The following is a 72089-nucleotide window of genomic DNA, read 5'->3' as shown; positions in this document are numbered from 1 at the left end:
ACTGGATCAGTGAGCTGCATGAGATACTGACAGGCTGTCGAGAGAGAGAGAGAGAGAGAGAGAGAGAGAGAGAGAGAGAGAGAGAGAGAGAGAGAGAAATATATGTACTTCATTTGAATGTAATAATTATGTTGGTTGTTGTTTGTGGAAGCGCCAGTGAATGAGCCCCAAATAACTGAGTCAACCCTAACCCTAGAGATTGAAGCATCCCTAGCATAGACTGTATGATCCCTAGTCAAGTGCCTAAATAAACTATGCAATATATTAGACGTTAAGTACTTTGTCAGACTTAATATTTATCTGTAGATACCCCCAAAGTTGTTTTCTTATTCAAAAGAAGACCTTAAAGTATTCTTTAATGTTTTAATAAAGACGTCCTGCACTAAACTGTTTTATTGTAGAGATCACTACAGTATCTTCTTGATATTTTCTTTTCTATATTTCTATCATTGACCTTCTACTTTCCCCCTATATATTTAGGCTACTCTTAATATTTAAATGTTTTCATCAAATATAACATATTCAACAAATAATGCAATAACGTGCTTTAACCACTAGGTTAAAAAACCGTCAAGTTTACAGTGTTAACACAATAAATTATACTTTTCCAGTATAATTTCCGGTTTAGTTATAACAATAATATCAAACATAATATTACTATTGTAGAGGAAACTTCTGTGTAGCTATGCAGTGGGAGTCACCGACTCAGGAAGGAGACACGGGAAGAGCAGTAGCTTTGATGTCAAACACATGATGGTTTATTTGGAGTTAACGGCCGGAGGATTCACATCACAAGTCCAAGAGTCAGAGGTTCTGACTTCACGGTAGAGTTGCCACGTCAATTCTGGAGAGCCTCTCTCTTGCCAGCCCATCTAACTGGTTTCGCAGAGAGTAAACAACATATTTGAGAAGATAGCCTAAACAATGTGGGAACACTGAGCTACTTGCCTCGGACACCTATGACCTCGAAGATTTCACCTTGGAGTCCACAAATACAGAGAAGGAAGTGTCCCAGTGTACCCACAACACAGACCATCTGTGACCCAGTATTGACCGGTCACAGAATGGGAATAATAACATTATTGGCTAAGCAGCCTGTGTCCTTAAAGAAGGTAAACAGACATCAAGGTTTGTCCTGTATGTTACATCTTGGCGTCTATGACAATTATTTCCATAACAACTATTAACTTTATTGTGGAATTAAAACAGAACGGTAAAGAAAAATAGCTGGAAAGGTAGTTTCTGAAGACGTTACAAATAACACACAACATACAATGCCATAATAACTTTGTATTATTAGTGTAGGACACTTATGCATATATAACATCTGAAGATGTGTAGTTTTATTCATGTTTTCACATAATTTTACAGGATATTGCTATATTATTTCACATATTGTAGTTCTACACATTAATATCTGACTTGTAAAACATCATAGACAGAAAGGTATATCCGTCATTTAATGGTAAGCTATTGAAATGCTGATTCCATAGATGTGTCTCCCATCACCCAAAACCCCTGACTATTCTCTCAACTCAGTATTTACATTCTTTAATTCAAAGAAAATCAGTAATATCTTTAAAAACAACAAGTCCTTTTCTATCAGCTGTGCACCGTTATGGTGTAAATATAGCCAAAAACTCACGGTCAAATAATATCGCGATAACAAGTCCACGGTACGGTATTTATCGCAATATTGAATAATAAAGAAGAAAAACTTTTTCTTTTTAAAAAAATTTTAATTAAAAAAATGTTTACTTGTAAAAATGTTCTTTATTAAATAATAAATCTGATTTGTACAGCATTTTAATAGGATAGCAGCAGGGGCGGCGGGTGCTGTAGGCTAGGGAAGGCTAAGCCTTCCCAAATATTTGTGTTACTGCATCCTGGTAAAAATAAAAATATAATGTATAATGTGTGTGTCTTTGACATTAGCGCTGCTATGCAGCCACCAGTAAACTGTACGAAGCCAGTTCAACAGACCCTGGATATGTTTGAGTTATCTTAACTAACCCTAACAAACGAGATTTCGCTAAGTGGTCCACGAAGCTGGTTATCAACTCGGTAAATCAAGCCAGGGATTCTCTCTCCAGCTGAGAACGCGTTCACGTGAAAGGGGCGGGGTTAGCTACATTTGACCAATCACAAACAGGGACAAGTGTACTGACAGCGCAGCGTCATACTTCATTAATGAAAAGTAAACTAATATTAGACAAATATTAACTTTAAACATCCATGACTTAAACATATAATCCAGGATACAAGCCACATAGCTGCTGCAAGGAGAATACAGAACAACTCGTTAAAAAATAAACTACCGAGTGTTTGAAAACAGTTTTATGATACTGCCCCATCTAAGACACGAGTGGATCTGACTTTAATTACATTTGAGTTGAGTGTTTCATCAACTTAATGTGTTGCTTAAAATAATATGTCTGCATACAGTATATGTGACAATGTAAGTGTTGCACGGCCAGATACGGCTCGAGAAGCTGACTCAGATAAGGAAATATTGTGATATTATATGATCGATGATCTGATTGATGATGTGATATCAGTGTGATATGAAAGATAAGTGCGACACGTCGGCGTCTTCTCTGCGTATACGGCAGTTTAAACTGTATTTCCTTTATCCTGTAATATGACTTGATAGATTTAAACTCCGCACACTGAGCTCTGATCGGTCAGCAGGCGGTGCTTTCACTGAGTTGATCTCTTTTCTATAGACGCCGGAGGCGGGCAGCGTCAGATAAAAAAAAAGGTTATTTGCCTTCCCAAACCTGAGACTCACGCGCCGCCGATGGATAGCAGTATTTTAAAGTGTCAAAAACAGTAACAGTAACAGACTGGAACAAGAAAACCAGTAAAACACAAGTCACTCACTCAGCATCATCAGTCACTCACTCAGCATCATCAGACAGGTTTTTAGGAATATGAGCATGTCCGCATTTCCAGGTAGAAGCTGGGATGTTTGGGCGTTTACAATATCCCCTGCTGTGGAAAAAACTCTCTCGCTTGGTACTGATGTTGCTGGGACAGCAGTGGTCGCGTTAACCGAATATTTTTTTTAACAATGACGGAAAAATCTGAAAGCAGTCTGTCATTTTGACAGATTAGAACAAACTCGGAACAGCGCCAAAGTTTCTACGGCAGATGTGTAATATTTAATGCAGCCGAACCGTGTATTACAATGCCGTTATGTGATGACTTTCAAAGAGAAAAGCAAGCACACTCGGAATAAAGTATTATTATTATTATTATTTTTTTTAAAAAATGTTTTCGGATTTCACATCGCAAACACCATATCCCAACGTGCGGCTAAAACATCCAATCACCGAGCTTCAACTATACTGTAGCTGAGGATTATGGGTAGTTCGATGTTTTAGCCTCTGAAAAAATAAATGCGTCTCTCAGAATCTAAAGGGAAAAACCTATGGGAAAAACACAAAAGCAGTATACACAATTTAAACCAATTAATGTTGTGTAATTAACAAAGATAAACTGATGTGTTTTAGTGGATGAGTGCGGCAGATATCACTGTAAAATCATTTGACGGTGAGGGGAATACGGTTTTATTATGAAAACTTCGAGACCGGAAATACTGTTTTCACCCCGTGAGGGTTGACGCTAACTTTACATGGACGCTGCCGTCAATAGAAATTAATAGGGGGAAAGACGTAGTATATACACGTTCCCCTGGCGAGACCTCAAATAATCTTCGTAATATCTATCAAACTATAGATCCTACACATCCACTGGACGTGGATTCTAAAAGTACAAGATACACTTCTCGCTAGAAATCTAATCAAAAAGCATTTTAATTGCCAAACTATCCTACAATTTAGGATTTTCCAGAGAGGGTTATTTGTGAATATACGACCCACCGGAGCGTTTGCAGTCAATGGGTGCACTAGAGGTCGAAAACTTTAAAACGTGATTATAGGTCGTAATAAGCACTTGAACAATCAACCTATTTGGTCGTAATAAGCACTTGAACAATCGACCTATTTGGTCGTATGAGTTGGAGGACTTGTTGTGTACTTTCCTCTGCATGATTGAGACATTAATTCACACAGAAAAGCCTAAAACAGCTGGGCCACTTCTGCTTTCTTGTCAGTTGGCACCATGGATGTAAAAAGAGAACTGGATACAGTGTTGGAGACGAAACCCCGTTCATTGCTATGAAAGTTGCTCAGTGGCGCTTTAAGCCAAAGTAGCCTGACTCTTGAGTGTTAAAGGGGACCTATCATGCAAAATGCACTTTTGTACGTCTTTTATACATGAATATGTGTCCCCTGTGTGTCAGGGAACTCACCAAGTGTCAGAAAACACAACCCTCTTTCTTTTCCTCCATACCCAAATCTCTAAAAATGGGGCTGCAACGGATCTGATACAGACTGATCCAGATTTGAAAATTCTCTGACGTCAGGAACGAGGAGCTCCGCCTATATGGCCAACTCTCCACCTATCATGGGAATGTGGGGTTGAGCCACGGCCGGCCATTGCTGCTCGAAAGCGCTGGAGACGCTGTAGTACATATGCCAGGCCTGTAAGTGGCACTGTAGTCTGCCACAAAAGCAGCGAAGAAGACTTCCCGCGCAAAAAAAACTATATTTATATACTTTATATAGGTATGGCCCTACAATATATTGTTCAAATATAGCATGATAGGTCCACTTTAAAGTACTCATACCTGGGCCCATAGACAATGCGTACATGTACTTTGCTTAAACCCCGCCTCCATCCGCAGCGTCACGCCCACTCACAGCGAAAATAACTCTGGGTTCGGCCTTCAGCGCATTTTATAACTTTAAGACCCTAATGATTAATAAGGGTTCGTAATGGGTTGTTGATTTAGTTTTGAAACCCCCCCCCTCCAATGTAAGTCAATGGGAATAAGCTATTTGGGCCCAATGACGTCACTGACTGACACAGAAGTTATCACCGTTTGACCACTACAGACATTCAACATTCGGCATGCTTCCTTGGGCTTGGTTTGCACTCGCAACAATGAAACATTCAGGAAACAAGGGTCAACCATCTGGAAACTCTTTCTGTAATACGTTAAATTAAATTCGGCAGATCGTCCTTATGTCGGAGATAGCAGAACCACCTCCAGTGTGTCACATGGGCCACAGTCTGTAAGAGGGTACAGTAACTCAACTAATCTCTCACCTAAATAACACTTCTGTGAACTACATTCTCCACAGGACAAAGCCAGGCAGCGGTATTTTTACAGTGTGGCACTCTATCTATAGCTGATGCCAGTCACACAGGGTTACAGAGTTTGGAGCTCGGCTGAATGGAGAGCTAAAGATGTGCTGTTGAAATACGGTTCCAAGAAAATAGACAAAATGTTGGGTTTTAAAGGTTCCATGTCATGGCCATTTCTACTGATCATAATTCCATTGTTGAGGTATACTAGAATAGATTTACATTGTTCAATGTTCCAAAATCACATTGGTTTCTCATACAGCATCTCTGTATAGTATGTGTATTCACTCTCTGTCCTACACGCCTTGTTGGAGCTCCTGCCCCCCCCTCCCTATGAGCCCACTGTGCTCTGATTGGTCAGATCGCCCACTCTGTTCTGATTAGTCAACCACCATTACAGCTGAACATCAGTGATTATGTGTTACAATGGCATTTGTTAGCAACCAGAAAATGACACTAATGACAAACAGAGGAGAATGGGGTCTGGGTGTCGTGTTGGCGGGATGTTGCGGGGCTCGCTGCTCCGCCCTTTGAGGCTCGAGGAGCGGACAGCGTGAGCTGGATTACTGGTGTCGTTTCCTGGTTGCTGCGTGGGGTCTGCGAGACCAGCGAGGCACCGCAGAGCTCAGCCAGAGCACACACACTCACAGTCTGAGCTCCGAGTGTGTGTGTGTGTGTAGTGTACGGAGCTCCGCGCAGCACCGCGGCTAAGAAAATATAAGGCTGAGTGAGAGGGTGTGTGCGGAGCTCCGCGGATTGGTCCATTTGGACTTCGTTACGTCAATATGCCCCATGTTATGGAAATAATTATCATAGACGCCAAGATGTGACATACAGGACAAACCTTGATGTCTGTTTACCTCCTTTAAGGACACAGGCTGTTTCAGCCAATAATGTTATTGTTCCCATTCTGTGACCGGTCAATACTGGGTCACAGATGGTCTGTATTGTGGGTACACTGGGACACTTCCTTCTCTGTTGTCTGAGGACTCCAGGGCATGACATATGCAAGGCCATAAGTGGCGGAAGCTGGTAACTTAGTGTGCCCAAACTATCTAAAGCTATCTTATCAAAACATGTTGATGACTCTCTGTGGAACCAGTTAAATGGGCTAGCAAGAGAGAGGCTCTCCAGAATTGACGTGGCAACTCTACCGTGAAGTCAGAACCTCTGGCTCTTGGACTTGTGATGTGAATCCTCTGGCCGTAACTCCAAATAAACCACCAGTGTTTGACATCAAAGCTACTGCTCCTACCGTGTCTCCTTCCTGAGTCGGTGACTCCCATGCAGTTGCTACACAGAAGTTTCCTCTACACCCCAGAAGGAAACAATGGGAAAAGAAAAATCTCTAACGAGGCGTTCTGGGGCAGAGTTTTACTCGCTACAGGGTGTACTGTGAGGGTTTGTGATTTTGCAGACCGTTTACATGCAGAAAAAGCTAGAAGGGGACGGGTAATAACCGGAAAAGCATGACATGGGACCTTTAATGTTTCATAGCAGTCGAGGCTGTTTTTCTGGGAGATAAACTATATAGCGAGAGAGAAGTGTTTCTTACAGAGGCAGGCTGCAGCGATGAGCCGGACAGCATCGTACGGATGGCTGCATGTGGGGTAGAACGCCTCCACCAGGTAGTTTGCAAAGGTCAGTGAGATGATGGCCTGGCTGGCCGGCTCCACCAGCAGGATGGAGGTCCACAGACGGATGAAGGCGAGGAAGCCTCCGAAGGACTCCAGGATGTAGGCGTAGCTGGCTCCAGACTTGGTGATGGTGGTGCCGAGCTCTGCGTAGCACAAAGCCCCGAACACGGAGAAGAGGCCTCCAACGGCCCAGATCACCAGCGACAGCCCGTAGGAGCAGCTGTGCATCAGGACACCTTTGGGCGAGATGAAGATCCCGGAGCCGATCATGTTCCCAACGATGAGGCAGATCCCATTCCCCAGGGAGATCTCTCTCTTCAACTGCATTTTCTCATCTTTCTCATTAACCGGGGCCTTTACAGTCTTTTCAGATGAAGCCCACCACTTTGGACATATTGTCTGCGACATGACCCCCAACCTCTTCCTTAGATCGTCCATCGGACCTTGTGTGGGGATAATAGGGAAAGAATTAAGAGGGTTACTTTCAAGAATATATCCGTTACAATTACTAATTACCTGTACAAAATGTATTTGCCCTATTATGCTCATTTTCAGGTTCATATTTGTATTTTGTGCCTGTCATGTCTTAATGCTTTAATGTCCAAAAAGCTCTTTATTTTTCTCATACTGCCTGTGCTGTAGCACCTCTTTTCACCCTCTGTCTGCAACCAGAGTCTGCTCTGATTGGTTAGCTGGGCAGATCTGTTGTGATTGGTCAACCGCTTAGAGATGTCCCGCCCCTTAGTCACGTACAATGTGTTGGATCCTTTATATATACAGTCTATGGTTGGATCCGGTTGGATCGCTAGCCAATAGGAATGTGTGTCACATAGTGATGTACAGAAGTTAAAAGTAGTCCAATTCAGCCGAGGTTCTGTGGGAGAGAAACTCCCTCTTGAAGGAAATTGGGGATTTTAGCTTTTGCATATCATTTACATGCACATAAACCTATAGCACACACTACAGGAAAGGGGAAACCCCAAAAAGAATAATAGGGTTGTTTAAAAATGAAGTAACCTGATTACCTTCCAGTACTTTCATCAACCCGCAATATCATATATTGAAATGTAAACAATAGAAAAATTGAAAATAAACAACGATAAGATGGCTTTCACTTATGGAAACATATTTATTAAATTGGTATTTATTTTAAAGAAAAACCTTTGAGCATCATTAAGCATTTGTGTGCAGTGGTCTATAGACCAGCAATGACAGTGCAAAACACATGACCACATACTAAAGTTTACAAAAATAAAATGTGTGCCCATGTGCATACTTATTTTAAAATGTAATGTAACATTGTAATCTTGCTAGTAATCCCATTGTTTTCAAATGTAAACATTTTTAAATGTAAAAGTTACCTTTGGTTTTCCCGTAACTGTAAGGGAATATACTTTTTTGTATCCTGATGATGTAATCATGTTACATGTAATGCCCAAGCCTGGAATTAAGGGAAGACCCTACTGATGAATAAATCAATTAAAGAAAACACCATGAAACTTCTTACATTAAAGGTGGGTATATGTAATTCACTTCAGAAACACTTTTTGTTTTATTCCATGGAATGTTCTCAACATCTCGATAGCAATGAATATATTAAATGCTTTGACAATAAATCCATAAAAAAATGTCATCTAGAAGCCATGGCACTGTAAAAAGCACGACCAATCATCTGAGCCGGCCCGGCTAAAATAACTGGATGGCCGACCTGCCTGTCAGCCTTCCATCTGTGCAAAAACTTATCTCGTGCCCTCATTGGTCATGTGCGCGTTCGTGTGTGTTGGAGGAGGGGCTCTGTAAGGAAGTCTGAAGGAAGGGGCAGATTTTTTTCGGCTGCGTACTTTCAAATTCTAGCTCACTCGAGCTGGTTTCTCCATTCTTACCTACCCTACCTTTAAGACAGGGGTGGGGAACCTTTTACCTCTCAAGGGCCATTTCAATTTTTACAACATCCTCCGAGGGCCGTACAAATTATTGAACTCAACCTCTGCTTAAAAAAACTAAAATCACAGCCCATTCATTTCGCCTTTCTTTCATGTTGTGCAAAGAAAAAGAAACCTCTTAATCCAGATATTTTACCATGACTCGCGCATGCATTCACGTGCACGGTTGTGGCATGACCACCCAAACAAAAATATATGGACACAAGATGTGTGCAAATGTATTTAGTGTCCTATCCATGTGAACATGATTTAAGTGTGTGGGGGGGGACATAACCTCCTCTAGGGGGGTCCGGGGGCATGCACCACCGGGAAGATTTGTTAAAACCATCAATCTGGTGCACTTTGAGAGCAACATTAAGAGATCTATGGATACATCTCTCAACACCCATATGAAACAGAACTGTAAGCAGATTTTATTTTTTCTTTATGGATATTTTACAAATCACTTTTAAACTGTATTCTTGTTTATTAATAACAACTTTTTTTTATTGTCATATATCATCTTTTATTTAAAGAGACTCTTGGTCCATTATTACAAAAAACATACAACACTCAAATATAAATTAAAAAAGGCAGTTATACCAATGTTTCCACAGAGGTGACTGGTATCGTACAGCACTGAAACACGGATTTGACAGCAGCATAATGACAGAGTTATGAGAAACATTCAATCGACAGATGAATTTGTACATTCGATTTCTCAAAAGAGCATGGAACGTGTTGACTCGTGCGTTACAGAACATTTCACTTGCACTGCACCACCTTGGTTTTCTAAGCAGTATACGCAAACAGTCATTATATGCAACCTGGAGCTTCTTGAGGCTCGCCTTCTTATACTTGACCCACAAGGGGGCCTTATAGAGAGGAGTGCAATAAGCTCTAAAGAGGTTCACCTTAACCTTATCTGAACACCAAGAGAATTTTCTAGCCAACATGTTGGCTTGTATATAAGACACGCCGCTGTCTATACATGTCATCATCATCAGCCATTTCATCTGTGATGATGTGTCCCAGATACTTAGTGTTACAGCAAACAGACAGCACCTGTCCTGATAGGTAGAATGTTGGAAAACAAAGGTTCTTATCCCCTTTTGCTCTGCAGATCATTACAGCGCTCTTCTTAGCATTGTATTTAACGTCAAATTTGACTCCGTAATCAGAACAAACATTTAGCAACTGTTGAAAACCAGCACTGCTAGGAGAAACAATAGCCAGATCATCGGCATACATAAGATGGTTTACAATCACATTACCAATCACACACCCTGTTTTACAGACACTTAAATCATCTGATAGATCATTCATATAGATATTAAAAAGGCATGGTGAGAGGAGCCCCCCCTGGCGGACTCCATTACCAACACCAAATGGCGCAGAGACTGCATTCCCCCATTTGATCCGCATGCTCTGGTTGGCATACCAATAAGCCAGGATCCTAATTATACTGTTAGGCACACCCCTTTGTCTCAATTTTAAAAACAGTTTATGGTGGTTAACTCGGTCAAAAGCCTTAGAGGCATCAATGAAACCAATCAGAACAGTGGAATTCTGTCTTCTATATGTTTCTACCATTTCCTTCAAAGCATAGATGCTTTAGTAGTATTTTATACCAGTTTTTCCTTTATTCTCTTAATTAAAGATGGGGTAGGTAATTTTTGGAGAAACCAGCTCGAGTGCGCTAGAATTTCAAAATACACAACCGGAAAAAATCTGCCACTTCCTTACAGAGCCCCTCCTCCAACACACACAAACACGCACATAACACACCGGACACCACACACCGGAGTACTTTTCCCCGTACCTTTCCCGTTTAGTTCCGTTAGTACCCCTTATGTTGCGTTCACACCAAAAAATTGCAAACCACGCCCTGTAAAACTCTGAAAAGTTTTGTGAAGCCGCCATTGTATTTGTGGCATTAGCATTATTAGCATTAGCCCAGCGCACCAACGGAGAGAGAATAATTTATGGCAACACAAAAAAAAACATGGCAGCGGTGGAGTGATGAGGAGGTGTCGGCGTTCTGGCGATTTACTCGGAAGGCTTCAGTAGAAGCTGCTGGGAGTCTCAGCAGCTTCTACTGAAGCCAGTCCCCAACTCCGGGGACTTCCGGCCGGGGACTTCCGGCCGGGGACTTCGGGCGGCAGTATACGCCGTGAAGTTGTTTGCGGCCTGCCAGTAAACCCAAAGCAGAAGAAGACAAAGTGACATCAGCGGCTCATTTGCGTAATCTTCCCTCAGGGAACTTATTCTGGGGCACTAAGTGCCGGCACTAAGTACGGCAAAGTACTTGGTGTAAAAGCGGCTAATGAGGGCACGAGATAAGTTTGTGCACAGATGGAAGGCTGACAGCAGGTAGGCATTCCAGTTATTTTAGCCGGGCCGGCTAAAATGATTGGTCGTGCTTTTTACAGTACTACGGCTTCCACAGATGACTTTTTTTTATGGATTTGTTGTCAAAGCACTTAAGATATTCATTGCTATCGGGATGTTAAGAGCATTCTATGGAATATAACAAAAAGTGTATCTCAAGCCGGTTTCTCAAACTTACCTACCCCACCTTTAATGTTGGATAACTATAATGATCAAAAGATGTTCCTCTACCTCACTAGTTGTAGAAATGTTTTCCTATATTCGTTAGCATAGCTAGCTAACCAGATGCTAATAACAACAAAGTTATTGACTGTATGATCAGTAGCCTATGTCAGATGAGCAGATCGCCACTGGGCTTACAACTAAGACACAGCCACGCAAAAACTGCGGCATGTGTACGGCTCCTTATGGGTAGGCCTACTGCAATTTTTGAAGTGGCGGAGCGGTGTTCCGGTGCTCTCCTTCAGCATGTGTCAGGCGAGACATATATACCACGTGATGACATGACACGTTAGGCTTGTGTTGAGTTGAAGGACCCTGACCGTGGCCAGGAAAAACAGGCACTCGCTTGTTTTTTTTTGCGTGTGTTTATAAATTACCTCGAGGGCCGTACCAAATGGTCTCGCGGTCCGTATAAGACCCGGAGGCCGCAGGTTCCCCACCCCTGCTTTAAGAAAAAATACTTTTCATTTTTAGGAACATAAATCTTAACATTGAATTAAGCCAAGTTCAACTCATGTTTCTCGTGTTGACATATAAGAGCCAAAGGTTTTTAAAGAGGGAATTTGGATCTAATTTCACTCAATACATCTGAAAATACTGTAGACAGACAATACAAATTCATTGTTAACAATGTATTAATGAATACAATGTTCTATACATCAGGCCATGATTGATATATGAAGAAACCACCAAGAGTGTAGATATGTGGCCAAAAACTTAAAGAAGTTACATCCAGTTGACAAGCAAAAGGTCAAACCTGTGACCACATCACCCCGTAGACTAGAGGATCCCTTACACAAACATGTTTCCACATATCCTACTCTCTATGCATCCGACCTGAAAACATCCTTATAGTGTGCTAAATTATGACATACAATCAGTGATGTAAGTAACCAAGTACATTTACTCAAGTACTGTACTTAAGTAAAATGTTGAGATACGTTGCACTTCTAATCCACTACAATTCAGAGGTAAATGGTGTACTTTTACTCCACTACATGTATGTTGTACCTTTAGTTACTTTACAGATGTGGATGAATGATGTGAAATATAATCAAGTGTTAAATCAGACTTTAGTTCCACCTGGAGTAAATTCATAAGCCAGTATACAAAGTCATTCAAACTAGCTGCAGCTTTGAGAACACTTTAATGATCAATCATTATAAAACATATCATATATATTATTCTGAAATGGACCAATCTGAACAATAACTACTGATAATTTTACTTGAGTAACATTTGGATGCAGGACTTTTCCTGGTAAAGAATATTCCTTCTCTTTGGTAGTTGTACTTTTACTTAAGTACACAATATTTGTCTTCCTCTGCATAAAACCCAAATGTGTAAAAAGGACAGAAAGTGAACTTACTTGATGGTCTCACTTATAGAAGATCAACAGGTTTACGTTCCTCTGAGTCACCCTCCTCTGAACCAGGCATTGAGAGATCACAGATCTGAGCCGATGTTGCAATCCCTGCGGCCCAGCATGCACTGCCCCACCGCGCAGTGTTTTTCCAGCTCCGCCGTGTGCCCCCTGTTCTATTTTGGGAGACAGACAGACCCCCCGCCCCCCCCCCCCCCCCCCCCCCCCCCCCCCCCCCCCCTTCCCCCTGGCAGCTCCTCAGTTCAGACAGAGGGAGACAGGTTGATGCAGTCTGGAGATCGTCTGATACAGAACACAATGTGATGGTGGGGTCATTGATTGATTGAAAAGTTTATTAACAGCTTGTATATTGGGTACAGTACAGTACAGCTCAAAACATACAATTGTTAAGGGGATGCAGACCAGAGAAAGACTTTCGTCTTGTTTACATCAGGGTCCCCCATTTCCAATTCATCATGTCATTTAAGACATATAAGACATATTTGACATACAGATGGCTTATTTACAATTTACATACAGGTGGTTTTTTACATACAGATTGCTTATTTACAATTTTCATTTTAGATTTCGTTCTAATACATCCTAACCGGACATTTAAGACATACCAAGTCTACAGATATACAGTTAGTAACAGAGTCTAAAATGTGAGTATATACATAGATGGGGGGGGGGGGAAGCTGTCCATTGAACGACAGGTTGAGATTTGTACCATTACCGGGGCCAGTTTTGCAATGCTCTCCCCCGAAGGTGCTCTTTAAGAGAGGTTTTGAAGGTAAGTATAGTTTTACTTTCCTTTACAGTTGTGGGAAGAGCGTTCCACCTTGATGTGGCATAATTGCGAAACGTGTATTCCCCCTTTTTTGTGCCAAATCTGGGTTTCACATGATTTGTGGAGCTCCCTCTGGTGTTATGATCATGGTATTCCTTGACCTTTGGGAATAATTTTGACATGTACATGGGTACCATAGAGGTGTAGTGGATCTTGTAGACCAGGCCCATTGCAAGTAGCTGTACTCTGTCGTCTACTCTAAGCCATCCTAGGTTGTCAAAGTGGGCAGAGGTGAGGTGGGTTCTAGATGAAAGGTCAAGCAGTAGTCTGACCAGTTTATTTTGCGATGTTTGAAGTTTTATTTTTAGCGCCTTGGAGGTGCTGTGGTACCATGACGTGCAAGCATAGTCATAGTACCCTTGAATGAGTGCTCCTGCCAGAGTTTTCAGGGTGTTTTTGTTTACCAGAGAGGAGATCCGGTATAGGAATCTAGTTCTTTGATTGACTTTTTTTATTACATTGGATGCCATTTTATCACAGGAGAGGTTTGCCTCAAGAATAGATCCTAGGTATGTAATTTATTTACAAGAGTTGTGGCTATGTTTGTGAAAAAAATGTTCAAGTACTTGGCCACATCCAGTTTGTCTGTGATGAGCCTGTTATCTGTCTTTATGTTTAAGTTAGAAAATCTCGTTTTGAGTTTTTTACTGCAGCCAAGCTGGTTATTGAGTAATTTCCAAAGTTCACAGGGTTTATTTTCCTCAGTTTTGACATTGATGAAATTATTTTTGGCAGTTTTGATCATGGAGCTTACGTCATTTCTTAGTCTGTTTCTTTCAATTTTTAGTTCAGTCACGTAGGCCTGGAGTTCACTGCTCGTGCTTTTGGAAAGCATTGACTGACTTTTATGAAACTCAGAGCATTTTTTGTCTCTGGTTTTCATGGCGGTCAGTATGCCGGAGTGCATCCACGGCTCAGCGCGATTTATTACCCTGGTTGTTCTTAGGGGGGCCAAATCATTGAGTATTGCAGAGAATTTGTTTTTGAAACCAAGCCATGTTTCTTCAACTTGTGTACCACTGAGCTCATCTGACCAGTCCAGGCTCTCCAGTTCTAGGTTAAAGGCCTCGCTAGAGTAGTTTTTGAGGTCTCTAGATATGACTGTTTTGTGACAGCCGGCCCTTTGTTTTAGCTTTTTGCGGGTACAGAATATCATATAATGATCACTTAAACCGCATGCTATAACCCCTTTACTGGAGATCCTGGACTTGTCAGAGGTCAGAATGAGATCAATGGTAGTTTGTGTTGTTTCACATACCCGGGTGCGTTGGGTGATTAGCTGGCTGAAGCCGTGCAGATCACAAATCCTACTGAAGGACTTGAAGACGGACGTGTCTTTACGTTGCATATCCGTATTCCAGTCTCCAATAATAATTGTCTCTACATCCCCCACATCAGCCAAACACCCATCTAATGTATCATAAAAGTCACTCTGTTCCGGTGGCCTATAGATTGTCCCGACTATTACAGATTTAGCATTGTCAAAAAGAATTTCAACCCACACAGATTCAATATTTTCATGATGCAGGTCAGTTCGGTTTTTGAAATTGGTGTCTTTATGTATGTACATGCAGACACCACCTCCATTCACGTTCCTGTCCCTTCTCACTACAAGATAATCTTCAATTTCAATAGGGAGGCTCCGTTGTAGCTTTAGCCGTTGATATGCTAGCAGGGTGGCTAACAACATGGCGGTTATTTGTTCCCTCGGATCTCGGTTCTCTTCCTCTCGTCACTGCCTCATGCGTGTCTGTCTGCCGAGGCGTCCCCGGGGGAATCTCGAAGTCTCCGTTAATTCCTCGGTCTCCGCTGTCTCCACGGTCTCTGTTGTCGTTGCGTAGTTGTTGCTGCAGCGGAAGAGATGCTAGTTGTGATACTAATTGTGATGCTAGCTCCTCGAGCCTGCAGGACTGGCTTCTTGTCTGCACCGGGCCCGGATTCAGATGGATGTCTCCCGCTAACAATAAGACCAAGACGATCATACTTCTTCGGTCTAGTTTGCCTGACGGGGGTAAGTACTTTCGCGTCGGGTTTGCAGTTAATAATGCATGAATGCTTGCACTTCCAAAAGCGAGGTGTTTCCTTTCCCAGCCGTTGAGAAGGTAAAAGTCATTGTGGTTCATTTTATCCCCGCTTTCATTACTCTCCTTCTCTAAGTGATGTTGCCTCATTGATGAGTTGAGGTAGGAGTCCATAATCCATATTGTCAGGAGGATGAAATATGTAAAAAATCGTGAGGAATAACGGCCAAAGCGGGAGCTCTCGAAAATGCGACCACTCATAGCGAAACCGGATGTATGCGAGCCGTGACTTTTATACCTAGGCCCTCTGACCCCCCTTCCCTCGAGAAAAAAAAGAAGAGATATTACGTCACAGCGTATATTTCAGAGGAATATCAAAACCGCGGCCCGGGGTGCAAAACGCATCAATGACAGCGACCCTCTACCACAAAACAACATCATTTATATAAACACCCAGTGGCGGCGGGTCATTAGGGGCAGGTGGGGCACAGCCCCACCTAGTGTCAGAAGAAAGTATTACAAATAATGATTACAAAAAAATACTAAAAAATAAATAAAAAAACATATGAAATATATTTTAAGGTCATGTTTAATAATCTGATTCGTCTGTACATTTCTGTTTTAGTCTGTGTTCTTTTAATTAGTGTCTAGAGTGCCGTTTTGAGCTGTTTAGAGCCATGTGGGACAAAACCCGATCCTGCCCCTCCCTCTCACAGTCTAAGTGAACGGTGATTGTAAAAACTACACTGCGCATGCTCAGAGTATTTTTCTATTTAATGTGTGTGGCAAAAAAATAATGACCGTAGGGGCATAGTGCTCCCATCCCCACCATACGTAATCTCACATAATTCAGAATTGATTGGCTGTAAGTACTCACGTGTGCAGTGCTGCGAAACGTCACGTGTAGTTTGAAGAGGAGACGAGAGAGCAGCATATAGCTAACATCACCAGCGATTAAAAGAAGTAAAAAACTGAAAGAAAATGAATGAAGTTGACCATTTACTGGAGCACACATTTGAGACACTTAGTCTCGGAGAGAAACTGGAGGTAAAGCGCCTCGGTGCCCACCATCCACCGGATTTCCAAATGGTCCAGACTGCGGGCAAAGTTAAACGTGGGTTTAACGCTGAGTGGTTTGCTAAAAAGAAATGGCTAACGGCGAGCATCCAGAAGAATTCCCTCTTTTGCTTTCCTTGCCTGCTTTTTGGTGAAGATCAAGGTACTTGGTCGAGGACAGGTTACAAGGACTTAAAGCATCTTTCGGAGAGGACAATGAAGCATGAGAGCAGCAACAGTCATTTGGAAAATGCCGTAAAATTGGGATTACTTGGAAGGGTGAATGTTGCAGCTCAGATTGACAGCGCCTACAGACGCGGCATTGATTCTCATAATAGGAAGGTGGAAGAAAACAGGTACGTGCTTGGTCGGATCATCACCTGTATTAAACTGTGTGGGAAATGTGAGACAGCACTGCGGGGCCACAACGAGTCGGCGGACTCTCTGAATCCAGGGATATTCAGGTCAATTTTCGAGACAATGTGTGAGGGCGATTCCAGGCTTCAACGGCACTACGAAGCTCAGCTTGTTTTCAAAGGAACATCAAGCACCATACAGAATGAACTCTTGGACTGCATGTATGATGTGTACAGGGAGGAAATAGCCAAGCAAGTGGACAACACATCATTTGTTGCCGTTCAGGCCGACGAGACAACCGATGTCTCCTGTAAATCGCAAATGGTGATTGTGCTGCGATACATTATGCCTGACCTCACAGTTACAGAGCGTTTTTTGGAGTTTGTGGAAGTAAAGGACAAAACTGGTGTAGGTCTCTCTAACAGCATCAAGGCTGTTCTGGAACCCCTGAAGCTGAAAGAAAAGCTAATCGCTCAGACCTATGACGGGGCGGCCGTCATGAGCGGTAACGTGCGCGGGGTACAGACGGTGATGAAGGAGACGTACCCAAACGCTCAGTTTGTTCACTGCTACGCCCACCAACTGAACCTGACCCTGCAGCAACTGTGTTCAGCAAGGATGAGCATCCTGAAGGTGTTTTTTGCAGATCTAACTGCTTTTTCCACTTTTTTCTCCGGTGCTCCAAAACGTGTTGCAGCTCTTGCAGAGGCAACACAGAGACGCATCCCACGGCCACCGGCTGTGAGATGGAACTTTAAAAGCAGAACTGTGAACGCGGTTTGGGAGACCCGAGATGCACTACTTCAGTGTATGAAGCATATACGCGCACAACCAGGATGGGATGCGGTCACCATAAGTGAGGCATACGGCCTGTCAAAGAAACTGCGGGACCGAGCATTTATGCAGCTCCTGGAGTTTTTTTCGTTGCTTATGCCAGAAGTGGATGTTCTATACAACACTCTGCAAAAACGAAGCATCGATGCACCTGGGATCAACAGCGCGCTCTGCCGTTTCACGGAAAATGTTCAGAAAATGAGGCAGAAAACTGATGCATTGGCCGCCACTGCTCATGATGGAACAGACGAGCCAGGCCGACGAGTCAGCAGCACAGCGCCGGTGATGAAGGAGGCTTGTGACACAGTCATCTCACAGGTGGAACAGAGGTTCTCACAGAGTGACCATTTGATCGCTGCAAAGCTTGTTGACAGCTCATTCTTCCCACAGCATGTCCTGTCATTTCCTACACCTGAGCTTGACTGCGCCGTGAAACTGTGGCCTGCGTTGGGAAACAAGGAGAAGTTGAAGTCTGAGCTGACCACGCTCTACCGCCACAGTGAGCTTCACACTGGAAACACTGCCCTGTCTCTGTTGAAATCCATTCACGAGAACAACTTGGAGGAAACGTTTGCTGAGACTGTTATTTTGGTCAAAATAATAGTGACAACTCCGATGACGACATCCGAGTCAGAGAGGAACTTTTCCACCCTCAAAAGGATAAAGACTTTCACTCGCAACACCATGGGACAGCCGCGACTTAACGCATTGGCCATGCTTTCAATTGAAAGCCAGTTGATCCAGCAACTACAGGACTTCATCCCCAAAGTGATAGACACATTCTGTCAGAGGAAGGACCGCCGTGCCGCTTTTCTTTTCAAGTGAGCCTTCAGCTTTGGTAAGTTCATTTATGTCATATATTTTGTTGATCTTCTGTGTTTTGCCTCTGCTGGATCGATTGATATTGTGACCTCGATGATGAGTGTCTGTGTTTTCCTTATATTTACAGTCTATGGTGTTTTAATGCTAAAGCATTACGGTTGTTGTTATTGTTAAGAATTACTTTGTGATGGTGACCTTTACTCCATGTATGAAGGTGCATTACTATGACATCCCCACGCTGTGTACGTAAATGTATGCGCTCACAGTGTTGCTCCTGTGGTCTTCAGTATGTAATTTGACACTCTCTCTCTCCTCCCCCCCTCTCTCTCTCCTCCCTCTCTCTGTCCCCCCCCTCTCTCTCTCTCTCTCTCTCTCCCCCGACCTCTTTCTGCCCCCCCAGTTTTGTACACCTAGAAACGCCACTGTAAACACCTATCATGACAGGGCACCCACAGCCAAGTAACAATTACAAATGAATTAAGTCGGCACGGCGGCCCGCATTGAAAATGAATTAGGCCTACCTTTGATGATCAAATCACTTAAACACGAAGTCCATCCTCCTGTCCTTTTGGATGAAGCACTTGATGGCGGGTCATGCAGCTGATCCTTTGCCACTCCAGTTTATCATTGTAACTCAATCTTGAAAATGACTCGGTTAATAATTTCGCAACTATGTCATCACTATCACTGAAGTGAGCCATCATGAACGAACTTATGCTAATCATAAATCTATCGATCATAAATCTATCGTTTATATTTATGATTCGAAAACAATAAAAGTAGGGTAGACATGTGGATATTATCCGGCTGAACAAAACGTGCATTTATCTAACAGGTTCGTTTTCCACAGACCTTATTTCGAGCTATTTTCCAAAATCCTATGGAGAAATCCCATTCCTTTCTGTCGAGGGAATCCGAGCGAAGCTTACTTCCGGGTTTTAGGACGCGTCACTGCACCACTTACATAGACCTCACAGCGGGCGGAACTTGTCATAAAGTCCGCGAAAATATAGCCCGCCCATTTAGAGGGAAGATATGATTGGTCAATTGTACTGTCATTTGACATTACTCTCTCGTTGAGTTACTATAGCGGGCCCTCTGTGAATCTACAGAGGGACCAACAAGCTCTCCCGTCTTCACATAACTCGCAGAGACGGCATTTAACCCTTCACATTCCAACAGAAACTGAACAGGCAGATTCGAAGGATTTATATCTTTGGAAATATTATTTTAAATATAATTAAATCAAGTTATTTTGGTAAAACTAATGAAAAATGTAACAACAAAAAAATAATATAATATGTTTTTTTTTTAATGTTTTCAAATATTATTTTTTATAATATCTTAGGCCCTCACAGAGGGCCTAGAGGGCCCTGACGGCTCGCCACTGTTAAAGGGATAGTTCAGCTGTTCTGAAGTTAGGTCGATGATGTTCTGGGTGTATCACTTACAGCTCATGGAATTCAGCGTGCCCCCAGTTTAGAGGAACAGACAGGAGTTGCAGCAGGAAGTTCAGAGATGTACTGCTGCGAATTGGGGCTAACCAGCTGGCATGCCCACACGAGGCATTTGTCAGGAACACACCCCCCAACACATTCGTATAAACTGTTTGCACGGTATTGCATTGCTATGCAACAGCCTTGGTCTATTTCTACTTCCTGTTAGCTGATGTCTTTTATACACACTGCAACAGGGAACATATACATATGAATATGCTGGATGGCTATACATTACACCTGTCGCTTCAAAAGGAGTAGCCCTTTATAGATGAACACATTATATGAGCTAACTGTGTTAATAGAGTGGATTAGAGACACATACAGGTCCTTACATACCAAACTGACACCAAAGAACACGTCCCGACGTATGGTCCCGACGGAACGTCGCCTCACCGTCGCCTCACCGTCGCCTCACGTCGCCTGCATCTTGGCCATGTTTTGCACTGGAACAAATGGACGTAGTGTCTGTATGGGCATAGATTTGTCTCATAATTATTTGTGTGAACATACAAATAATGTGTGTAAATATGTGATTTGTAAATGTAAATCGCCATCCACAAATGCATTTAAAAGATTTGCAAACTCACAAATAAATTCGCAAATGTAAAACGGATCTGCAAATACGCTAAATATTTTCACAAATAAAAAAAGATCTGTGAATATCCAAGGCCGGATTAACCATATGGGCAACCTGGGCAAGTTCCCAGGGCCCTTGAGCAAAGAGGGCCCTCAGTGACAAGATAAAAAAAATAAAAAAAAGTTTTTATTTTTTATCTTAAAAGTGACGAAATAGTCCAGCAACCTCAAGGAACGGTGGCTTAAAAGTGACGAAATAGGCCAGCAACCACAAGGAACGGTGGCGGCGGTCACGGAGGATGTTGTTGAGCTAGCGAGCAATGTTAGCCTTGAGCCTTGGATTTTGATGACATAATCACAGACTTTTCAAAGATAAAGGCAAGGAAGAAACACTTCTAAAAGGTAAGATCCACTCACACACACACACACACACACACACACACACACACACACACACACACACACACACACACACACACACACACACACACACACACACACACACACACACACACACACACACACACACACACACACACACACACACACACACACACACACACACACACACACACACACACACACACACACACACACACACACACACACACACACACACACACACTATCTTCCATCACATATACTGATCACTTAGTTGAGCAACCACACAATTTCACTACATTACATATTTTACTTTTGTAACTCTCAATGTTTGTGACTAATATAACTCCTTGTGTACTTGTACAGCCAGCCAGTCATATTTTGGCATTAAGTGGGGTGCTGCTCTGAGGTTTTGAGTGATATTACCTAGGTCTTCTTGAGCCATACACTGTCTTGAGATCTTATCCATTGTATCTTTGTCTTGTGATTTCTGACTGAAAGGGCAAAAGGCTAGACCTACTTTGGTTGAAATATGTGGCTGCGTCCCTGCTTTTGACAAATAGGTGTGCGATTTGACATGCCAGATTGACATGTTGGTATGGGTAGGCGTGGTGTTACTTGTTGGTACTTGGGTTTGGGGCAGACTGGCCATCGGGAATACCGGGAGTTTTCCCGGTGGGCCGGTGCTGTACGTGGGCCGGAGGGCCGCTCGGATTTGAAAAAAAATACAATAAGATGCCGCGCATTAAGTGGGCCTGTCTGTCAATTAATCCCTGGGCAACTTTTTCCCCCCAGTCCGCCACTGGTTGGGGGGGGGGGGGCATGAGCGCTCAGTGCCCAGGGGCCCCTGGAGGTACTAATCCGACCTTTTGAATATCTCTTTAACATTTACAACTTTCGATCAGGCATTTGTGAATCCATTTTGTTTTTGTGGATCTCAAATCTCTGCTTGTGGATCTCAAATCTCTGCTTGTGGATCGTCTTTTTACACACACTGAGTTTTGAGACAAACTTTCCGCCGGTCTCGGGCCGAGTGTCACTCGGTTATTTTCGGAAACCACGTGATGGCCTGCTGATGAGGACATTTCCGCATGATTTCAAAGTAAGTGCATGATGGTTTGTTTAATGCACTGTTTTGTATTATTATGAACAGCGGAACGTTAGATACATTCTTTATCATCATCATCATCATCATCATCATCATCATCATCATGTTATAGTGATACAGTTAGTTTGTGTTAGTTTATTTGTTCAATACAGCATATATCGAGCACTTTCGTATGCATTGATGTTGAAGTAGGCTACTTAGGCTACGCCAATTCCGGGTCCCGGGAGCTACAGCAACGAAGCAACCCCAGAGATAACTCTTTCTTCATTGTTGTTTGTGTATTCAGTCAAGCGGGTCAAAGTTACTAAGCACTTCACATCTTATTAATTATGGGATTAGTTTTGTTTCATAAAGATAAAGCAACACTTTCTCAGAATCAAGCAAAGCTAAGAGTTTAAGAGGCAAAAAAAACTGAGTCAAGCAAAATACATTTAATTTAAAAAATAAAACTATAAGTTGCAAACAAATCATTTGTGTAATCATGTAAACCAGGGCTTCTCAAACTCCGGACTAAGGTCCGGATCCGGACCGAACTGCAAATCAATCCGGACCGAACCCTGTGTCCCATTATAAAAAAAAAAATTAAAAATATCTGATTCTGATGTAAATTAAAGTGGACCTATTATGCTATATTGGAAAAAATATATTGTAGGGCCATATCTATACAAATATAGGTCTGTGAAGTTTTTTGCTTAAAATACCAAACAGTTCACCCATTGTAGCCATGCCTCATACTGCTCATAGCCCTCTGTTAGCCCTGTTAGAGAAACGCGGATTTTTTCATCCTTAGCTTGAAAAAAAAAGAGGAGGCGGAGCTAATGCCTGATCAGAATTCTACCGGAGATAAAGTTAAATTCTGTTGTAATAAAATGCCATCCTGTTCTTATCCACATCAAGGATTATCTCTGAAACAGTATGGATCTCAAATGCTTTTTCTCTTGCGGGTTTATCACAAGGTGAGTTCCTTTTTTGATTTCCTGCTTTTTAAAACACATGTGCTCTCCAGTACAGGTTAGCTCTGAGTGTTAGCGAGGCTTGCTAATGTAAACAAAGATGAGATTACGTCCAAAACACGTTCAAAACGCGTCAGGCATTGTTTCTGATAGCAATTTTCTGTGGGTCCGCTGCCGATTTGACGTCAGATTGGCAGAAAATCTGTATCCGCTCGTTGTAGCCTACCCCTGTTTTTTAAAAGATTTGGGTACGGAGGAAAAGAGAGCGGGTTGTATTTTCTGACGCTGCGTGAGTTCCCAGACGCACCGGGGACACATATTTATGTATAAAAGACATCACAAAGTGCATTTTGCATGTTAGGTCCCCTTTAATGTATATTGTCTTGTGTCTGACGCGTTCTGAGAATGAACGTGCATATATTTACTTGTGTGCGCGAGTGTCACACGCATTTAAGTTAACCACAAGTTTACCTTGACTTTCTAATACTTCTAATGCCATTTTTGCCGAGGTTCAAGGCATTGGCTACAGACAAACAGTGCCATTTCTCCCACTAGTTCAAGCCATGATACTGTATGTATGTATGTATGTATGTATGTATATATATGTATGTATGTATGTATGTATGTATGTATGTATTGAATGTCTGTGTGTATACAGGGCGCCGTTTACCGACAGGCAAGTGCTTGGACCAGAAGGGGGCCCCCAAATAAGGTAGATTAATCCTATCCAATCCAACTTTATTTACATAGCACTTTAAAACCTCCTGACCAATAGCGCGCCAAAACTGCTTCTTAATTTCAGTTTCGTTGCTCCGCTCCGGGGGTGTGGGGGGGACTTTACTGGCATTGATCCGGACCATTGACCTTGTATAAAATTCACAAGTGGACCTTTAACAAAAAAGTTTGAGTACCCCTGATGTAAACTATAAGTCTTTTTTTATTTGTTTTAACACATATTTTGTTTGCAGTTCTCTTTTCTTCTTTCTCAATGATCAGACTTTTGCTCTCGCTGCAGCACTCTCGTTTGCGCTCCATCATTTTTTGTTTTCAATTCTGACACAAACATCCCAGGTGGGCGGGACTTTCAGGGGTGCGTCCCCATTGGCTACTCAGTTTTTGAGTGACAGCCCAGTCCTCCAGCGATTGTACAGTGCAGCTGCGGTGCGGTAGCTGAGCGTGGATAGAACACCTCCAGAAGAACCAGCATTTCAATTATTATAATACTACAAGTGAAAATATATGCAAGTATTGATCATTTGTGTTGTTTGTGCAACTCTGAGGGGACAGCACGGAGGGGGGGGGGGGGGCATGAAGAAAGACCTGCACCAGCTTCATCCACGCTGGCGTTGCTGGCACTTGCTCAGTGTCATTTAATTTGACTAAATGTCTTTACAAATACATTTAATAGATTTTATTATTATCCACCTTTTTGTTCTATTTCGTCCCTACTGACCGCCAGAGGCGGTGCTTTAGCACTGGATGTGTCCATCGCGCGCATGCGCAGCTCGAGTACCAATACCAACAAAGTCACCTGTGACCCACGTGACACCGGCTATATCAGCCGGTGTCGTCAGTGGATCTGTTCCTTTCATCTTCTCGCTGCGCGAGAGTACCTTGGCTACATTTTTTGTAGCCTACAGCGTTCGTTCGGTTGGAATATTTGTTAAGGATTCTCTGCAAACAGCTGGCTGTGTGCAGCTTCGCAACTCATCGAGTCGGGGCCGCGGGTTTACCCGTCCTCCAGGAGCTGTGGCTGGCTGCGCAGAGACTTCGTTCGGACAGGTTGGTGTCGGCTTGGTTGGTGATGGCAGTATTTTCGCTCCCTCTCCCAGCCTAGTTGTCCCGTTACTGTCTGTTTTGCTTTTTGGGCTTCAACTTTTATGGTGACGGAGGTGTTTCCGCTCCCTCTCCCAGGAGTTGCCCTTGCTGTGCTTTTGTACTTATTCTGCGAACTTCATTAGCATTGAGCTAGTTAGCAGTAGCGCTGCAGCCACTCGGCTGACGCCGTGTTAAGCACCGGAGTTTCCCGTGCTGTTTTTTCTTTAGAAGCCAGTTTCCGGTCTTAGCTTGTGTAAAGCTTCTTGATTTGGGGTGTAGCTACATCCCCTTTGTTTGTTCGGCGAGTAGCAGCACCGCTCTACTCTTCCCGTTCAGCAGGTAGGCATTCGTCTTTAATTTAACCAGTGAAGGTAGTGCTCTCGCCCCCGCTCCTGGTAGACGCCAAACTACCTTGTTTATTCCTTTAAGCAGGTAGCTGGTGAAGGTTGTGCTCTCGCACCCGCTCCCGGTTACGCTGCATCTGGCATTCGTGTTTAATTTAACCAGTGAAGGCAGTGTTCTCGCCCCCGCTCCTGGTAGACGCTAAACTGCCTCGTTTATTCCGTTGAGCAGGTAGCTGGTGAAGGCTGTGTTCCCGCACCCGCTCCCGGTTACGCTGCATCGGGCATTTGTCTTAAATTAACCAGTGAAGGCAGTGTTCTCGCCCCCGCTCCTGGTAAACTGCCTTATTTATTAACCCAGCTAGGTGAAGGCAGTGCTCTCGCTCCCGCTCCCTCTGCCGGTAACGTGGGTATACTTACATCCCTCTTTCTGTTTGGCGAGTAGCGGCGCGGCTCTACTCTTTCTGTGAAGCAGGTAGCTGGTGAAGGCTGTGTTCCCGCACCCGCTCCCGGCTACGCTGCGTCTGGCTACCTACAGAATGGCTCATGCATGTAGCGCCTGTATGGCTTCTCTTGAGCCCGAGGACGGCCATGACCGCTGCCCCTCTTGCCTCGGCCTCGAGCATCTAAGGGAGGCTCTCACGGTAGGGGCCTGCATGAACTGTAGCTGCATGCCCCGGGCACTCAGAATGGCTAGACTCATGGAGGTGGAACAGCTGGCGGCAGCCAACGGACACCTCTCTTGGTCACATCCTCCTCCAGATCAGTTCGGCCGTCCCCGGCGACTTGAGCGAGCGATGGCCATGGGTGCACCCCCCAATAGGAGGACTAGAAACAGGCTGTCCTCTAAAGTGGATCAGCTGGCTACCGACATGGACACAATGAAGTCGCTCCTCTTGGCCCTTCAACCAGGGCCCGGTATAGGTGCTGCTAGTGTGCCGCCTGCCCCTCCTTCGGTTGCCGCCCCTCCTTCGGTTGCCGCACCTCTGTATGAGGATGCCTTGTCGCTGGGCGGCTTCGGCTAACCTCTTCAATGAAGAGACGGAGGACGAGGTCCCGCTCGAGGAGGCTTCCCTCTCTTCTGCTCAGGGGTCTCGGCAGGGCGTGGATGACGACTCCATGGCGGCCATTATTCGTACGGCCCTGGCGCACCTGCAGATTCCTGTTCCGCAGGCCGACTTAGTTCAGGCTAGTGCCTTCTTCAGGCGTAGCCCAGCCCCTGTCCCCCTCACCGTTCCTCCTTCAGAGGAGTACCTGAGGGAGCTCCAGGCATGCTGGAGGAACACCAGGGCCCTCGGCCACGCTGGCTCCGATGCCCGGACCTTGGCTGCCATGTAGGACCCGGCGAGGGTGGGGCTGGGTGGCATGCCACCCATTGAGCCTGCCATCGCCTCCCTGATTCTGGCTCCTGACGAGGCTCTAAGGCCTGTGGTCAGGTGCCCTCAGCCTCAGTGCAGGGTCACAGATGGGCTGCTCTGTAGGGCCTACGACGCAGCAGCACGCATGGGTCGTATCAGGAACTCCCTCTCCCATCTAATGCTGGCCGTCTCCGCCTCGCTGCAGCAGGCTCTGGCCGAGCCTTCTTTGCTGGGCCTCAGTGATGCATCACTGCAGGCCTTTGCCCTAATGACTAGGGAATTGGGACGAGTTATGTCCTTTCTGGTACAGACTCGTCGCCAGGTTTGGCTGGCTCAGTCACCACTGACGGAGACATGTAGGAGAGTCCTCCGTAGCGTGCCAGTCGTGCCAGGGGAGCTGTTTGGGTCAGCTGCCCTGGAGGCGCTGGAGCGCGCTGCCCAAGCTAGGCAGACCAGGCAGCAACTCTCGGGTCTTCGCAGACCCGTGGCCACTCCCAGCAGGCCCAGGGGCCTCTCTAGCAGCCGCACTCAGCCACCGGCTTACAGGGGTGGTCTGCAGAGGTCCCAGCGGCCCACTCAACCGGCCGATGGCTTTCGTGCCCCAGGTCGCCTGGCTTCCAGGCGGCCTCGTGCTTCAGAGCTTTACCGGCGCCCCCCAGGGGGTCCCAGGGGCCGGGGGGCTAGGCCCTGAAGTCCCGAGGCCGGTCGTCGGCTGTTTTTCCCAGCAGCAGCTCAGCTACTGGGCTGCCTGTACTTCCGACCCTTGGGTGATTTCCAGCCTAACCCAGGGCTACGAATTGCAGTTCCGACGCCGGCCCCTAGCCTTCGGCCGGGTCAGTATGACAGTTGTCAACGACCCGGCGAAGGCCTTAGCTCTGGCCCAAGAGTTGTCCGTCCTCTTGGCCAAGGGCGCAATCGAGCCAGTGGACCCCCTGCTTCAGGGCGGCGGGGGTTCTACTCGGCGTACTTTCTTGTGAGCAAGAAAGTTGGCGGATTCCGTCCAGTTCTGGACCTCAGAGGAATCAACAGATTCTTGAGGGTACTGCCCTTCCATATGCTAACCACAGCAGACACCCTTCGTGTTGTCACACAGGGGGAGTGGTTCACAACCGTGGACTTGAAGGATGCCTACTTCCACGTGCCAATTGCATCCCATCACCGGAAGTTCTTGAGGTTCGCCTTTCAGGGCCGACATTATCAGTTCAGGGTGCTTCCCTTTGGTCTCTCCCTCTCTCCAAGGGTGTTCACCAGGGTTGTAGCGGCAGCGCTCGCTCCCCTGCAGGCACAGGGCATGAAGGTCCTGCCATATCTGGACGACTGGCTGGTTTGCGCGTCGTCCCGGGCCCAAGTGGCCCAGGATACGGCGCGCCTCTCATCCCATGTAGCCCGGTTGGGCCTAACAGTGAACGCCGGGAAGAGTTGCCTGGACCCTTCCCAACAGGTCACTTACCTGGGGATGGTCCTAGACTCGGTCGCCATGAGGGCCTACTTGACACCTCGTCGTGTGGACGACATTTCCCACCATCTTCGCATCTTCAGACTGGGCAAGAGGGTGTCTTACATCCAGTTCCTCCGGCTCTTAGGCATACTGACAGCTGCCTCAGCCGTTGTGCCCTTGGACATGCTATCACTGCGCCCCATGCAGATGTGGCTGAACAACTTTCGCTTGGACGCCAAGCGGCACAGGCACAAGAGAGTCAGGGTGTCTCAGCGGTGCCTCCACTCTCTGTCCCGCTGGAGGGACAGGGCCTATCAATTTCAAATAACACAAATTGGGTTACATTAACAAATAACTATAAAACAACAATACTGTAGAATAACAAAATGAATACCGTGAATACACCGAAATACAAGTGTTGAAGCGGTTCACTGCTGATTACTACACCCCGCCCCCCCCCCCCATGTTTAAATGTTAGCACCCCCCGAAGAGGGGCTCTTACGTTGAGTCTGGAATTTCAATACATTCGGAATTTGGCCGTGTAAAATGTCCTCTTGGGTTGCCGTACAGTCAATGCGTGACGTCATTGGGTAGCACGCCTGCTCATTTCTCTGCGATTTTCGCATTGGGTTATGTAGGCCTTGGGCCACCATATATGGGCATGGGATAACCTGGCCTGTACGGTGTCCACAGCCAGTATACAATGCCTGATATGGACTGCTGCATGGTGAATGCGTGTATCGGACCCTAGGTTGCGCTAAGGTCACATATGTGTACTTGTACTTATCCCTAATAGCAATATGGGAGTCATCTCAATGCTGCTTTCGGGCTGCGAATAAACAACTTGTGTTTTACTTTTAGGCTGTCTGAAGTTATGGACAGCTATCAAAGCTACTATACATCACATTAAGAACGATGTACAAATGAAAGTCGGACACAAATATATAATTTAAATGATTTATTCAAGTTTGCAATGTTTAGAACAGGCATCCACACAGTCACCTACTTTGTAATGTTCGATACCTCCCTGTAAGCGTCACGATATCGACCTCTCACCCACAACCTCACATACGAGTACTGATGTGCATCAAAGTGATCTTAGGAATGCAGATATAGCAAAAGATGAACGTAAACGACAAACGAGGCGATCGACATGTTTATTTCCTGGTAAGTCAACAATGGGTCTTCAATGTACACGCCCCGGATTCCTATGACGAAAATAATAGAATGTAGCCAGTTGTCATGTCTCAAGTTATACTGCAACAACATTCGCTGTCTGCATCGTCGAGCATAGCTAATTTAAATCAACAATATCATGCATACCTAACTAGCAAACTAACTAATGTACGAGGATTACCTTATTATACCAACCTCACACAGAAGCCGTTTGTTCTACAGTATAATCCTTCTTAATGTTTTACACTTCTCTATTATGTTTTAACTTGGATGCTACGGATAGCATCGTTAGCACAGAGGTAGCTTCCTCTCGCTCGTTAGCTGAATAAAAAGACCACTAAGAAATAAGGTGCTTGAATTTCACTTACCGAAGAAACTGCATTCAGGGACAGTCTGTTTTAACCGCAGAACCATAAGATAAGTCCGATATTTAAATGAAGAATACTCCACAGGCACCAACACAGCAAACACGTCCGGGTTCAAGTTGTGTTCCCAGGATCAGCCAAGCAGTTGAGCCCCTGTTGCATCCTGGAGCTTACTGAGCTAACGGAGCTACTAGCAGAGAGACAGCAAGCTAGAAGTAACATTCACTGCAGAGCAGTGGCGGCGCCAGAGATTTTCTCTAGGGGGTGCTGTGGGGTAGCTTGACGTTTCATAGAGGGTGCTCAAACATTTAGGGTTTCCCATTAATGCACCAGCGCTACAGTTGAATTTTCTACTGCAACACTCCCCACGCACACACACACAGTGCACCCGCGACTGTTACAATGAAGGCTCGATAATCAGCTCACGGCATATAGGCAGGGGTAAAGTGCTATTTTTACAAGTGGGGAGCGGACCTCACCTCCTCTAGGAGGGTCCTCACCTCCTCTAGGGGGGTCCGGGGGCTAGCTCCCCCGGGAAGATTTGTTGTTACATATTTAAGTTAAAAGCATCAATCTGGTGCACTTTGAGAGCAACATTAAGAGATCTATGGATACATCTCAACACCCATACGAAACAGAACTGTCAACAGATTTTCTATTTCTTTATAGATATTTTACAAATCACTCCCCTTTTAAAACAAACCGTTTGAGACCCACTGAGATAACTAGACTAAAGTTAACTATCTAAACACTGAGAGAGTCCTTTACTTCACCTGAGTTGAGGTTACCTGAGACTCTCCGTCTGACAGGAGAGAGTTCTCCCTCCACCTTGTTGTTGAAAAAGCTCCTTATATCCATTAGCTTGGCTAGCTAGCACCAGATGCTAACCACAACGATCTCCGGTAGATACCCACTAGTGCGCGAGGCGAGCTCTCTCGCTTGCTCGCGCACGCACGCACACAAAATGGCTCGTGCCACACACACACACACACACACACACACACACACACACACACACACACACACACACACACACACACACACACACACACACACACACACACACACACACAGAGCAGGGCTTGAATGAAACACAGAGACCCAGAAGTAAGCTACTTGTACTCACGAGGCCTATTATGTGCAGAATCCCTCTCGCTTTCAGTTGGTTTTGATTGAGTGTCCACACGTGGTCGTTTAAGGACTAAAAAACGATCAATTTTTCACTTTGCTGTTAGCAAATCATTTGGCGCTCTAGCTAACAGGAAGTCAATCAAGTCTCACAAAGTAATTTAGCCTATGGGTAGGTCAAAAATCGAATGGGTGCTGACCATTGGCCTAATCATATCACCTGTGTTGGCTTTATGTTTTTGGTCAAAAATGTGTTTGTTTCACATATGCATTGATGTAATCAATAATATTTCTAATTTCATTTAATAAAAATAATAATAATAATTTTCTAAAAAAAAACAAAACATATTTCTTGGGGGTGCTTAGGGGGTGCTTTGGCAATCCTGGGGGGTGCTTCAGCACCCCCTAGCTCCCCCCTGGCGCCGCCCCTGCTGCAGAGCCCTGTCACTCAAGGTTACCACGCCCTAATTTATGCAAAAACGTTAAGACCTAATATAACTAAAAGGGTTATGTTATTAAACAATTCACACACAGTAGTCATGAAGGGGGAATCTAACTATACAGAGAATGGTTTTTTTTAACCACGATGTAAACATTTCTGCTGTAAAGTTGAGAAGGTCCTCGCTGCGGAACGCGGAATGGGGCGGGGTCGGATAAAAGGCGGGGTTGGATGTCCGACCCCGCCCAGAGAAGAGTTACGACATCTCCGTTCACTCCAATGGACCAGTTTTTTACAGCAATGGCGGATCGCGGAGCCTCTCAGTAGTTCCCCGGAAGTTAGCTTGCTGCTAACTTCCAGGAAACTATTGAGAGGATCTGCGGCTAGCAGCGCAGTAGAGTTGTAGCATAATAGACCGTTCGTGATGGACTTTTAAAGGTAAGAAGACGTTTAAAGATTTATATTGCGGATATTATCAGAACATCTGAATCTAATTAACTACACATGTGTATTAAAGGATGTTAGTGGATTATCCCTTCAATCAGTATATTTAACGTTTACAGATAACAGATTAGGCTAGAATGCCGGAGAAAGTTAGCAACACACGTTAACCACGAACAGCCTATTAATCCGTTCTCCTCATGTTATTTCCTCCAACGTTGTGGAATTAGAGAAAAGGGGCTTCTTAACGTGCTTTTATCCGGGGTGGAGGGAGTTACATATTAGTTAAATATAACATTGGGGCGTGTGATTGTAGTAGGTGGAGGTGGTGAAATGAGGATATCCATTTTGGAGTTTAAGCTAGGCAAGGCAAGTTTAGGCAAGGCAAGTTTATTTATATAGCACTTTTCAACACAAGGCAATTCAAAGTGCTTTACAAAAAATGAAAGAGATTAAGAAAATGGCATTAAAAGAAAAGCTAATAAAATAAACATTAAAAGAAAAAATACATGGATAAAAGTTACAGTGCTGTCAATTAAACATTAAAAGAAAAAAGTACATGGATAAAAGTTACAGTGCAGTCTAAGATATGAATAGTTCAATTAAAAGCAGCGACAAAAAGAAAAGTCTTCAGCCTGGATTTAAAAGTAGTAAGAGTTGCAGCGGACCTGCAGGTTTCTGGGAGTTTGTTCCAGATATTTGGAGCATAATAACTGAACGCTGCTTTACCATGTTTAGTTCTGACTCTGGGGACAGAAAGCTGACCAGTCCCTGAAGACCTGAGAGATCTGGATGGTTCATAATTTAGCAGGAGGTCAGAAATGTATTTTGGGCCTAAACCATTCAGTGCTTTATAAACCAGCAGCAGTATTTTGAAATCTATTCTTTGACACATAGGCCATAAGGTGAACCCTGTTATCGTTTCAACCCGCTCCACAGAAGTGAAACTACACAATCTTTAGTTCATAAAAAAGAACGAGTCATGCTTATCCACCAAAAAAATATCGTCGCTAAAATTCCTGCCAATTCTTCTAGGCACGTAATTATTGGCTGAACTAGTCCCTTCGAAGCGTAATAATATCTTGGTCCAAAGTCGTGCCACGGTTCGTCACGTGATCGTGCTACACCAATTGGGTAGCTGCATATTGTCAACAGAAGTGAAAGATGGCGGCCGCCGTGGTTACGCTAAACCAGACCAAATGGATTCTAAACAGTGCTGTATGCTTGTTTTATGTCATGTTTTGTCATATGTCTTAATACATCACTAAGTCCGAGGTATTTGCGTTATATACGCGGTATTTGTGAGAGGTTTTACTATCTGGGAACAGAGTTGACCATCGAATCAACATTGACTAGCAGCGTTTATCAGCCAACTCCAGCTACAAACAATTTCCCCACGGGGATTAATAAAGTATATCAAACTCATATTTATCAAACTATCATTCCTGGACTGCCATGTTCACATCGCTAGGTTCATTGGGATTATTCCATTAGACTGAGGACTTTTTGTCTGTCTGTTGTTACCCTGTACACGTTAAATGCACTCTTAAAATAAACATGACTTGATTTCTGCGTCCAAGAAGAAGGTTAACTTGTTACGTTAAGTAATTTAGATCAATAAAATGCAGTACTTCCAGGCTGAAGACTTTTCTTTTTGTTGCTGCTTTTAATTGAACTATTCATATCTTAGACTGCACTGTAACTTTTATCCATGTATTTTTTCTTTTAATGTTTCTTTTATTAGCTTTTCTTTTGAATGACTGATTTTAAATGCCATTTTCTTAATGTCTTTAATTTTTTGTAAAACACTTTGAATTGCCTTGTGTTGAAAAGTGCTATATAAATAAACTTGCCTTGCCTTACTTATACCAATGTCCATTGATTCATTTATTTACTCATTCATCCCTCCACAAATGAAAACAACACTGATGAACCATAAAAACGAGATTTATTATAAATATAAAAGGTATGACATAGAAAACAGTAGAAGGACATGTAATGTAGTATAATTGATTGGTGTCAGGCTGGGCGGAGCGGCTGATTGGTGCTGTGATTGCCTCAGCTGGTTAAAAGAGTCCTGCTGATTATACTCTGTTCTAGTACCAAAAACAAACGTATCTATGAGTGATGTGTGAGCGCGTCGGCCAGGCACTAAAACCAAAAGAACAGAAAAGAGCTTAAGAAAGATGGAAAGAAGGCTCTTTTATTCCTATTCCTCACTGTCAGTGTCAGGGCAGTCATCGTTCTCTTCCTCTGTTTCTTTTTTATTTGCACAATTTGAGCAACGACATAAGTCTGTGCAACAGAGTCCTGCAGAGAAGCATGAACATCTGCCTTTCTCACAGGCAGACTCTTTGCAGCTGCAGTGTATCACATGCAACACACTGTCAGGGGCAGGATTTCTTGTCATCCAGGTGACGTGTAAGTTCCCATCCTCTATTTCCCAACCATATCCAGCAGGTGATGGAGCATTCATTTCTCTTTTGAGACAGGACCTCATTATTGCTGCCTGGTAATTTGCCCTTTTGCAGTGCTGATGGAGGGCATCATGAGTAGGGGGAATGCTTAATTCTGGCAAGGCCGATGATGCCATACAGAAAGCCTTGTACCTAGCATCATTTACACGTTCGGCTGCTGGCTGATCATACAGGTGACATACATACCGGCAAAGAAGTGCAAATGTTGATTGCTCCAAGTCAAAGTTAGTACCTAAACTTCTGAAAGCCTTAAGGTAGTCATCTTTCTCACATGCAACAGCAAATGACTTTCTTTTGCCTTTGCCATAGAAAGCGCTTGTGGAGTCACACCCAGAGAACGTGTGAATTCCAATCAAGGCTGAACACACACTGGTTCCGAGAGCTGATGACACCATGGCAATGTCAATGATCCGTGTCCTGTTGCCAGTCCCTGTGAACACATATAAGCTGCATGGCAAATCTGCCTGCAGACTTACAGCAATGACTGCCACATCAGTGTCCGAGCTCTTGATGATGACAGCTTTGTGCTCCTGTGCAGCATGTTGGGCATGTAAAAACACCCGTGTGTCACATTCCTCATGATCACACTGCAGGTCTTCAACAACATCAACAGACTGTACACCCTCCATGACAGTTACACAGTGGCATTGATTTTGATGGGCAATGTACAAGCTGAGGTTTTTACCCACTGTTGTGAGGTCTGCATGTGTCCATGCCACATAAAGGAATTCGGCCAGTGCTTCCTTATTTTTTCCGTCAGAGAGAAACTTCTTCCACTGGGTTGGAGTTCTCTGATCTGGGCTGAAGATTGTTATTAGTTGTGACCCTGCATCAGCTCTACGGGACCGTTCTAGGCTTTTGATGCTGATGGGTGGATACCGGTCAGTGACAAAATCAATGCGTGTACACTTGTGATGCAAAGCAAGTTGGAGTATGCTCTGCAGTATGGTCTCTGCAAGCTCTCCAAATGTTGCTGGTCTGGATGGCATGGCCTGCATGACTGCCATGCCATCAAAAAGAATGGCACCACCTATTGGAACTTTGTCAACCAAGCACTCTCCACCTTTGCTCTGCAATAGATCCATGAGAGCTGATTTGTTTGTTTTGGCAAGTGAACCATCAGCACTTGCTAATGGATATGACACAGTTCCCAAGGAATATGACAGAATTTCCCTCATTTCAATTTTCCTGCTCTGGCCAAGGATGAGGAGCCTGGAAAATAACTTCTTGTCAGCACGCAAAATCACTTCCTTGCCTGCTGCAGATTTTTTGGGGGGCTTTTTCTGATCACTGAGAGTCTTGAGTTTTTGTGATATTATGGGGGCAAATATGTCAACTGTTTTGGATAACAGTCTCTGCTCCATAAACTCCTTTACAGCATTTTCACCCTTTTCTGAGGCAACAAGCAAATCCTTTGTGATTTCTCCTGTTGCTACTCTTCCAGAGCTAAGACACACAATGCCGTCTTGGTGTACATCAAAAGGGTTGAGCATGGAATCAATAGTGTCCAAGATTCTACTCACAGCCTTTGCATCAGCAGAGATGCGTGTCTTGTCCAGGTCTTTTCTTGTCCGTAGCTCAGGAGATATCCCTGCCATTGATTCACACTGTCTTGCTATCGCGGCTCTTTCATGCTGTGACAGTATCCAGCGATACACTGCAGACCGATTTTGTGTGATCCCTGTCCAGCCACCTTTGGTCTTGGCATCTCTGTTAAGCGTTTGCTCAATAGCCTGGTCGCAAGCAATGGAGGCAAATCCATGAACACTTTGTCGCTGGACAGTCCACTGGCCTTTCACATTCATGTCACTGTGGCAAGAGGGATGTGTGACAGGCAGATTCATCATTTCCAGCCAGTATGCAGGTAAATATCGAGCGTAATTTACTCTATCGTAGGCAAAAAACCATGGCATCATTAACCGGACGGTTGACAGGTGAAGCTGCCAGTTTGATTCTCGCGTTGCTCTCACAAACAGGAGGAGTAGCTGCATCATGTCAATGTATGAGCTCCAGAAAGCAAATGTTGCATTCTCTGTACTCCTCCTCTGCACAAAGTCTGCATATTTCGAGCACATATTATCAAACCTCTGATCTGCACTCAAAACATCCATCAATCTGTCTGGAAAGGCACATTCCATCTCAGTGATGACATCCATGCACGCAGCTCTCTCTTGGGGTGGCAAGGAGTCCATGAAGGTGATAAACCGGATGCGCTGCAGACTCTCATATAGAAGTTTATGAGCCCTCATGCTGCGATTGTAGTGATGGCCATTGAGTACCCCATTGATGGATCCTGGGGCAACAACTTCAGATTCAATGAGGATATCTTGCAGTCCTGCATCTCCGAACCTTTTGCCTAGAATACTCAGGTAGGACATGCATGTATGGAATTCACCTAGTCTAATCACTAGACGCTTTGTAAACTCAACATCCTTCCAGCGTATTTGCTGTGCTTTGGCATATATAGCCTGGTCAAACACTAAAACTATATGATCCAGTTCTAGCTGGTCAGCAATCTGGACACTTCGCTTCAGGATAGTGTTGACTGTTGACATCTCTGTTGGTGAGGCTTCAATGACTGGAAGATAATACAATGCGGACTTCTGCAGAGTGTTTTCATCCTGAAGCAGTGTATGGAACCCTGTCCAGCTTGGGATTGTACAACTATCCGTACATGTGGACTTCACAAAAGCATATGCCATTTCAGCTTGTACAGCAAAGTGGGTGTCCATTCTGCATGTCGCTGACTGCACTGGTTGACACAAGTTCTGTGGCCCTTGCCTTTTGGACTGATGGTAAGGTTGTATAGGCATTGGGGGGGGGGCTATGAATGAGGTAACTCCCTTTCTCAGTGGCTGTCTGATTGCTGTGGACATAGGCTCGCCGGGCACACTCTGGAGCATAATTCCATTTGTATGGTGAGTAGTTCCACGACCCGATAGTGTCTCCTCACCAAAATCAATGTTATCCCACACAAGTGTTGTGGGTGTCCGCTTTGAGAATCCCTTCGGTATTTTGTCTCTGCCTTCTACTAGTGTCAGTTGGGCAAGGCTAGTGTCTAGACTCAAAACTGTGTCCCATGATGCACAATGTCCCAGTCTGTTAAGCAGTGATACAATGCGTGATGATCCAGTTAAATGTCGAACAGTTAAACCTAAAGCCAAGGACTTGGGTGTCTGCTTGCGGCCCTTGGAAGCAAGGTACACAATGTCTTGACAAACAGACAACACTTTCAAATGTACGTCATCATCAATGTTGACATAATGATCCAGTGTTGGCTCCTCAGTGGAACCTATAATCCAGCTGAGCAGATTGTATAGTCCAATGGGGACAACAGTTTGAGATTCAGTGACATTTACATTTTCAGAAGTGGGAGGCCATGGGCATGACATGCCAGGAGTGTCACTAAGCAGTCTTTTCAAAAACAACGCTGCTGTATACAGTGTCCTTGTGTCCTCATGTGTTGTTTGGCACTTTGTTCTCCCTGTTTCATTGTCGCTGTCTGTCTGGCTCAATTCACTGGACTGTGTTGTTTCCGTACCGGATGGATCTGGTAGCATGTCCACGAGTGCATCCTTTGACAGAGTCTCAGCAAAAACCAGTTCGCAGACGTTGCGCTTGGTGGGCATGTGAAACGCTAGCTGAGGGAAATCTTGAGCCAGCCTCTTCTTCAACAGATCCTGTCTGTAACACAACAAAACAGTGACAATTACGAGTCACAGGAGTACCATCAAAAGCAGAGTGGTGGAGGTGATACAAGACATTACAGACTAGAACCTATCTGCCATACAGCACATTTAACACCAAAGAAGCCAAATAAAGGCCCACATCATCACAAACAACACTACACACTACACATCATGGGGGTTTCTCCAAACAGGCCTGTCATACACATTTTGTTTAAAGCTGGCCTTGCACATGATAAATAATAAGACTTGTATTACATTGCAGTTACCTGTAGTTTGAAGCATCAACACCTTCGTTTGCTTTCACCATGTCAATGAAGGCCTGCCTCAGCTGGCCCATTCTAAGCACCTCATTGTTGACAAGCAGCCTCTGGCGGATGATCCTCTCACAGAACAGCTTGTAACTGGCATCAAACATTGCCTCATCCCTACAACACATGAATGAGAAGTAAATAAATGGATAAATGAATAAGTGTTGTGATTGTGTGCACATATAACAGAAGGAAATTGGATGTTTACTTATAATGTTAAGTATGTGTATGTGTATATATATATATATAGCCATCGCCGACACACACCTGGACTTCAGTCTGGTGGTAGTGCAAATAGGTAAAGCAATCCAAGGAGAAATAACTTACTGTTCTGTCTCTGGTTTGTCAGGTCTCAGCAAAAACATGGTGTACTGACTGTAACAGCTTTTGTGGTACCGCACCTCCAGAGCCACACAGTCTTTGTCTTTTATATGTAAAAGAACACTTTGGTCATCTTTCTTCTCAGCAGCTTTCTGCAATTTGCCTAAACGGAAAAAAAGGACAACTCAATGAGTTTGTTGACGTATCTCTCACACATAATTGTACCTTTCAGTTATTCAACCACAGAGAATGTGTGTGTGTGTGTGGTGTGTGTGTAGTGTGTGTGTGGTGTGTGGGTGGGGGAGGGGGTTTGCTTACCTGCTTTTAATGTTTCAGCCTTACACAGTTGATCCCTTTGTCGCTTGCCTGCTTTGATGATCATTTTCTCCTTCATCTTGCATATAATGCACAGGGCAGGAAGGACGGGGCCAGAGCCTGCGATTGGCAGGCCTGACCTTGATCGTAGCTTCTCTGTTTGGCTTCGGTACGTGCTGCGAGACGTCGATGGGATGGGCTCGACCTCAAGGTCCTCCCTAACGTCTTGATCTCCCTCACGTGCGAGCCGTCTTTCCACCTTCGTCATGGCCTTTGTGTCGGTAAACCTTATGTAGCATGTGTGGTGGAAGCCAGCGTCCTCAGGAATATCTTCGAACTCGAAATCAAGACAGTGCTTGTGGTTTTCAGCCACCACGTTCCGAGAGTCTCCCTTCAAGCCGAGCGACCGTTGTAAGCTTGTCCTGTACGTATTCCATCTTGTATTGGTAAAACAATCAACCTTTTCGTGCTTCACAGACGTAATATGCATGTAACAATGTTTGTGTGTTGACAATTTTGACTTTTTGAGACTTTCTGGTGCGTTTTCCTCGTCTCCGCTACTCGATGAAACCATGGCGGCCGCCATCTTTCACTTCTGTTGACAATATGCAGCTACCCAATTGGTGTAGCACGATCACGTGATGAACCGTGGCACGACTTTGGACCAAGATATTATTACGCTTCGAAGGGAATAGTTCAGCCAATAATTACGTGCCTAGAAGAATTGGCAGGAATTTTAGCGACGAAATTTTTTTTGGTGGATAAGCATGAATCGTTCTTTTTTATGAACTAAAGATTGTGTAGTTTCACTTCTGTGGAGCGGGATTTCTTTTCTAAAGGACTTTTCGAGGTTCACCTTGCGGCCTAACACAGGAAGCCAGTGTAAAGACTTCAGAACTGGAGTGATGTGATCCACTTTCTTAGTGTTAGTGAGGACTCGAGCAGCAGCGTTCTGAATCAGCTGCAGCTTCCTAATAGATTTTTTAGTGAGACCTGTGAAGACACCATTGCAGTAGTCGAGTCTACTGAAGATAAAAGCATGGACAAGTTTTTCCAAATCCTGCTGTGACATTAGTCTTTTAATCCTAGATATATTCTTTAGGTGATAGTAGGCTGATTTAGTAACAGTTTTAATGTGACTGTTGAAACTCAGGTCAGAGTCCATGACTACACCTAGATTTCTGGCTTTATCTGTTGTTTTGAACATTGCACACTGAAGCTCAGCGCTAACTTTTATACGTTCTGCCTTGGCTCCAAAAACCATTACCTCAGTTTTATCTTTGTTTAATTGGAGAAAGTTCTGACACATCCAGTCATTGATTTGTTCAATGCACTTACTCAGTGTTTGAATTGGAGCATAGTCTCCTGGTAAAATTGTTACGTAAATTTGTGTGTCATCTGCATAGCTATGGTAACTTATTTTGTTGTTCTTCATTATCTGAGCCAGTGGTAGCATGTAGATGTTAAAGAGAAGAGGCCCCAAGATGGAGCCTTGAGGAACCCCACATGTCATATTTGTCAACTCAGATGTGTATTTACCTATAGAAACAAAGTTGTTTCTGTCCTTTAAGTAGGATTCAAACCAATTCAGAACTGTTTCCGAAAGTCCCTAGTATAATATAGTTAACGTTACACAATAATAAGGAAGAGAGCTATTTTTGTGATACATCGCTATTGATATGGATTTAGAGTGGATATTTGAGACTTCCAAACAGTAAACAAAAACATAACTTATGGGTGAGTGTTTTTAGCAGAGTCATATTATGTCTTTGTGATTCTGTTGATTATTACCTGTCTGTATTATGGTGCAGCTCAGCTGATGTTGGATTGATGGCAAAGGGAGAGGGACTTAAGTGAGAGTGAAAACACAAGGTACGTTTAAAATAGGTCAGCAATTTCCCATCCTCTAGGTTGCTAGATGTATCTAACCCTTTCTCCTGTCTCCCTCTTTCAGCACAAGAACCCCAGGGGGATTCAATGGAGCCTGAAGACCTGCAATGAGACCCTCACCCTGCACCTGAGTCTCAACTCCCAGAGCTTTGCAAGCCTCCCCCTGTTCCTTATTTTTATTAAACAGACGTTAAGCTTCCCAATGGTGTGGTCTTCGTTTTGTGAAAAATATGATTACCTCACATATGTTGTTGCTGTTGTTGTCTTTCGTGTCGGACTATTTAATGTTTTTTGAGCAGTGCATTGATAAAGAAAACCTTAAGGTTCATGCCTGTTTTGAAGAGCGCGGTTGAATGTTTGCATCAGCAAAGCCTTTCACTGTTGTATAGATTTTTTTTTTATATACTTGTTTTTTAAAAATATTTACTGTATTTGTTTTTTCGGTTCTGTTATCTTAATGATTGTTCTATTATATATTAAATGTTGTAAATAATAAATGCTTTTTCTATAATTCTATGAAATGCAGTGCAATGTATCATTTGAAATATATGGACTAGATATGAGTATGCACAGAACTGACTAAATTAATAATCAATTAAAACAAATATTAAATAATGAACTTAAATACACTAATATATAAAATATGACTTTTTATACCACATTGAACATGTGGTATAAAAAGGTATATTTAAATACATTCATGCATTTAATTAGTATGACGTTTTTATATTTAGTTTCTAAATTATATTTAGTCGAGTGCAGATTTGTATTTGTACTTCTTGTAGTTGTCCAGCAGATGATGCTGTTTGTCTCATTAGGATATCCATACACCCCGCCCATCGGACGTCCAGCCCCGCCCACAACTGACCACGCCCCATTTTGCGTGCTGCAGTCAGGGTCTATAGGTAAAGTTGGGCATTTTAACATGGGGGTCTATGGAAATTGCTCCCTTCTACAGACTGCTCCTACTGGCCACTAGATGAACTGCAGTTTGAGGCACTTCCTTATTGGCCTCCCTACTCTGCCCCAGAGTTTGCCGCTTGTTCCAAACCCATAAAACGGTGTGAGCGGTTGAGTGAGACTTCTCTTTAAAGGGTGCAATAAGAATGAACCCTAACTACATTTCAAAAGTTTGACATTTAAAAAGTATTTTTTAGTACATTTCACCCACTGTATATGTGTATATTTAAACAAGAAGAACGTCTGGTTTGGTAAAAGGGAAGACCTGAGTTGAACTGTAAATAGGCCTACGTCCGGAATAGTTTAGGGAAATGTTCATTCTTGTGAACAGCGTTATACAATTTAAGTACATTTACATTCCCTTGATGTTGGGGGAAATAAAATCCGTTTAGGGAACAAAGAGGCAGATGGCTGCCTAAAGCTAGAGAAAGTACAAACTGTGCTAATACTTCTTCTTCTGAAGAAAGAGGCTTGATGGATGTGATTAAAAAAAAAGGATTTGGATATATATAACTACAATAATATGATAGGAAGAAAAAAGTCCTCTATCACACAAGTTATGTAAGGTTTTTCAAGTGAGGAAGTCACATGATGTTAGTGTGACATCACATTCAGCGTCAATCAAAATATGTGTGTCTTTAACAGTGGTGGAAAGTAACATTTACTCAAGTACTGTTCTCATGTACTGTTAAAAGTACTTTGAATGCTTCTTACTTCTACTCCATACATTTTAAAGGGACATTATGTATGATACTTTTCACAATGAAAAAACATGTGATAAAAATGTTGACCTAATGTGATTCCAAACATTTAACCAATAAATAGCAGTTTGAGGTGAATAAAGTCAAATTATCCAATTCAAGACAAACTATTTTAAAAAAAAAGTTGTCATTATTATGATTCAGAACATGATAAAATGCCACTTCACCCCACAATATTAAAAATCTAATAATGTTATTTTTCTATAACACATTTCATGGAAGACAGTAGACCCCCCTTTTGATCCATGCTAGAGTTTGGTCCACTTGGATTGGAAATGGAAAGAGTGCACGGCCATCTTTGGTTGTCTTGGTGACGGTTCTAGACCATTTTTACTGGTGGGGCAGTGCTGGGGCCAGTTATTTAATGAGAGCAGCATATTACAGATTTGTTCAAGTTTTCAACACTTTGTTTTAATTTTATTTCTGATAAGTGTTGGTATTTATTTTAGATACAGAATTTGCTTCAGTAAGTAACAATTTTATAAAATTACACAATTGGCCAAAAAAAAGCTTTCCTGTTCCTTTGGCCCGGGTTACAGCACACTCTTTGCTTACACACTATCACAAATTGCATTATTGTAGATTTTTCTTTTAGATGGGGGCCACAGGGAGGTCCAAGCTCAGTGTTAGAGGGGTTCTGGCCCCTGTTGGCCCCTTTTATAACCGTCCATGCTTGGTGAGTTTGTACTACAACACACAGAAGTGTAAAAGTCTTCTTACATCAGTTTAGTGCAAATGATCCCCGTCTGTAATGGCTGTAAGAATGACGTACAGCAGGGTTTCTTTGTTCAAAGTGTCCTGCTGGCTTGATAATCAAAACCTCTTAAACCTCCTTACCGATCGCTTCAGTGAGTCATCATGTCATGTGCTCCAGTCCCCCAGGGGGTTTATCTGTCTGTGAAAACAAAAATGACAGACCTACAGAATGTGTTTTTTACCATTTAAGTTTATTATCCTACAGAATAAGTTTGACATTTTTATTAGGAGTTATAATTGACTATCTATCTATTTATCTATCCATATATCTATTTTATTTTACTCTATTTTATTCTACTATTGAAATAGACTTGCATAGCCTACATAAAGAACTTATGTCACTCGCTTTGTCAGTTCCTTTCTTTCTGAGGTGTGAATTTCAAAGGTTAAAAGGATATTAAATTGTGTTGGTAATATAATAGGTAACACTCAAATGTAGACTTATGCTAATTATAAAAAATATACTTTTTATCTTGTTTCAGCCTTAGCCACAAACCTCCCAGTGACCCCTAGTTGGTAGAGTTGGCCGTGCATTACTTGTTTACTTTTTATCGCTAATATGTCGTCACATCAAGATCAGCATTAGGCTGGAATTCCCCACGTTTGGGAAACTCCAGCAGCAAAAAACAGACATGAACATTTGGAGTGAAGCTCGGAGGATATTACTTTTGTTTGAAAGTGAAACCAAAGAGAGAATTTGAAGCAGAGTAGGCTATTTATTAAACAACCTATTCATAGGCTACTACATCATTATATTTGGACTTGCCCCTATCTATAATTCCTCCTTTAGAGGCTGATTGTTATCAGAGGGCTGTTTGGAAAATAATTCCCGCAATAAAAAAAACGAGTTCAAATGAATCTTTTGAGTTTGTACTTGAACGCATCTTCAAAAACCCGGAAGCGCGTCGTCATTAGCAACAACAAACCCACCTGGCGGCGCTCAGCAGCCCGCAGTTGTTGTTCCTCTGACTGTGACAGCTAGTTAGAGGCGGGCCGGCAGCATACCATGAATAAACAGGCGAGTGAGAGGTCCCGCAGTTACCTGTAGTCTTTGGCTGGGCTTTGCTTTTTTGTAAACGGGTGAACCATTTATCGGAGGCTCTTTTTTTCGACAGCCCTCCGCTACAATAGCTTAGCTTGCTAGCAGTCATTAGCGACATTATTTCATGCGTGTGAATGGAAGAGCTCTTTCTCATTGCGTTTACCATAAAGTGGCAGTTCAGCTTTCAGAGGCTGACCCAGTGGAGGATACATCCCCAGTGAGTTCCCGTAAAGGCTCACAAGCTGCTATGGAGCCGTACCCGGCTGTGGGCTGTGTGAACATCGGCAGTCTGACCAGCACCTTGCCGGTGATCCCCTGCCAGAAGCTGACGGACCTGTACTACCTGAGCAGGGGGGGCTTCGGCACAGTGTTCAAGGCGCAGCACTCAGACTGGAGGACCACCGTGGCCATCAAGTGCCTGAAACTCGACAATCCCGTTGAAGAAAGGTACCTGTGCTCATGTGACCAACAATTATAAGCTACAATGTTATAGAGCTTTATATTTAAAGAATTTTGTTTTTTGAAACTGAATGTCCACAGAGAATAAATAACGCCTGGGACAGTGTGGCTACATCTGATACAAATGCAAGCCTTGATTTAAACTTCCCAAATGTCCAGTGTTGATGCTGTGATTTTCACCTTAAACACTTTTCTGTGACTGCTTGTTGTTGTTTATGCAACACTTGAAGTGCTTGTCATTGCTTTTCTGTAGTCCAAATGAATGAATAAACTTGACCCATTTAAAGACAACAGTTGTACAAAGGTCACCATGAATCCTTGAACATGTGATTTGGCCCATCAAGATGTACTGTAAATCAACATCTTAAAGCATTCATATAAATGTAATCATCACTTCTACATCGCTGAGCCCTGATGAAAATCAGCTTTCACGTTTCAATCCTTTGTAACTCTGTATACACCCACAGCAAATGTCTTCAGTGTTATGGCATGATGATCTCTCTGTGTGAGAACAGAGACTGACGGTGTGTCCCTGGCTGTGTTTCAGACACAGGAACAGCCTGCTGAAGGAGGCCGAGGTGCTCCACAAAGCCAGGTTCAACTACATCATCCAGATCTTTGGCATCTGCAACGAGCCCGAGTTCTTCTGCATCATCACAGAGTTCATGAGCAATGGCTCCCTGGACCAGTTGCTCCACGAGGTAGATTTATGTCATCGAGTCGTTTCATAACAATTAGAGAAGTTCATTTAGAAACTGATCTAATCCTAACATCATAATCAATTCATTTGAAGAGGCCCTGTTATGCCTTTCCCGTAGTGTCTTACTGTATACAGGTGTCTGTGCATGTAAATGCTCTGCAATAGGTCCAATCCCAAAGTTTATGAATCATGATCCTATTTAAAGAGATTGCTACTTTCCTAGGCTATAAGGCTACACAGTCAGACACATGCTACATTTTTGTTTAGGCACTTTAGTGAAAGAGGCTTCTTGAAAAGAGCTCTCTTATTATAAAGTGACAGAGATAAGATAAGGGAGCATGAATCGTTAAAGTTGAATGATTCATATGTATTGTCTATAATGGCCTTCATGCCTGTGGGACAGCCGTTTCTCCAGCAGCACAAAGTGAAACTGGGAAGTTGTCACAGTCTTCAAAACCAGCAGGGGAAGAGAGACAAACAATAAGACTCATATGTCTGTTCCCACATTTGTCTGACATCACATGCTCCAAAACCAGGCAGGGAAATCCCCACTCCAGTGTGTGCTCATTGCACTGACATATCACTTTATTATACTATTAATATCATTATTATAACCAGTTATAATGACCCTTTAGCTCTTTAGCAGTGGTGAGGTAGCAAGTATTAACAACCTCTGAAATGTCCCAACTGACCAATTAGAAGCGAGTATTAAACTAAGTCGTGTAATCATTTTAATTAACGTATACTGTGGGGTAAGGATTCACAACTCATCTAAATTTGATCGAAATCGCGTTATAGACTGGTGCAACATTTAAATCACAGTAAGGGTATTTTTTGATAACATTTAGAAATTGTGCAAATTGATTATTGTGGGGCTGCGGGGATATTCAAGCCTTCAAAAGGATTCTACAGATTTAATAATAATACATAGGTACATATCTGTATTTCACTATGGTTTCCAATACAAATATGAATATTGTTTCAAAATTGGTAATTCCTTTTAAATATCGCGAAGCAAAATAAATAGCAAATATAATCGTTTTTTCCAAATCGTGGTGCCCTGCGGTAGGTGCTCCTGTACCTTCTATACATTTGTATCTCTCTCAAACACACACACACACACACACACACACACACACACACACACACACACACACACACACACACACACACACACACACACACACACACACACACACACACACACACACTTATCCTTTTTTTAAAAACCTGTAGAGAAGCAAATGTACACGGCAACTTTACAATACAATAGTAACTGATCAGGGTTCTTACGGTCATTAAAAACCTGGAAAAGTCATGGAAATTCAAAATGCAAATTCCAGGCCCTGGAAAAGTTATGGAAAACAATATTTTTCCCAAAGTTTTGGAAAAGTCATGGAAATTTAACTAAAGTTGCATCAAATATAATTTATATTTTATCTAATCGCCGAAATAGTAATACTATAATGATAATAAATACTGTATCGTATAGTAATGAAACGTAAAATGGCATTTAACTGACGAGGTGTTTTGCTGGTGAGAGATTTTAGTTGCTAGTAAGCCTACCATTTGATTTGTTTTAGATAGGCACGACATGTTTCATATGCAGACCTTATTTTCCTGTTCCATGTTAAAATAAACCATTTTCAGTGGTACCGCTGAGAAAGAGTCATTTGTTTTGGTCATGGAAAATTAGGTAAAGGTCATGGAGAAGTCATGGAAAAGTCATTGAAAACCATTGGTGAAAAAGTGTATGAACCCTCTGATACTTATATTAACATTGTCTCCCGGTGTGTTGCCCCCGGCTACAGAAGGACACGTACCCCGTGCTGGCCTGGCCCTTGCGGCTGAGGATCCTGTATGAGATTGCGCTGGGGGTTAACTTCCTGCACAACATGAACCCACCACTCCTACATCACGACCTAAAGACGCAGAACATACTGATGGATGGGGAGTTTCATGTTAAGGTATGTGCGGGGTCAAGCATATGGAACGGTATGAACTGAACGCATAGGTGTCACCGAGGGTGGTTGTCTTACTGGCATTATCACCATGTGTACAATAAGGCGGATCGTTCCAGTAATTTACAAGATCCGCTGCTTGACAAACACAGAGAAGTCACGCATACACTCACACATACTTTATCAAACAATGTTGAAGAATTATCAGCAAATTATTGGATAGTTAAAAAGAGGTTATTTGAAGCCCTACTTTTAATTTTTATTATAATTAAAGTCTACTTAACTTGTAGAAAATGCTGCTTCAGAAGCATGTAGTGTTTAGAAACAAGAGTTCGGCATCTCATTATATCAAGGAGAACAATTCTCCCACAACAAAGCCTTTCCGTTGTTTGTGGTTAGTAAAGTATCGAAGAAAATCAAAGTAAAAAAACACATATAGTATTATCTAATAATGCTGATGTTCTGCTGTTGTTCCGTCCAGATTGCAGACTTTGGTCTTTCAAAGTGGCGCCAGCTGTCCGTCAGCAGAGGCTCGGGGTCTAAGCCCACAGAGATGGTTGGCACGGTGATCTACATGCCCCCCGAGAAGTACGAGCCCTCCAAGAGCCGCCGGGCCGACGTCAAGCACGACGTGTACAGGTGAGACCCGAGACTCAGTGACTAGTCATTAGAAATGAGGGGGGGATACTTTAAAAAGTGTATTCTCTTACAATATCTAGTTACCTGTAAAGAAATGTCACTTCACCCGAGTAACAAAATAAAGCAGTAATGTAACGATTACTTTCTGTTACTTTTGGATTACCTCAAAATGTCAATAAGATGTTTTCTTAACATTAAGTGTGTTGTGCGAGACAACAGAACAATGTGACCTTAGAAAATAAATAACCAAGATATTTAGGATCAGAAATTAATGTATTGATAGGAAAAGCTGCCTTTCATGAAGCCTATTCAGGAAATAGCTATCCAGTGACAACGATACACATGAGCACACACTACAGTTTAAAGAAGCAGAAATAAGATCTGAGCTGACAGGAAATGCTCCGTTTTAGTTTCGAACACACTACACACTATTTTATGAACAGGTTCACCTGCTATATTAAAAGGAGAACAAATGAACCAAAGGAAAACCATAAAGCAGATCCAGGCAGTAGGCGTATAGATTCACAGATAGTACAGAGCATCAAGCAGAAACAAAATCAGCTCCTATTACAAGAGTATGCTCTTTTTTGTTTTTTAGTAACATTATAATCCTGCTAGTGATCCCCAATATTTAGAAATGTAACAATTACCTCTTTTTTTTTGTATCCTGATTACATAAACCAATACATTTGATCCCAAGCCTGTCTATAACATGAGTTTAATCTTGATTTGTTATATGTGTATGATCTTTAAATGGTCAGTGGTATAATTATTCTGCTCTTGATGACTTCATCGGATAGTAAATACATGTTCAGCACGAAAGGAAGTTTTGTTACTGGCAAGGTGTGACGATGAGCTGGCATGGTGTTGGATTGTTAGCATACCAAAACAGAACAGTGCTGCGGAGTGCGGATTGCGCCAGAGATTCCTTCTGTCAATCATGACGGGACAATGGTTTGCTTTCAGGAATCTGTCAAAGAGGGAGTGGTAACTGTTACAATAATAAGAAATACACTTCCCTCCTGTTGCAGTCTCTTAAAGATCCCCTACCCTAAAATATGTGTTTTCTGGTGTCTGCTGTATATGGCAGCTCATAATGTCTGTTGAGTGGATGAGTTGAGATGTTTCCACATTCCTCTACTCAAAGGAAGTGGTCAGAGCTCTCCCTAAAGTCTGAGATTCAAATGTGCCGCGGGAAGGCTAAATTAAGTATTAGGACTTTCAGAATAACAACTTTTGTTGGACGATATATTCATCATCATTATTTATTAATTCACAATTTAAATAAAAATAAGTATTATAAAAAGGTGGGGTAGGTAATTTTGGAGAAACCAGCCCGAGTGCGCTAGAATTTGAAAGTACGCAGCCGGAAAAAATCTGCCACTTCCTTACAGAGCCCCTCCTCCAACACACACGATCACGCACATGACCAATGAGGGCACGAGATAAGTTTGTGCACAGATGCAAGGCTGACAGGCAGGTAGGCCATCCAGTTATTTTAGCCGGGCCGGCTCAATCTCAATCTTTATTTATTTATATAGCACATTTAAAACAACCTTCAGTTGACCAAAGTGCTGTACAGGCAGTAACTACAATAATTAAAAACATAATAAAAAGCACAATAACTAGAAACATATACAAAAATAAAATACACATACAAATATAAAAATGTAATGTTCAACTAGTATTAAAAGCCAGTGCAAAGAGGTGAGTTTTTAGCTGAGATTTAAAAAGTTCAATAGACAATAGGCTCAGATGATTGGTCGTGCTTTTTACAGTACTACGGCTTCCACAGATGACATTTTATTATGTATTTATTTTCAAAGCATTTAATATATTAATTGCTATCGGGATGTTAAGAGCATTCCATGGAATATAACAAAAAGTATTTCTGAAATAAATTACATATCCCACCTTCAATGTAACTATGTGAAATGGGATGCAACGATAAGCTATCAGAAGCTTGAGAACATGGGCCCAGACACTAAACAGAAAGTATTTACATTATGTAATATTAATACGTCTAGAATGACAGAGAATTCATGTATCATACAGAAACATCACATCCCCAAAAATACATAACACTAACCAAAAACCCTAATAAACTAAACTACTTATGGCCTAACATATTTATTTAATTTGTCTAAACATTGGTTAAATTAGGAAAGATATATTACATTACATTACATGTTACTTGTTAGACGCTTTTATCCAAAGCTACTTACATACTCAACACTGTGGGCAATCCCCACAGGAGCAATTTGGGGTGAAGTGTCTCAGGGACACAACGACATGCTGACTGCAGTGGGGTTTGAACCTGTGCTCCCCTGATCCCAACACCAACGCACAATCCACTGCACCACACGCCTACATATGAAATACAGACACAGTATATGGCAGTGTTTCCCCTACCATTGTCTTGGAGCCCCGCCAACGGAGCCCCGCCAACGGAGCCCCGCCAACGGAGCCCCGCGCACCCCCTGAAATTGAAGGTGTTTTAAAAAAAAAAAAAATCCCAAACACAGACAAAAACACCTAAAACCTCAAGTAAAGTTTACTCAGACTAAAGCGCTAGTTAGCATTAGCATGTTCAAGTTTGACTCCAAACCTGTTGAGTGTGCAGTTTTTATTTGAAATGATCTGTAAAGAAAAATCCTGTCAACTGCTAACGTTGTATCAGCCACTGTCAGTGACAAGCTAACATCAACTAAATAAACAATGCTAGCTATAGTTACAATCCTATGGAAGAGCATTAGCCACATGTGAAGATTTATTTGAGATCTGACCAAAAGTGATTTATAATTTTCTTTTTCGTTCTGCTCTTGCACTTCAGACAAAAAAACTCACTTCAGATCCAAAACAAAATTCACATTTGGCCCTAATCCTCTTCCGTACCATCCTGTTACATCTGTTAGCCGATTTCGGTTCCCAACAGACTCATGTAATTCAAACATGTTTGGCTGAATCTTCTCTGACTTTGGATATAGATATTCATATATCTGAATATTCATCTATCCAGAATGTTCCAATGAGGGAGGTAAAGTAGATATGCTATCAAGCTTTTCTGATGATTTTTTGTGAGCGTAGCATGTGAGGATATTTTTACATTCTTTTCAACATGTATGGAGGGGAACTTGAAGTTGCACAATAGCTTTGGATTTCTGCAACAGGTCAACCAGTCATCTTCCTTCCTCAAAGCCACCTCTATGGTTAGCTCAATGTAAAGTCCCTCAGCTCTGAGGGGGAAATCCAGTCCTAAAGAATTACATAACTCTAACTTTCCCTCACTTTTTCTCTGTCATGTTTACATTCAAGCTATGCCATCATCATGTGGGAAGTGCTGTCCAGGCAGATTCCATTCGAAGGTAACCCTTGTTTTTAACTTGTATCCTAGTTTGAGTGACCTTTTATGGAGCTAGCAGGCTAATCAAACATCTGTGTTTGTGTTTAGAGGTGACCAACGTCATGCAGATCATGTTTAGTGTGCTGCGTGGGATGCGTCCTGACACGGGGGAGGAGAGCCTGCCCCCCGACATCCCCAACAGAGAGACCCTCATCACTCTGATGACCTGCGGCTGGACCACCAACCCCGACGAAAGACCTTCCTTCCTCAGTAAGCTCCCACAAATAACTCAATTGCCAGAAAAAGACAAATTACGCCGTCTCAAAGGATTGCACTCTGTCGAACCAGGTTAACCTTTTTCACAGTTTGGGATGACTTTTCTTTTTTTATGCTGAGTAACAGACAAATCCTCCTAGTTAGTGCTAACTTTGACTCTGACTAAGCAGTGTCAGCCTCCGGTCACATTACTGAAATGTCCTCTGACTGTCTTTTTTAAACAGTGAAATCTGTCCTAATCCACAGTTCATGTAAACAAATGGGGTCAATTATTGGAAAGGACACTTACCTGCCACCTATTTTAGGTTTTTGTAGTGAAATGGTATTTGTAGAGGAAACTTCTGTGTAGCTATGCAGTGGGAGTCACCGACTCGGTAGGAGCAGTAGCTTTGATGTCAAACACTGGTGGTTTATTTGGAGTTAACGGCCGGAGGATTCACATCACAAGTCCAAGAGTCAGAGGTTCTGACTTCACGGTAGAGTTGCCACGTCAATTCTGGAGAGCCTCTCTCTTGCCAGCCCATCTAACTGGTTTCGCAGAGAGTAAACAACATATTTGAGAAGATAGCCTAAACAGTGTGGGAACACTGAGCTACTTGCGTCGGACACTTATGACCTCGAAGATTTCACCTTGGAGTCCACAAATACAGAGAAGGAAGTGTCCCAGTGTACCCACAACACAGACCATCTGTGACCCAGTATTGACCGGTCACAGAATGGGAACAATAACATTATTGGCTAAGCCGCCTGTGTCCTTAAAGGAGGTAAACAGACATCAAGGTTTGTCCTGTATGTCACATCTGGGCGTCTATGACAATTATTTCCATAACAGTATCGATAACTTCACAAATGACTTCCTAGTTTGAAATAAACTGAAGTAATCAGAGACACTTTTTGATCACTGAACAAAGAGCAGATATACGAACTAAGTGACTAACTACAGACTGGTTTAAACAATGTGCGGCGTTCACTGCATTGAAATGAACTAGAATAGCACACATTATGTGCATTCATGTAATGCATAGTGTGGTGGTTAGAGTAAATGAAAGTTATGTATCTGTCAATACATTCTTGTGGTAAATCTACACACTGGAAAAAATGCTATTCCAAAGATGAGTAAAAAATTATGAAAACAAGCTGTTATTGCATGTAATAAGTAAAAGAATCTGCCAATAGAACAAATTCAAACTTGCTTGGTACAATTTCTTAAATAAGATGGGATATTTAGATACTGTAAATCAGATCTTGTAATTAGCTGGGAGAAGTTATTTTGAACTATATTTGACCAGAATCAGGAAATGTTGTTACAAAATAAGACAGAAATGCTCAGAAGTGTCCTGTTTTCTGATGTTAATTGGTGATTCTCCAATAAAAATGTTAAAAAAAAACGTGATCTGAGATACAACTCAAAATAAGATGATTTCAATAGTCTTTGACTTAACAGGATACTTAAGATGCATCGTCTAAAAACAAGACCCTATATCTCACTGCATTGATAGTTCCTAAGTCATTAGGTCTTACATGTATATCAAGTGTAAAGACTTATTTTGACTAGATACTAGACACATATACTTGTAGTTTTTGTAGTGCAGACTCCCTGAAACCGTTGTTTCTAAATGTTTCGTTAACCATACAGCTTTCTTTCATCTGTTCTTGAAAGTACCCTAAATACCAAGCATGCAGTAACATTTCCATTGGCACGTTTCTGGATCTGATCTCAGCCCAGAGAGCGGTGTGATTAACAGTTCCGATGCGTGGTTTCAGAGTGTTTGATCGAGCTGGAGCCCATGGTGAGGACGTTTGACGAAATCGACTTCCTGGAGGCCGTGTTGGAGATCAAGAGGTCAAAGGTTAGTCAGGGATCTCCTCACAGCTTCTTTTGGTTTCTGGCTGTCTATCTCTTTTGTGAACACGATACTCAGGAACACCTTAAGGGCATCTTCTTTCAATTTGGCACTCAAAGACTCCACTGTGGATGAATACGGTAGTTATGACAATATCACTCAAATATCTAACAGTATAAAATACATCTATTGACAGAGTATATTCCAACAGCATACTCCAAAGATTTTAATTTTGATTACAGGAAAGCCTCGGTGCTTAGCAAAATACTAATTGTTTTCACTATAATTTATTTATTTATTAATTTATAACATAAATAATTGGCAAGGGTTTGTCAAAAGATACCATAACCTAAAGTGGGCATTTTCTGTATCCTAGAATTGTAATCTTCATTGTAAATAAAAACTCTTTTAAATATTAAAAGTTTTAATTTTGCAAATAATCAATTCAGTTTTTTTACTTTTTAAAAAAAAAACTTTTTCTTTATCGAGTTAATTCATAAACAGATGCACAAATCACATAGAAATACACATTTAAATAAAACATGTAAACGCTGATATATTGAAATGAAAGCTGATGACCAGGCATGTTCTCTTCATGTCTTCCAGTTGCTACACATTTTGCACTCACACTGCAGTTGTTCCCCTTTTACAGCCAACTGTTCCACAGGATGTAACTGTTCAAGTGTTACTGTCCCACTGAGAGGAGCACAACTGTAGCTTCATTACCTCCTCCAAAGACCTGTGTTTCTTCCTCATCCGTTATTAACCCTTAGTGTGACTTTAGAGCGGGATGAGGGATATTCTGCTGTCTCAGAATATGAAGTTAGTTATGAGAAGCTAATGAAGCTAGTTCTGAATGTGATGACGCCACACAAAGAAGGGGATGTAGATCTTGAGCTGTGTGTAATTTTGGAGAGTTTTGCTGTGACTAAGAGAGGATAACACATTCATCATTTCCCCTCAGCATGTCCTTCCTCTTTCAGGTCCTGGTGTTTGTGTTTGTGCACATATGAGTAAGGCTATTATAAAGTTAAATTAAGAACCAGTATGGTAAACAAGTGACATGATGCAGTGTGTATAAAATGAGTTTTTTTATATTTGAAGCAGTTATATCAAATTATGATAATATTGTAAAAACACAGAGACAAAAGGAAACTTTTATTCATGCTGAACTTTAACACATTTTTCTCCTTTTCTCTTTCAGTAACTTTACATTTTCAGAAAGTTAAAGAATTTTCAAATGCCACAAAAATAAAAATGCTGAAGAAAGAAAATCGGAAACTTGCCAAAAATTCTAACTTGCCAATTTAAGAATAAACATGACTTTGAATTGAAATCAATAACACATTCTAATTGTGTTTTTAAATTGTATTTCTATTATATATTAATATTATTAATTATCTATTATTTTAATTATATAAAAAAAAAATGCTATAATCAATTGTTACTCTCTTTTACTTTTAAATGATAAGAACTGGGATAAACAGCCAGTAGTATTTGGTGTGCAGCTTTCATATTCAGTACGAGGAACAGGGAAGGCAGATACATGAAACACTTCTGCATCACACATTTATGAGAGGTTGGATTAAGTGTTCCCGTTTGGGTCAGGTATATTTGATTGAACACGTTGTTAACATCCTCTTCCTCTCCCCAGCTGCGGTGGGGGTCCGCCTGCTGCTCAGCACAGCCGGTGAGTGAGAAGAGGAGTGAGGAGGGGTCCCTCAACATGCTGAAGGACAGGAGCAGCCCCTGGCCGGTCAGTAGCTCACATATCTGAGGGTATACAGTGGTGCAGGAATGAGTCCTCAAACCCAGAAGGCAGTTAGCATTTGACCGATTCCAGTTCCCTTGTCTCGTCATTTTCTTTTAGCGTGTTTGCGGTTAGAAGCATGAAATAAGATCTATGGTTAGCACGAGCTGGAGAGATTTAAATGTTTTGTTCTATGACATAAAATACTTCAGTAAATACCCCACTCGTTAATATCTGTAGCCTCCATGTGTCATATAAACGGCAGTTGCTAACAAGTGGCCAAATGAGAAGACTAAACAACATCACGCCAACGCCATTCTGTCTTTAGCTTAGTGGTGAACGTGTTGTAGTTTGTTTGTAGCCTAGCGTACTTGAATGTATTTTACTTCTGTCGATTGCATTTAAAAATCTAATAGTAGTGTTAATAAGTGGAGATTATCCAGCTGAATAAAACGTACCATAAACATGTCTTGACTAAGAGCTTATTTTCTGCCATATTCCAATGAGGAAATCGTATTGCTTTTTGTCGAGGGCGCCCTTGCACTGTTAACTTCCGGGTCAACCTATGAAAATACATCATCACTGCACCACTCTACATCCAGATGAAGTCTAATGTTGGTCAGTGAAAGTTGTCTGTCTGTGGTATCTGATGCCTATGTTGAAGTTTCAATGAATGTTGTGCCACAGGAGAGCTCCACCTCCACCTCCTGCTCTGGCTCCTCCCAGGACACGGACATATCGGTCCCTGGGGCTCTCAGCAGCAGCAATATGGCATTTTCTAAAGGTGAGGACACTCACTTTGTATCTATTGTAATCAATGATCTGCATGCGATATTAGATTTGTCACACCTCTTCTTCCACTCTTTCAGATGGGGAGGGGCTCCCGTCGACTTTTATAGCAAATACTCTGGAGGCCCCTGCGTCTCTCAGGGACCAAGACAACAATCTGAACAGCTACCAGAGTGCAAAGCCCATGAACGACTTGAACATACCCGTCAAACTAGACCCGCCTGCCACTTGCTGTGAGACCCAGCTGGAAAACCTCACCATCAAGCCTCAGCCTCAGGGTAAGAGCGTTTACCAGAGTTTGGTTAAGATTCCTCTATTGTTCATTATTTTAAACCTGCAGCCGGACTTTCCTCGGGCTCTTCCTCTCCAAAACCAACAGAGCAGGTTTTTCAAACTAGTAAAAACACTGAATAAGCAGTTTTATAAGGTGTTTCTTCAATGCAATATCGCTGGAAACTGACATCTCGGAGGGGACTATGAGCTAAAGGCTAAGATTGGCTCAGCTTGTTTTTATGCTAAGTTAAGGTCCAGATTTCTGATGACTAAAATACTTAATCTATTGAAAATATATTGTCAAAAACAAGCACATTTAAAAAAGTGAATTGTAAAAATGTGGCTTTTATGACAGCTTCTGGCAGACCCCATAAACAGACAGTTACTTTGATTGGAATAATACATTTCTCTAGGTTTCGGAAACATTTTGGAACGTGCGCTCAACTAAATATATAACATAGGTCTAGTACATTTTAGGACATTAGGGGGCCCTATTCTGCTCATTTTCGCAATTAATATGTCTATGTAGTGTCTCTACAGGGATATGTCTCCATGCTCTAATGTTCAAAAAGCTCTTTATCTTTCTCATACTTTCTGTGCTGCAGCACCTCTTTTCACCCTCTGTCTGAAACCAGAGCCCAGTCTACTCTGATTGGTTAGCTGGCCGGCTGGTTTTTTATTTTAGATATTAAATAAGCACAGTGGATAATATATTTTACTTATTAATTTTTCTTATTATGTTGTATTATTAATAAAGTGTGCCTCCTTGTTTATATAATATGTAAGTCTACTCTTTTTACTTCATCTGAACTCTATTCTTGCTGTTGTAATATCCTACATTTCCCACCTGCGGGACAGATAAAGGAATTCTGATTCTGATATAGTTCTTAAAAGTCCAATTAAACAAAAATATTTTAATTAATTAATTTGAATTTCTCCCCAGTTGCAGCCGATTACTCCCCCCCGCTGCGTCACTCCCCCCCCCTACAAGGCCCAATCGCCCGGTGGATCGAGGCCCGGCGCGAGGAGATCGTCCTCCAGATGACGGTGGCGTGTCTGAACCAGAGCTGCGACGCGCTGCAGGCCCAAACGCTGCTGATGCAGGAGGACTACGAGCTGATCATGACCCAGAGCACGCGCACTGCCAAGGTCCGCCAGCTGCTGGACGACTGCCGCCGGCAGGGGGAGGACTTCTGCCGCATCGTGGTCCGCAAGCTGAGAGACAACAAGCAGAACGGCCTGAAGCCCTACCCCCCGGAGATGGGCTCCCCCACCTTCGCCCCCTCTGCACCCCCCCTCTGCACCTCTTACAAAATCACCAGGAACATGTAGCAGCCACACCATGTGCAAACTTTACACTACACTCCCTGGAGTTGGCAAGATGGCCGCTGCAGTTACTGTGCCCTCAAAGACGCTGTGGGTGAACACTGCTTAAAAGAATATTCCCTCACATGAGACAAAAGGTTATCTTCCAGAAGAAAAAAAACGTTTGTCGGAATCTGTGTTTTTATTTAACAATCTTATGGATTTAATTTATAGTTCCTTCATTCTGAGTGGATGTATCGCAGGGTTTTTGTGTTATGTTTTTGTCTCCAAAAATAGCATTATGTGAAAGTGTGATAATAACACAATATAGCCCAGTATTTTTGTTTGTGTGTGAGAGTGTGTGTACACTCAGTCGACTAGAGGACTGTTTAACATGCTGGAAGACCGACTGCAAAAATAAGGTATTCCTAGAAAAAGCAATCTTAAAGTATCATGGGTGAACAATCAGGATGCTTATCACCTGAATGAAGAGAATCACATGACACTTACATCAAATCTGTAAAAAAAAAAAGCCTTCAATGCCAATAATAGCTAAGTACGTGTTCTTGGACGTTAATGGTAATACAACACTCAAAATGAGAGGGCTGCATGTGTGTCTAGATAAAAAGTGGACCAGAGTGATCTGATTTCTTTCAGATCACAGTAGGCCACTACTATTTCTCAGTAGTGGCCTCACCTCTGAGTATTTGTAATGTCGGACTCATTTAGATTCTTCCGGAGGTACAGCTCATCTGCTAAAGAGCTAACAGATGAACAGAGAAGATGGAACATGTTTAGTTCAACAGCTTATTAAAGTGCAGTATACACAGTTAGAGCTTAACATCACTCTTTACGCTAACAACTTTTTTTGTTCTACTGTAGTTGTGCTTCCTAATCGATACGTTCATATTAAGCGTCATAGCTCTGTTCACACATCACATGAACACAGTAGCACCAGTTTGTCTGTACGAGGCATACTGAGTGATATGGTTTTGAATTTGCTTAATTCACAGCACACTGAAAAAACTTAAACATTGACTTTAATGAAATGTATAATGCAAACAGATTTCACATAACTATCAGGTTAGTTGAAAGTAATAATATTAAGTTTAAATAAAATATATTCGGTTCAACTTAATATTATTGCTTTCATCTAACCCAGTGTTTCTCAAACTTTTTCATACCAAGGACCACTTAACCAATAAAAAAAACCTCGCGGACCACCTAACTTGGAACACAAAATCTAGAACAGATTACAAATTGCCTGAAAATGGTACAAACAAGTGGCCACATGTGTGATCAAGGTGTTGCGCTGGGCTATATCATGCAATTGAAAGTGAAACTTAAGCTCGCTCCATTGCGGAGATATTCCAGCGAGAGTGCGGAAAATTTAAATTAATTTATTTCCAATATGTAATTTTACCAATATACTCACGGACCACTAGGGAGCGCTCACGGTCCACCGGCCACACTTTGAGAAGCACTGACACTAATACAGTTATATGAGATGTGCATGTACTGTATTTAAGAAGCACATTATTTCTGTTTCCATGATACAGTTGTTAAGTTCAGCCTTCCTTAAAGCTACGTTTGTATATATTCATCATTATCAATTTTGACATTTGACCATTATTTCTGAATGATTAGCTTGGTCCACACAAATTTAGAATTCAAGTTCGAATTGGGTTCTTTTCAGCCAAAGATGGCAGTTTTTAATTTTGTACAAAAACACAGAAGATATTCAGTTTACTGTCAAAGATGACTATCACTATTAACCAGTGAGTTATTGGTATTTTTGCTTAAACAAAAACTAGGGATTAACAGATTCTCAGAGTACTTTTATTTCTGTTAATTGCTTTATGGACTTTTTTTCAGCTGTGTGCATCTCTGAGCTTTACTGTCTGCATCACTGCCTTCACTTTCCTCTAAATTTGGATTTCTTGGGGTCTTCTCGGTAGTGTCTTCACCGTCTGACTCGTGGATTCTTCCAGAGTTACAGATTATCTTTATAAGAGCTGCTTGCCGTGAACAGAGAAGATCCAACCTGCTTAGTTTAGCAGTTTATTAAAATGCAGATTATGCAGTCTCTGATAACTCTTCACTCTGTTACTACTGTAGTTGTGCTTCCTAATCCACTCAAAAAAGCTGTTTGTAAAACTTCTCTGTACACATATTCACACAAAGACAGTAGCAGTCTGTATGAGTACCGTTTTAAATTGCCTAATTCACAGCATATACCATGTTCTATGGGCCAACAGTTAGTGTATGTAAGAAGCAAATGAATTCCATTTGACCGTGACACACTGCTTTTTATCTTTTTTCATTAATCTGACGATTATTTTCCAGATGAATACATAAAACTGTAAAAATGCAGTTTCACTTTTTCCCAGAAACCAAGGTGGCATTTCTTTACATTCAGTTGTTTTTTTTAAAACCTGAAAATATTCGGTTTGCTTTCATAGAATACTATTACAGCAGCTGAAACCAGGTATTTAGTTTAACGTTTTTTACGGATTCATAGATTTTTTTTTCAGGGGAAGATTCTGTTAAACATTTTACTGACTGTTTTTGTGCATGAATGCATCTCATTGAGCCTTACGGTCTGCATAACTGCCTTCACTTTCCTCTAAATGGGTGCTTCAATGCAGTATTGTAGCCAGTTGATAAATAGAATAACCTCTGTTTGTCATCTTTAGTACCAAACTAGTAAACTGCAGTTGAATAGAGAAAAATACACATTGTGAAATGAGTCTAAGCAGGTCATCTTAAGACATGTCAGAAATCATACATCTGAATGACCATAGAAAGGCAGAGTCTTTGATCTCAACTATAGCATCTGTAGGAGCCATGAAACGTGTATAGTAATGCGTTTTGTTTTAATATAAGATATTTGTTTGATCACAATTGATTGGTTGGCTTGGGTCACATGGATATGGGCGGCACTCATTATAATCCTGTTCACCTGCATGAGGTGTGTGTGTGTGTGTGTGGAAGAGAGGGTGACACAGGGTCGCTGTACTCGCAAGTTTAATGATTGCTTTGATTATTATAACAATGTCTATGTCCAAGGAAAATAAGTTGATCATCCCAGTTTTCATTCAACTCCATTATTTTTCAACAGTTTTTGATCTCAAGTACTTTTTTGTAGCGTGTCACACAATTGCAAACAGGCCCGACCTCAGCCTCTCAGCGACTTTGTTTGTTTTCTGCTTATGCATATCAAGAAAAAGGTTACAAATGTTCTAATAGCTTCTTTATGGTGTCCCATACTCTTTTACTGTGGGTGATGGTTTCATATTTTCTTTAAATATATACCATATCTTTTTTCATTTGTGATCTTTCTCAAAGAACTCATGCACTGTTTTTGTGAAGTTATGGTTTCATATTCATCATTTAGGGCCCATATCAGTATCAGATCAAACAATAACTCTGTTGATGTGTAGCTGTGGTTTCAACAGTCATTTTTCATAATGTATCAAACTTCATAATGTATCAAATGGGAACTCTGTTTTTTTACTTGCTTTCCAATTACTTCTTAAGGTCGTTACACACCAAGCCGATTTCGGCCGTCGATAGATGTCGGGCCGTCGATGAGCGTCGTGTCGCTCTACTCAGATTGGTGTGTCCCGCACCGTCGTGTCTTTTCGGTAGTGCCGACACCTTCCGCCTCCGATTCGACATGTTGAATCGGGAGGCTGTCGGCTAAAGGCCCGGACACACCAAGCTGACATCAAAGAACTGACACAGACGGACCCCCGACTGTTGTGTCGCCTCGTGTCTCTGCGTCTTGGCCATGTGTCGCACTGGAACACACCGCAAAGACTTCAGCCGACGGCCAAGAAGCACGTACGAACTGCGCATGCGTGAGTGGCAATAACTCTCCTTACCAGCAGGCGGCGGTAGTGTGTATTCGTCATTCAAAAGAGGCAACAACCGGAAGACAGACTGCGTGATAACCGAGAGAAGAAGAACAGACTGCGTGAAACAGAGGTTGCGTTAACCGAATATATTCCGTCTATGATGGATTTTTTTTAACAATGACGGAAAAATCTGAAAGCAGTCTGTCATTTTGATGGATTAGAACAAACTCGGAACAGCGCCAAAGTTTCCCCGCAGCGAGGCTCCGGTGTTATGCATGCCTGCCAAAAAGGAAATGATACCGTTTTCAAACCCAACTTTGCCGTACAAATCATTGAAATGTCGGGCATGCATAACACGGCGCTAACAGTTCACAAGCGTGCGCCCCGCCCCCCGTTGACAGTTCATGACTGTGCTCCCCCCCCCCCACACCCCCGTTGACAGTTCACGACCGTGCTCTCCCCCCAGAGTGTAAAGGCCGACGGACATTTTACGATCCTGTCCGTCAAAATAACGGGCAGTGAAAAAGTCTAGCGCAACCTCTGGCGTGATATAAACAAACAACAAATAGTATGTGCGTTCCATTTTCACTCTACAGCGAGAAGCTCATGGGGCTTTCCCGAACCTGTGTCGAGAGCTGGAGTTAAATGAAATCTCAGATTTGCCTTCTTAATAGTTTGTTTGGGTCCCTCACTTCCGTTTCGCTTCTCATGCACTGATTCGCTAAGCTAACAGCCAATCAGAGTGATTTCTTTGGCCGACGGCCTTTGGCCGACTGTCCACCGATTTCGGCATGGCTGAAAAGACACGACGGTGCAGGACACACCAATCTGAGTAGGGCGTGTCGACACTCATCGTCGGCCTGATGCCCATCGACGGCCAAAATCGGCTTGGTGTGTCCGGGCCTTTAAGGCCCTGTCACACTGTCCCGAAATTGACACCCGATAGACACACGAATATGGAATTGTGAATTTCGCACGAAGATGGCCCCGAACCACACACGAAGGCAACATTTACATTACATTTAAGACATACAACTGCAATGAAAGTACCAAAAACAATTATGTTACAGTACTATGATACTGTACTGATATCTTCAGACTTTGTTCTTTACTTTATCCGTCGTTATATGTAGAACATATTACGTTTTCTCCATAATGTTGTTTCCATAACAACAACTTCCTGTCAACTGTCCTTCAAAATAATATATTATATCCTTTTTAGTTTCACAGAACACAAATTGGGTTATTTACATAATATATTTACATGATTTTGTTGTGCAATAAAACAACCCGATGGACACACGATAAAGGAAATGTTCAAATTCGGCTGTGATCGTATCAACATCGGGCCATTCGTGAGGGCATCTTAAGCCTTCGTATGACCGCCGGTGGAGTTTCTCAGGCTCCGGCAGCAACTTCGTGAGCGGTGGCAAAATCTTTGGCATGCCAAAAAATTGCCGAAGGACCTTGCGAAGGTTCATTTTCGCGTTGAATTCGTGTGTAAATGTTGCCCTTCGTAAGGCCATCGTGAGGGTATCTTGTTATCATCGGTGCCATCGGGCATTCGCCCCGATCAGAGTGAGGGTGAATGCACCGATGATAACACGAAGATGACACGATTTGACAAGATGCCCTCACGAGTACCTTACGAAGTTGCCGCTCACGAAGTTGCTGCCGGAGCCTGAGAAACTCCACCGGCGGTCATACGATGGCTTAAGATGCCCTCACGAATGGCCCGCTGTTGCTACGATCACAGCCGAATTTGAACATTTCCTTTATCGTGTGTCCATCGGGTGTCAATTTCGGGACAGTGTGACAGGGCCTTTAGGCAAGCCCCCAGGAAGTGTGCCGGACTATGTGCCCAACATTGTTGTGTCCAAACATCGGTACTGCAACTACCGTATCAGTCCGTGACATCACCCGGCCCAAAACAACTTTTTCCCATTGACTAACATGGGGAAAGAGACGTCTGTAAATCGGTGGATTTTTTTTTAACTAAATAAACTACCCAGTATTAACTATTGTATAGCCCTTATTAGAAACATTAGGTCCTTAAAGTTGTAAATGCACTAAAAGCCAAATCTAGATTTATTTTCTCTCTCCATTCATTCTAGTGAGGCCGTGGCTCAATGTCGAGTAAACCTGCTGCAGAGCCACTATTTCAAGTATATTACATTACATTTAATTTAGCTGACGCTTTTATCCAAAGCGACTTACAGAGACATTCTCCCTGGAGTAACTAAGTGCTAAGTGCCTTCCTCAAGGCACTTAGTGGTGTTCCAGGTGGAATTTGAACTCACAACCTTCTGATCTCCAGCCCACCTCACTATCCATTAGACCAGTGGTTCCCAAACGGTGTGCCGCGGCACACTGGTGTGTCGTGAGGCAAGTCTGGGTGTGCCGTGGGATTTTGTGACAACCATACGTTATTATTGCAATATACAACTACACAAAAATAATTATTTAATTTTAAATTTACTATCAGTACTTTGTAGCTTTATATGTACGTAATCTGCGCGACTTGTGCGTCACATCTCCACGTGCAGTGCTGCATAAACATGGCTGAGTCAGCGATAACTTTCGAGGGGTGGAGGTATGCCCATTATTTTGAGTTCGTCCTTAGAATAGACAGGAATGTGACGGTGAGGTGCAAACTGTGTCCAGGCCAGAAGCTGTTATCCACTGCTGTAAACACCACTGCAAACCTCAACAAGCACCTGCAAAGAACACATGCTAAGGTGAAGCTAACGCACACGCTATTTGTTGTTTGTTTATATCACGTATATCTTCTTCTCTGTCTTCCGGTTGTTGCCTGTTTTGAATGACAAATACACACTACCGCCGCCTGCTGGTAAGGAAAGTTATTGCCACTCACGCATGTGCAGTTCGTACGTGCTCGAGTAAAGTAACGAGTAAAGTAACGAGTTACTTTATGTAGATAGTAACGAAGTAGTGTAATATATTACTTTACAAAAAAGTAATATGTAATATATTACATTTTTTTAGTAACGACCCCATCTCTGGAGTTGGCGTTCTCTACTCTGGTTTACATGAAGAACAACAGGAGGTCACGGCTCTCTGTTGAACAGGACTTGCGAGTGGCCCTCTCCTCAGTGCCACCAAGGATTAAAAAAATCTGCGCGCCCCAACAGGCACATGTATCTCACTAATTTGTAAATCGGCAAAATATTTACAATAGCACATGTTTCAATGCTGATTGCTGAAATGTTACATTTATAATTTGTAGTTCAGGACCATGGACAATGCAGCTTCCTTGCATTGACAGTTCTCTGTGCTGAATTTCTGCTGAGTTTCCTTTGCCTCATTTTTTATTTTGTGACCTGTCTGGTTTAAATGAGTGTGTTGCTGCTTTGATGAAGCCTAATTTGATAAAGTTTCAAATTAATTTCTGAAATATTTCATGAGTAATATAGTTGTCTTTGTCACATTTTATTTGGCATTAGTAAATAATTATGCACATTTACAGATATTTTACATGATATGAGTGATAACACGTGTTATAAGGGCTAGGTGTGCCTTGAGATTTTTACTTGTCCTTTGGTGTGCCTTGGGCACAAAAAGTTTGGGAACCACTACATTAGACCACCATTACCCCGTAAGTATACTACGTCATCGATTGGCGACAAATGACTGTTTGTGTGAGCTGCGTGAGCGCACATACGGGTTCTTCTGCTCTGGCAGCCAGGCATGACGGGTAATCTGTGATGTTTCGCTCTCTCAAAAGTTGGGCCATTTTGACTTCATGCACCAATGAGCAGCTCTCATAGGAAAGAACGAGACCTACGCTGTATCCAGTTATTATTGTAAATCCATGGCTAAAGGCCGTCGGCCAAAGAAATCACTCTGATTGGCTGTTCAGCTTAGTGAATCACTGCATGAGAAGCGAAACGGAAGTGAGGGACCCAACAAACTATTAAGAAGGCAAATCTGAGATTTCATTTAACTCTCGACACAGGTTCGGGAAAGCCCCATGAGCTTCTCGCTGTAGAGTGAAAATGGAACGCACACGCTATTTGTCTGTTCTTCTTCTCTCGGTATATCACGCCGGTTGTTGTCTCTTTTGAATAACAAATACACACTAGCGCCGCCTGCTGGTAAGGAGAGTTATTGCCACTCACACATGGGCAGTTCGTACGTGCAACTCGGCCGTTGGCTGAAGTCTTTGCTGTGTGTTCCAGGACGTAGTGTCCGTGACGTCACCCATAGGATTCTGCAGAGTTGCCGAGAAGCCTAAAGTAGGCGGTGTCGGCTACTAAAGGCTCGACAGTGACGTCAGAGTCTAAAAAAATTGTGTCTGATCCCACCCACATACTCCACCCAGAATTGCTAGTGGATCATCGGAGCTGTATTAGATCAACATTAACATGCATTGTAGTTGTAAGTGCACTGTCTTGTTGCCTGTAGCACCATCCTTGATGGAGCATATGTGTGGGCAGGACAGGAGTGAGCAGAGGGTCGAGTTGTCGATTCTTGTTCAGTTTTCTGTGACTATCTTCCTCACCCTCTCAGACTTTCAGTTGCGCGCGCTACTAAAGAGACGCGCTACCATGGAAACCAAACAATGGTGTAGCTGTATTAAAGTCCGAGTGGAAACAGTCCTGAGTAAATCTGATTTTGTCAGAAATCAGGAGAAATATGACCCCGGAAGGAAACCGGGAGAGGCCTATGAAATCGGGAGTCTCCCGCGAAAATCGGGAAGGTTGGCAAGTATGTATTACGGGCACGATAGAGCACTCACACAAGCGTGAACACCAGGGGCGCTACAGTGGAATGTTCTACTGCAACACTCCCCACACGCAAACACACAGTACACCCGCTGTTACAATGAAGGCTCGATAATCACTGTGCAAAACACAGCAGACTCGTGCGGACTCAGAGCCGTAACCTTAGCAGCAGATCCAGAGATCCAGCAGACTCGTCGTCATGCACGAGTCAACAGCAGACTCAGAGATTCGCAAATCCTGACTCACTGTGCAAAACACAGCAGACTCGTGCGGACTCAGAGTCGTAACCTTTTAGCAGCAGATCCAGAGATCCAGCAGACTCGTCGTCATGCACGAGTCAACAGCAGACTCAGAGATTCGCAAATCCTGACTCACTGTGCAAATCATAGCACACTCGTGCGGACTCAGAGCCGTAACCATATAGCAGCAGATCCAGAGATCCAGCAGACTGAGATTCGCAAAATGATCCTTTTTGTTTGTGATCAACATTTTTTATTAAAGCAAAAGACACTGTGTAGCAGAGGTTAATGTAACGTCAGTTTAATATGCTCGTGAAATGCAACAAGTTTTCGGTTTCACCGGTAGGATTTCTACACTCTTGGTGATGCTGACTCATATGACTCAAATGACTCGTATGATCCGGATCTCTTCAATGACTGACTCAGAAGACCCTGAGTCCGTAAAAGGATCCGGATTTGCCATCTCTAATATCAAGGTGTGCCGCGGAAATAATCTTTTGAATAATTTGTGACCAAACCGTTTGAGACCCACTGAGATAACTTAGACTAAAGTTAACTATCTAAACACTCAGAGAGTCCTTTAGCTCACCTGAGTCTCTCAGTCTGAGAGGAGAGGACTCTCCTCCAGCTTGTTGTAGAACAAACAGCTCCTTATGTCCGTTTTTAACCATGATGTAAACATGTTTATTTCTACTGGAAAGTTGGGCATTTTAACATGGGGGTCTATGGAAATTGCTCCCTTCTGCAGACTGCTCCTACTGGCCACTAGATTAACTGCAGTTTGAGGCACTTCCTAATTGGCCTCCCGGCTCTGCCCAAGAGTTTGCCGCTTGGTGCTTTGGAATAATGTGCTAATTGGACATATGCATTTTCAATGTGCTGTTACTGTGCTCATGTGTTTTTACTTTGATTATTTGCAGTAATTGTTTTCCTGTATTTGTTTTGCTATGCTTATGTGCTCTTTTACATGGGTTAGGGTTAGGGTTAGGAATGGACTCAAGTGCTCATGTTTATGAATGTGTATTGCCCTACATTGCCTTAAACATATAAATAATAATGAACCGTAACTACATTTTGCTTTAAGGATTATTTAAAAGAATGTTTTTCTAAGATATTTAACCCACAATATCCTATACAGAACATTTACTGGATGGTTTAAATAAGGGGAATGTAAGGCTCTTGTTTGGTAAGAGGGAAGACCTGAGTACTTTATATATTTACTTTTTTATATAACTATCTGAGTACTTATTTCACTTCTACGTGCACTGCACTGTATGTGTCAAATGTGTCTGAGCATATGAGCAATTAAGCAATTCACATTGAAAGTGCAATGTTTCATGTTGGTGTATATTAATAACCATAAATACCTCAAGATATTCAACTGTATGTTCACAAAGTTGTATTATGTTCACAACAATGTTTTGAAGATGATGCTAAAGTTACCAGAAGGTGGCAGTACATCTCAGTTTCCAAATATAAATCCAAAGCACCTGAACCCAAGGGATGCTGGGAACTTGATGTTCTGTTACCATCACACACAAAGACTTCTAGGACACAGTGTTCCTGGACAATGGGGTTTAAAATACATGTTGTCCTTCTTTTAATCAATGAATGATGTGAGTGTGTCAGAGCTTGCGTCCCTTTCAGAGGAAGCCTCATGCATAACACCTCGTAATAAAAAGGAAGAGCCATTTATTTTATTTATGTCACAGAACAAATGACTCAGAGGCTCTGAGCCCACCTACATTCATACTGCCACACTGGAATTTTAAAAACTAATCACATTTATTCAAAGACCATAACATTATTTTTTTGCTATTATATACTTCTACCCCATTACATATCAGAGGCAAATATTATAGCCTACTTTCTACTCTACTGCATTTATTTAAAACTCAGTTATCTACTTTGTATTTGTACAGTATGTTTATACCAAGTGATGCATAGGATACTGTAATATTAATTAACCTGGTGTTTTACAAAGTATCTAAATTGGCTCCATATGGAAAAACTTCAACATGCTACCTCTTAAACCCCACGGACGGAAGGGGCCGAAATCACAACATCTGCAAGCAAAAGTGTCTGAGGGCTTCTTAACATTTAATAAACTATGAATGTTTCATATCTATGTAACGGGAAGAAACTCAGCTAACTGATCTTTTTTTTTTTTTTTAAACCTCAAAGCTATCGCTGAGCCTCTGAATTAGCCACGGGCAAAAAGATATTAAAGCCGTTAGCACAGAACTCTAGCTATACCGATCGATATACTTATTGGATCTGCACAAACAAGCTTAGATAACATCCTGAGATTCCACAGATTATATAAATATAAGGATCATCACTGAGCGATCTGAACTCGTGACAGGGGAAGCAAATACAGACAACACACAAGTAGCTTTAGGTAGCAAAACACGGAGATATGCTCACCTTTATGCGCTCAGAACAGTCTCATAATACACACATGCACACAGAAGCATTCACACTTGTATTTCCGGATCCACACTTGTGTTTTTCAACACACACACAAATGTGTTCCGTTTCACATGCATGTAAATAAAATCCAAATACAGAAAAAAGTTTTACATATGTATTTTTGATCCTCACATATTTGTTTTCCGTTTAAATCCTCTGAACCTACAAACACAAACCGCTTTCTGTGCACGGATCGCTTTGCATTTGTGTGTGGGTTTTTTGAGAATCCCCTGACGGTCAGCCGATTCGTACTTGTAATTTTTTCTATCTATGGCCAATCAGATGTCTCCTTCATTCTAAGCCAATCACATGAGCGCGTCCCCACGAGGGTATGGTTTCTTGCGTTCATGACACTTCATATACGCATTTTGCGCTGTCCGGAGCAGGGTTTCCGCGGACAGAATTTATTTTACCGGACATGTTTCAATAATAATAAGAATAAGAATTGTGTAGCAGAGTTTCCGGTAATTTCCGGACTATGACCGGATATGGCTAATAACACGGGAGTATCCTCTCTTTTCCTCTCTCCTGACAGCCCGTCAGTTTCTCATGCAGCTCGCTAAAACTTCACTCGCGTTTATGTCCATATCGATCAGATCCAGTTCTCCTGTTCGGCCTTTATAGAGAGCACCGATCAAACTATTAAGAGTGAATATCGGCCGATAATGACCGGCGGGGCTCCCCCCGTTAACAGGTCACTGTCTAGCACTGGCTTCGTAGTGCACTGATCGATTAGGCTAAGCTAACCTGTAGCTGCTCCCTCCACACTCACAACAACTTCATACAGACATAAATAAAGCAGCTGTATTCGCCATACAGGAAACACACATTTAAAACGGTTTTGCCTGCCGTTTTTGTGTACACAAGCATTCATCAATGGTTCGGAAAGTGGCGCTGTACCTTAATAATATAAAGGCTTGTATTTGCGTGCATTTCCTGTTCGGAAAGTGGCGCTGTACTGAGAGTGGAGGTGTCCTGAGATTAGCGCCTGCAGGCAGGCTCCATGGACCTGCAGCTCCGGACAGCGCAAAATGCGTACATGAAGCGCTACGTCATGAACGCAAGAAATCTACCCTCGTGGGGGCGCGCTCATGTGATTGGCTTAGAATTGAGGAAACATCTGATTGGCTATAGATAGAACAAATTACAAGTACGAATCGGCTAACCATCAGGGGAGTCTCAAAAAACCCACACACGAATGCACAGCGATCCGTGCACAGAAAGCGGTTTGTGTTTGCAGGTTCAGAGGATTTAAACGGAAAACAAATGTGAGGATCAAAAATACATATGTAAAACTTTTTTCTGTATTTGGATTTTATTTACATGTATGAAACGGAACACATTTGTGTGTGCATTGAAAAACACAAGTGGATCATGAAATACAAGTGTGAATCCTTCTGTGTGTATGTGTGTATTATAAATGCAGCGGCTCGTCTGGTCTTCAACCCTCCTAAATTTTCCCACACCACTCCGCTCCTCCGCTCCCTTCACTGGCTTCCGGTAACTGCTAGAATCCACTTCAAGACACTGGTACTTGCATACCATGCTGCGAATGGATCTGGCCCTTCCTACATCCAGGACATGGTTAAACTGTACACCCCAGCGCGTGCACTACGCTCTGCATCAGCCAAACGACTCGCTGCACCCTCGCTGCAAGGGGGACCCAAGTTCCCATCAGCAAAAACACGTGGGTTTAATATCCTGGCTCCTAAATGGTGGAATGAGCTCCCCATTGACATCAGGACAGCAGAAAGCCTGCACATCTTCCGGCGCAGACTGAAAACTCATCTCTTTCGACTCCACCTCGAGCGATAGAACTACTAACAAAGAACTGCTAACAGAGCACTTTAATACTAATAAAGGACTGGCTTATCTAAAGCCAGTTGAGTAGCACTTGAAATGTTTGGCTCTATGAAACCTGATGTACTTATATGATTCTGTTTTCTTCAAGGTTGTGTCTTCCTGGTCGAATGTACTTATTGTAAATCGCTTTGGATAAAAGCATCAGCTAAATGCAATGTAATGTAAATGTAATGTGTATTATGAGACTGTTCTGACAACACACTCTCATTCAGGGGTGGACTGGCCATCTGGCATACCGGGCATCGTCCCGGTGGTCCGTTGACCCAATGTGGGCCGGTCCTGTCTGTTTTTTTTCTTTTCTTTTTTTACTCTAAATTCCCTCCAATTGGGCCGGCCAATTTGATACAGAGGGCTAGCAGTGTGTTGCCAGCATCGACACATATTATTGGTCTATTGTTTGTCATTGTCAATCAATCATGGGCTGACAGGCTCAGAGAGCCCTGACAGTGCTGTCAATCACAACACAAACCAGGGTGGGGCGGGACCTCATGGCATGGGCGGGAGTCGCGGGACGGGCTGGGGCTGAGCAGAAAATGGATAAGCGGAAGAAACGCTCGGGTAGCGCTGAAAACTGCGACTTAAAAAGCTGAAGTCTCTGGAGGTGGAGGCTGCTAAATATTCTAAATTGACGGACCTATTTGGTGCCGGGGTCACCACCCCAGCAGGTGCTGCTGCGCCGGGAGACGAGCGAGTGGAGGCATACATGGTAAGTAACTTTAGCCTGGGGCTGGCTAGGCTACATTTTTTAGACATGTACAAAAAAAAAGTAGAAAACGTTTTTACATTGAATGTGATGTGACCTAATTAACTGCATAGTCCTACTTGTGACAACATATTAGCCCAGAGTTGAAGACGCTGAAGTTGGCTTCCGATTCAGAGCATCCGATTCGGCAGTTAAGGGGAAAGTTAACAGTGCATGACATTAAGGATTTTGGGAGATGGCCCTGTGGGCCATCTAAGCTAATTTACAGATGGCCCTGAGCCCAATAGAGATTGCCCTGAAAAATGCGCGCGGACGAAATGACGCACGAAGGGTTTGGGGGGCCTCCCTCTATAGAACATTTAGATTTTTGCAGGTCTTAGATGCTGTCTGGTGCATTCTCTAGACTGAATTATAAGATGAACCACCAATTTCAATGTTATTCTTAATTTCACTTGTTTGTTTGTTCTTGTTTGTGTGTGCTCGCTTGCATGCCCTGCATAGCTATAAGAAATACTTAAGTTGTTGGTCAAGACACTTTCCATCTGATGAAGGCAAATGCCTTCCCAGATGTAAAAAAGTAGAAAACATTACATTCAGTTATAACTGCCAAAACAAACATTATTTACACTATTATGGCCC

The 72089-nt window shown here is 42.6% G+C and overlaps 3 protein-coding genes and 1 long non-coding RNA gene across 6 annotated transcripts in view; 2 read left to right on the top strand and 2 right to left on the bottom strand.

The window, feature by feature from the left end:
* The window catches only part of LOC117545651 (Y+L amino acid transporter 2-like), a 27605-nt gene extending 14767 nt beyond the window's left edge, over nucleotides 1–12838 (bottom strand). Inside the window, exons 1-2 of the mRNA XM_034215509.1 lie at nucleotides 12756–12838; nucleotides 6770–7294 (exon numbers count right to left, since the gene is read on the bottom strand). Coding sequence (XP_034071400.1) covers nucleotides 6770–7289 — 520 coding nt within the window. The 5' untranslated portion in view covers nucleotides 7290–7294; nucleotides 12756–12838. The remainder of the gene's footprint in view (nucleotides 1–6769; nucleotides 7295–12755) is intronic.
* A 20909-nt stretch (nucleotides 12839–33747) lies between these two features.
* On the bottom strand, nucleotides 33748–38622 carry LOC117545607. The gene is made up of 3 exons (XM_034215454.1): nucleotides 38512–38622; nucleotides 38143–38301; nucleotides 33748–37871 (listed from the first exon to the last, which is right to left on the bottom strand). The coding sequence occupies exons 1-3, from the start codon at nucleotides 38547–38549 to the stop codon at nucleotides 33920–33922; spliced, it is 4149 nt and encodes a 1382-aa protein (XP_034071345.1). The 5' UTR covers nucleotides 38550–38622; the 3' UTR covers nucleotides 33748–33919.
* Nucleotides 38623–44097: 5475 nt separating this feature from the next.
* On the top strand, nucleotides 44098–58401 carry ripk2 (receptor-interacting serine-threonine kinase 2). Its single transcript, XM_034215489.1, has 11 exons — nucleotides 44098–44676; nucleotides 45236–45389; nucleotides 47200–47355; nucleotides 47831–47988; nucleotides 51304–51353; nucleotides 51440–51601; nucleotides 53372–53457; nucleotides 55106–55207; nucleotides 55889–55985; nucleotides 56071–56268; nucleotides 57207–58401. The coding sequence occupies exons 1-11, from the start codon at nucleotides 44354–44356 to the stop codon at nucleotides 57593–57595; spliced, it is 1875 nt and encodes a 624-aa protein (XP_034071380.1). The 5' UTR covers nucleotides 44098–44353; the 3' UTR covers nucleotides 57596–58401.
* A 12936-nt stretch (nucleotides 58402–71337) lies between these two features.
* LOC117545634 overlaps nucleotides 71338–72089 on the top strand; it is a 7032-nt gene continuing 6280 nt past the window's right edge. For all 3 annotated transcript variants that reach the window (XR_004568867.1, XR_004568866.1, XR_004568865.1), the window contains exon 1: nucleotides 71338–71453. This is a non-coding gene — a long non-coding RNA (uncharacterized LOC117545634). The remainder of the gene's footprint in view (nucleotides 71454–72089) is intronic.

This window comes from Gymnodraco acuticeps, unplaced genomic scaffold (assembly GCF_902827175.1).
Source record: "Gymnodraco acuticeps unplaced genomic scaffold, fGymAcu1.1, whole genome shotgun sequence".
NCBI lineage: Eukaryota > Metazoa > Chordata > Actinopteri > Perciformes > Bathydraconidae > Gymnodraco > Gymnodraco acuticeps.
The sequence above is the reverse complement of the archived record's forward strand: the minus strand, read 5'-3'. Positions and strand labels throughout refer to the sequence as shown.

Excerpts from the sequence above, each read along its gene's own strand:
- ripk2 (XM_034215489.1), top strand. The coding sequence starts at position 44,354 with ATGCGTGTGAATGGAAGAGCTCTTTCTCATTGCGTTTACCATAAAGTG. Across the intron at positions 47,989-51,303 it reads GTCAAGCACGACGTGTACAG|CTATGCCATCATCATGTGGG; the intron begins GTGAGACCCGAG and ends TTTACATTCAAG. Across the intron at positions 55,986-56,070 it reads CAATATGGCATTTTCTAAAG|ATGGGGAGGGGCTCCCGTCG; the intron begins GTGAGGACACTC and ends CCACTCTTTCAG.
- LOC117545607 (XM_034215454.1), bottom strand. The coding sequence starts at position 38,549 with ATGTTTTTGCTGAGACCTGACAAACCAGAGACAGAACA. Across the intron at positions 38,302-38,511 it reads GACAAACCAGAGACAGAACA|GGATGAGGCAATGTTTGATG; the intron begins GTAAGTTATTTC and ends CATGTGTTGTAG. Across the intron at positions 37,872-38,142 it reads GTTGATGCTTCAAACTACAG|ACAGGATCTGTTGAAGAAGA; the intron begins GTAACTGCAATG and ends GTTGTGTTACAG.